This window comes from Nicotiana tabacum, chromosome 20 (genome assembly GCF_000715075.1).
Source record: "Nicotiana tabacum cultivar K326 chromosome 20, ASM71507v2, whole genome shotgun sequence".
NCBI lineage: Eukaryota > Viridiplantae > Streptophyta > Magnoliopsida > Solanales > Solanaceae > Nicotiana > Nicotiana tabacum.
In genome coordinates, this window is record NC_134099.1 from 8658208 (window position 1) to 8730296 (window position 72089).

The 72089-nt window shown below is 38.6% G+C and overlaps 1 protein-coding gene across 1 annotated transcript; it reads right to left on the reverse strand.

Moving 5' to 3' along the window:
• Positions 1 to 44010: 44010 nt before the first annotated feature.
• On the reverse strand, positions 44011 to 49979 carry LOC107817745 (uncharacterized). Its single transcript, XM_075241258.1, has 8 exons — positions 49523 to 49979; positions 47919 to 48043; positions 47039 to 47076; positions 46222 to 46332; positions 46023 to 46102; positions 45433 to 45469; positions 44489 to 44530; positions 44011 to 44389 (listed from the first exon to the last, which is right to left on the reverse strand). The coding sequence occupies exons 1-8, from the start codon at positions 49826 to 49828 to the stop codon at positions 44307 to 44309; spliced, it is 822 nt and encodes a 273-aa protein (XP_075097359.1). The 5' UTR covers positions 49829 to 49979; the 3' UTR covers positions 44011 to 44306.
• Between the last annotated feature and the right edge of the window lie 22110 nt (positions 49980 to 72089).

Genomic DNA, 72089 nt, shown 5'->3' on the forward strand with positions numbered 1-72089 from the left:
AACTGGGGCAGAAAATTTTCCTTTCCATTTAGAAAATTTTCTGGAAGTCAGGTACCCCCAGCTGATAACGTTTTACCCCCCAACAGGTAAGTAAATCAAGGGAGTAGTCTTTGAAGGAAGAAGCTATGCAAAAACAAAACAAGAAAAAAGAAAAAAAGAATAATAAAAAGAAAAACAAAAAGAATAAAAAGATAAAAAAAAAAAAACAAAAGAAAAAGAAAAGGAAAGTCATCCCCGTCTAAATAATCGCCAACAGTTTCGAGGGAAGACAACACAGGTAAGTAAATAATTCAAAAAAAAAAAAAAGAAGAAAGCGAAGGTTTCATTAATAGGAGACGCACTTCCTAGTTTGAAATCATTAGAGTTCTACCCATAGGAGATGCATTTCCTCCTAAGTTTTAGTTTTACCTATAGGAGATGCATTTCCTCCTAAGATTGTTTTAGTTTCGCTTCATAGGAGATGCATTTCCTCCTAAGTTTACTTTCACCCATAGGAGATGCATTTCCTCCTAGGTTTAGTTTTACCCACAGGAGACGCATTTCCTCCTCGGTTTGTTTTAGTTTCACCCATAGGAGATGCATTTCCTCCTAGGTTTGGTTTAAGTTTCACCCAGTAGGAGACGCACTTCCTAAGAACAGTTTTTCCCAATAGGAGACGCACTTCCTAAGTTTACTGTACCCACAGGAGACGCACTTCCTAAATCCATTGTACCAGTAGGAGACGCACTTCCTAAAAAGTTTTACCATAGGAGACGCACTTCCTAAGTTCAGTTTTACCATAGGAGACGCACTTCCTAAGTTCAGTTTTACCATAGGAGACGCACTTCCTAAGTTAAGTTTTACCAATAGGAGACGCACTTCCTAGATCCATCGTACCAATAGGAGACGCACTTCCTAAAAAGTTTCACCCAGTAGGAGACGCACTTCCTAAGAACAGTTATCCCTAATAGGAGACACACTTCCTAAGTTTATTGTACCCATAGGAGACGCACTTCCTAAGTTTATTGTACCCACAGGAGACGCATTTCCTCCTAAGTTTAGTTTTTACCCATAGGAGACGCATTTCCTCCTAAGTTTGTTTGAGTCTTACCCATAGGAGATGCATTTCCTCCTAAGTTAGTTTTACCCATAGGAGACGCATTTCCTCCTAAGTTTATGTTTTACCCATAGGAGACGCATTTCCTCCTAATTTAAGTTTTACCCCCTAGGAGACGCATTTCCTCCTAAGTTTTAGTTTCAGTTTCACCCGTAGGAGATGCATTTCCTCCTAAGTGGTTGTTAAAGATAAAAAAAAAACAAAAAAAAAAACAAACAAAAATCAAAATCTTAGTCTGATGAATCTTTCTCCTAAGATAACCAAAAAGCAAGAAATGACCTAGTCTGATGAACCTTCTCCTAGGATCAAAATCTTAGTCCGATGAATTTTTCTCCTAAGATAGAGACCTAGTCTGACGAACCTTCTCCTAGGATCAAAATCTTAGTCTGATGAATCTTTCTCCTAAGATACCAAAAAGAAAAACCTAGTCTGATGAACCTTCTCCTAGGATCAAAATCTTAGTCTGACGAATTTTTCTCCTAAGATAGAGACCTAGTCTGACGAACCTTCTCCTAGGATCAAAATCTTAGTCTGATGAATCTTTCTCCTAAGATACCAAAAAAACAAGACCTAGTCTGATGAGCCTTCTCCTAGGATCAAAATCTTAGTCTGACGAATTTTTTCTCCTAAGATAGAGACCTAGTCTGACGAACCTTCTCCTAGGATCAAAATCTTAGTCTGATGAATCTTTCTCCTAAGATACCAAAAAAACAAGACCTAGTCTGATGAACCTTCTCCTAGGATCAAAATCTTAGTCTGACGAATTTTTTCTCCTAAGATAGAGACCTAGTCTGACGAACCTTCTCCTAGGATCAAAATCTTAGTCTGATGAATCTTTCTCCTAAGATACCAAAAAAACAAGACCTAGTCTGATGAACCTTCTCCTAGGATCAAAATCTTAGTCTGACGAATGTTTTCTCCTAAGATAGAGACCTAGTCTGACGAACCTTTTCCTAGGATCCAAATCTTAGTCTGATGAATCTTTCTCCTAAGATACCAAAAAGAAAAGACCTAGTCTGATGAACCTTCTCCTAGGATCAAAATCTTAGTCCGATGAATTTTTCTCCTAAGATAGAGACCTAGTCTGACGAACCTTCTCCTAGGATCAAAATCTTAGTCTGATGAATCTTTCTCCTAAGATACCAAAAAGAAAAACCTAGTCTGATGAACCTTCTCCTAGGATCAAAATCTTAGTCTGACGAATTTTTCTCCTAAGATAGAGACCTAGTCTGACGAACCTTCTCCTAGGATCAAAATCTTAGTCTGATGAATCTTTCTCCTAAGATACCAAAAAGAAAAACCTAGTCTGATGAACCTTCTCCTAGGATCAAAATCTTAGTCTGACGAATTTTTCTCCTAAGATAGAGACCTAGTCTGACGAACCTTCTCCTAGGATCAAAATCTTAGTCTGATGAATCTTTCTCCTAAGATACCAAAAAGAAAAACCTAGTCTGATGAACCTTCTCCTAGGATCAAAATCTTAGTCTGACGAATTTTTCTCCTAAGATAGAGACCTAGTCTGACGAACCTTCTCCTAGGATCAAAATCTTAGTCCGATGAATCTTTCTCCTAAGATGCTAAAAAAAAACATTTTGAAAAAAGAGTCATTTTCCTAAATCCAGGCGCCCACCTGTATAACGAGAGGAATACATTCAGTCTTTACTTTTCAGGTGTTGAAATTGGGAGGCCGCCCAAAGAACAGAGGCATACATTCCAGTCTTTAAATTTCTTGCCAGGCGCCCACATGTATAACAAGGGAATACATCCTAGTCTAGTGTTTAGTTCACTCTCAGCACTGCATCAGTAGTATCAGTGGGCTACGATTTTGCTAACGACTCACAAACCTTCCTAGTGCAAACTGGGTTAGGAAATTTCATTTGTGTTGTTTGTTTTGTTTGTCAGGAGCCTGACTGTAGAGCGGAGGTTGTTGTATGTCAAAGATTGAAGAAGTTATGGGCCCACCTGTAGAACAACGGGACATCGTTCAAAGTCAAGCCGTAACCCAATGGAAGGCAGAAAGCCACAACAAAAATCCCCAGCACTCAATCCAAGATGGAAGCAACAAGAATCTCACCTCAAGAATGCGAGTCAACATCTGAGATGGTCGACAAAAGCTGGACACACAAAAAAGAAAAAGAAAAAGAAAAATGAATGAATCCGAAGCACGGAAGTGGAGAACGAATGTGGTCTGCTCAAAAACTAGCACCTACAACTAGCAAGTATCAAGGTTCAAATCCAAAGTCTGTATGAAGCACCATTCAAAACTCAAGATCAAGTTTCAGAAGACTTAGAGATAGGAATCCTTGTAACTAGTAGCTGATAGGCTTAGTTAGTCTTTTTCAGTTTTCATTTTTGTTGTAATGACAGGACCGCGGACCGGAACCTCAACGGAACGGCACCTCGATCGGCTCTTCACCTCGGTACACTCTACCATCTCTCTCTCATTCCCGAACTACACGTGGCCTGATTCCTGTATAACCAAGGATATGTAGGCAGCTCAGATACCAGGGCTCGGTCACATTCCCTCCCTTTCCTTAAGTGTAGTCCGTCCAAGTAATGGTCGGGTCAAAAACACGTCTAGTCGTTCTTTGTCGGAAAACTCTTCGTGTTTCCAGTCAAAGAGGGGCAGCTGTAAGCACGTGATTTTTGACCCTCCCCGGGAATTTTTACATTCTTAGCTTAAATATTTAATTTAGGACTAATATAGCCATTTTAACTATTTTTACTTTATTTCGTTACAAAAGAAAAATTACAAAAAAAAAATATATATATATTTTAGTTTATGTATTTCTCATAAACTTGAAAAATACAAAAATTGCACTTTATTTTTGTACTTTATATAATTTCAAAAATTGCAAAAAAATATAGTTCTATTAAGGTTTTATAGTCATTTTAACTTTTGAAAAATACAAAAAAATATTACTTCATATTTTTGTCTTTATTAAAGAACGAAAATTACAAAAAAAAATAGTTTTATTAATATTCTATAGTCATTTTAACTTTGAAAAATACAAAAAATATTACTTCATATTTTATCTTAATATTTAAAAAAAACGAAAATTACAAAAATAGTTTTATTAATATTTTATAGCTATTTTAAATCTTGAAAAAATATTTAAAAAAATATATAGTTTTGTTTGAATACTAGTCTTATTTTTGGTAGTTATTTTGCTTACATAGGACTAGTTAAGCAACGTTTTCCTATTTCTCGGGTTCGGGCAAAAGAATAATATTCGGGTTCAAACTACCCGGTTTTAGGCCTAATTTCGGACCTAACCCATAATAAACCGTGTCCAGGACACATGGGGAACCCCACCACGCGTGGGGGACATAAACCTTGAACCCCACCACGCGTGGGGCTCATTTTTCTTGGCAAAACATTACAAAACACGGACAAACACATTTGACAAAGGGGGGAACTTTTGGACTTGTTTTAGATGGTTTTTGAAAAAACGTACTGGGTCCTCCTCTTCTTCCTCAAGAAGAAAGAAAAAACCCTAGGAACCAAACCAGCGACCCCCGCCCCCAACGCCTAAACCCCAGCTCCCCCATCCCTTCCGGCACCCCCACGCACCATCCCCATCGACCTACTGTCACAAACGCCCACCTTCATCAACGTCTGAAACCACCCTCGTCGCCAAGAACCTTCACTCCCTCACGTCCGAAACAGAAAACAAAAGATCACCATCGTCTTCCTCCCTTCCTCAAGACTGAAAAAACCTAAGCAAAACCCTACTGTCATTCACCGGCGAACACCACCGGATAACCCCGACCGTAGTTGATTCACCATTTTCAGTCCAACGAAGCAGCCGTTGCTGCGTGCCAAGCAGTTGTGGCTGCGTTTCCGAGCAGTTTGCCGCTGCGCGTCTTAGCCTTCGTCGTTATGGTTTATCGTCCACTGCCCGTCGACCACAAGTAACGACCCAGTTCGTTCACCATCACCGTCACCTTCCCCATCACCCACTGTCGTAACCAACAAGTCAGTCCCACCCCCCGTCGCAGCCCCATTCCTGTCGACCTTAACCCAAAACCACCAGTCCGTCAACCACCCCAAACCCACCATCAACGAACCCAAAACTATTGTCGCCCCAGCTCCCTCTCCGCCTCTCGACCCTACTGTCGAATGCTTGCCCCGACGACACCAGCCCCCTTCATCATCATTTTCCGGTCGACAACCACCCAACCCAGCTCCTTACTCGCATCCAAACGACCCCTTTCTGTGGCATGTCCTCGAGCTAGCCTGCTGCGTCGCAAAATCCAGCAGTAGCAACAGTTTTGGTCCAAGCTTTCTATTTCCATCGAGGTCGTCTTTGGTCGTCTTTGGTTCGTCGAGGTCTGGTACGTTGAGCTTGACGTCGAAGTTCCGTCGTTCCGTTATTGGAGAGGTGTCCGACAGTTGTCGGTCCAGTTGGTTGTTGTTCTTGCTTCAAACAGGTGCATGCGCATTTTTAAACTTGTTATATTTGCTTAATTGGAATGAAATGATATGGATTTCCTACGCACTGTTTGTGTATCAGATTTGTTGAATATCGGATTTCCTATTCTGAAAGGTGTTAATTACTTAGTTTGTCTTAATAGTTGTTTATACATGTGGTAGTAACGTTAAAATTTTAGTAGCAATTTTAATTCCGCAGGAAAAAAAACCGCTTCATCAAATGAGTTCAATTTATAACCCATGATCTAGTGAAGTAGCGAAAAACGTAGTTGTTTTAGTCTTGTCCTTTTCCTAAAAGAAAAAAAAGAGAAAAATAAATAAATAAATAGAAAACGAGACTAGCTTCGCCAAAAAAAAAATAAAAAAAATGTACAGATTGCGGAGCCTTCATAAAATATGTGTATTAAATACTTAGATTCTGGGACGGGCCGTTTAGCAAATTTCGCGGCCCTACCAAAAAATAATAATGCGCTAGTTGCTTTAGGCGCGCCTTTAATAATGTTAACTCCCTAAACTCGGGTGCACATTTATGTGACCCAAATCCAAATCTCAACGAAATCGAAATGTGTCTATAATCACGTTTACATTGACTGTGACGTGGTATGAGATGCATTTCCATGACGTTGCAAATTCCTTTTTTTAATAATGAATGAGACGAGCCTCGCCAAATAAAAATGCAAATTGCGGGGCCCTCAATAATTAGTCATAATAAATACTTAGAATTTGGGATGGACCGTTTAGTGAATTTCACTGCCTTCCCTAAAGATAATAACGCGTTAGCCTCTTTAGACGCGATTTAATCAAATTACTTTCTTAAACTCGGGTGTGCATTTCATGCGATCCAAATCCAAATCCTAAAACATCAAATAAAATATGTTTCGGATTGTGGGTGCATTTCATGTGACACAGTCCAAAGATATGTTTTAAGCGATGTTCACATTCCTAAAATATAATGATAATAAAGCGGTAAAAGATAAAATTTGCACATGGTTCATAATTGTATTAAAATTCAGATAAATAAGCCGAATATAACAGTTGAGCGACCGTGCTAGAACCACGGAACTCGGGAATGCCTAACACCTTCTCCCGGGTTAACAGAATTCCTTATCCGGATTTCTGGTACGCAGACTGTAATATGGAGTCATTATTTTCCTCGATTCGGGATTAAAATTGGTGACTTGGGACACCCTAAATCTCCCAAGTGGCGACTCTGAAATAATTAAACCAATCCCGTCTCGATTGTCCTTTAATTGGAAAAAACTCCCCCTGCGCCCCCTCGGGTGCGGAAAAAGGAGGTGCGACAGCTCTGGCGACTCTGCTGGGGACATTTAACCCAGAACCACTGGTTCAGGGTTAGAAATTCGAGCTTAGATAAATTGTTATATTTGGCTTTATCTGATTTTTACATGTTTTGAGCCTAATGTGCTAAATGTTGCTTTTACCGCTTTGATATTATGTGAACTGTATATAAACTGTGCCGAAACCCCTATACTTTCTGAGTCTTCTAAATCATGAAGAAGGGCATACTTCGTACAACTTCTTTTCTGTATAGTGTCAAATCCCAATTTAGAACGAGGTTCAGACAAGTTGCTAAGCCGGTGAAGCTTCTGTATTCCCGGTACGCTGCCCCCCCTCGGCTCGAGCTGTCCGCTCGGGTAAGCCAGGTCTAGAACAAACACCCAGGTCTGAACCTAGTATAACAAAGCCACATGCCGGATCCCTAGTAGGAACGTTTATTTGCATCATGTGCATTTGACTTAGGGGACTCAACACAGGGGTTGGGTCCGTCTAGGACAAGCAACCTGAAAATAATAGACCAGCTTTTGGCATCCTATGTGCTACATGTTGTATTTAGTCAAGGGCGAATGGGTCATTTGGTCATTTCCAGCATGGTGTTATTTTAATCAAAGCATGGGGAACATTTGTGGAATCCAAGAAGCCTTGGAATTCCCTATGTCCCCCACGCTTCACTTTTGAGAAAGCACATGGGGAACATTTGTGGAATCCAAGAAGTCTTGGAATTCCCCTATGTCCCCCACGCTTCATATGTTGGGAAAAGCGCATGGGGAGCATTTGCGGAATCCAAGAAGTCTTGGAAATCATTATGTCTCCCATGCCACATTTTTGAAAGAAATAATAAATATAAAAAATAAAATTACAAATAAAACAAAGCATGAAAATTCAAAAAGATTTTGTATGTTTTCATTATTTTCCGCAGATTAAAAAAAAAATCGTGAAAAAGAGGAGAAAAAAATGACAGTGTAGAGATATAACTACTTATTTTTAGAGAAAAATCAATGTCTGAGTAGTATCGAAACTCTGCCGAAATTTTGAGAAAATGAAAATGAATGTCTTATTAGTTTGTTATATTAAAAGCAAAGGAAAAATAGAAGAAAAAATCATCATTGTTCTGTCTTGTTTTTTTTCAAAAAAAGAAAATGGTTTGTTGTGCCATTAAATGAAAATCAAAATGAGTCTGGTTGTTTAAAATGTTTTTTTATCTTATTAGGGTTGTCTATGAAAATGCTAATAAAATAAAAAGAGTCGGGCGTTGAGGTGATTTTATTATTTGTTCAAAAATAAATATATATAATCCAAATAAAAAAAATGCAAAAATATTTTAACTCTTCTTTAAAAGTTCAAGCATTTCTTTTATTAAAGGTAAAAACTCCAAAAAAAAAACATTTTCTTTTTCTTTAGAATAGGAAAAACAAATGAAAAAAAGATGGAATGTTTTGGGTTTTACGTTAGTTAGTTTGTTCGTTATGAATGAAAAATAATAGTTTGTTTATATATATATATATATATATATATATATATATATATATATATATATATATATATATATATATATATATATATATATATATATATATATATATATATATATATATATATATATATATATGTGTTTTTCGCTAATTTGTTTGTTTGTTATGAATGAAAAATAATAGTCTATTTGATTGTGTGAAAAAATAATAATAAAAAAAATAGGCAAGGGTCTTCTCGAAAAATAGTTCATTTGCCCGAACTACGCGGGTTTGATTCTCACCGGATGTGAGATACGTAGGCAACCCTTATCGGGTCCAACCCCCAATTTGCTAAAATAGCCAAAAACAAAAATAAATAAATAAAAAATGTGTCAAAACTTTAATTTGGTCATAAACAAGTCGGGCGGTGTCCAACCTCCCAATTTGCTAAAAAGCCAAAAAACAAATAATAATAATAATAAACAAAAGAAATATGTCAAATTTTAGTTTCGTCATAAAGAAGTCGGGTGATGCTGTTTTATCAAGACATAGCCGAATGTTCCCGAAAGGGACGCCGGAAGGCTGACTTTGCATAAACAGCCACTTTGGGTCATTTTTAAGACTTGGTCCAGACGTCCAGTTGACCCCCACAGCCTTAAAAATCTTCGTCCCCGGGACGTTGAAAGGCCGTGCTTGCAATATTGAGTTTTCTAATTTGAAAAACGACAAAAGAGTCATAAATAAGTCAGGTGATGCTGTTTTGTCATAAATAGCCGAATGTTCCCGAAAGGGACGCCAGAAGGCTGACTTTGCATAAATAGCCACCTTCGGGTCATGTTTAGAATTTTTGGTCCAAGTTGACCCACACAGCCTTATAAATCTTCGTCCCCGAGGCGCTGAAGGGCCGTGTTTACAACGCTAAGTCTTTTATTGTAATTTGAAAAGGAAAAAAATCAAAGAGTCAGCGGTCATGTGAATACCGTCTTTTGTCATAATAAGCCGAGCCAGCTTCGGCCGCATCTTAAACCGTTCTTGCCGAAATAGCCTTAGAGTATCTTTCAGTTGTCGAAAGGTTATTTTCGTAAAAGAATGGACAAGTTTGTAAAGTGTCGAAATAATCCTCCCCGGTCTCAAAATTCATGTGAAATTTGGAAGGAGCCACATTTGCAAAAAAAAATAACCATTTGGTTGCATTTGTCGAACAGAGAAGTCCGAACTACGCAAGGTCTGATTCATGCGGGGTCATGATACGTAGGCAATCTCCATAAAATTCGACCACAACAAAAAAAAATGAAAAAGAGAATGAAAAAGAAAAAGAAAAGAAAAAAATGAAAAAGAGCAAAATGAAAAAAAGAAAAGAGAAAGAAAAAAATATATATATATATATATATATATATATATATTGATAATAATAAGGACCGACTGAGTCCATTCTAACATATTTGGTTTTGAATTGTGAAGAAAGTTGAGGTGGTTGGTTTGTGCCTCAAAGAAAAATGACAACTAACGTCGAAGCTGCTACAAGTGCTCCAGAGACTCAGAGTGGGAAGGTTCCTCGTCATGAGTCACAATTTGCGACACAACAAGAGCAGTACCACTCTCCTGAGTATCACTCATACTCGTTTGATCTTGCTGCAAAAGCTGAGAAGCCTGCCCGAAAGATGGTACAGGAAGAAATGACCCAACGAGTGAAAAGCTTAGAACAATGGTTGGAAAACATGCAAGGGCTAGCAGGCAAAAAGAGTGTTGCCTTCAAAGATCTATGTATGTTCCCCGATGTCCACTTGCCGCCTGGTTTCAAGACCCCCAAATTTGAAAAGTACGATGGACATGGAGATCCCATAGCCCACCTGAAAAGGTATTGCAATCAACTGAGAGGGGCAGGAAGAAATGAAAAATTGTTGATGGCTTATTTTGTGGAAAGCCTTACGGGAGTAGCCTCCGAATGGTTTATGGATCAAGACACGTCTCGCTGGTATGTCTGGGATGACATGGCACAGGCCTTTGTCAGACAGTTCCAATTCAACATCGACATTCCCCCAGACCGCATGTCCCTTTCAAACCTGAAGAAGAAACCAAGTGAAAGTTTCAGGGAATATGCCATAAAATGGAGAGAGAAAGCAGCTCGAGTTAAGCCACCCATGGATGACCACGAGCTAATTACTGTCTTCCTTCAGGCGCAAGAGCCAGATTACTTTCAAAACATGGTGTCCGCAGTTGGCAAAACCTTCTCGGAAGCAATCAAAATTGGAGAAATGGTAGAGAATGGTCTTAAGACAGGCAAAATTATAAGTCAAGCTGTTCTTAAAGCCGCAACTCAGGCTGTCCGGGTTGAGTCAGATAATCTTAGCGACACAAATGAGGAGATTGAAGAAATCATGATGACATCAGGGTCTAGAAGAGGTCCCAGGAGAACATCTCGAGGGTATGAGCAGCCTCCTCAAATTTTTTATGGCTCCCCTGAGCAGTATTATCCACCTCAGGACGCTCAATACTCCGTCGCTCCACCTCAGTATGTTGTCCAGCCACCAAAACACCCCAGGAGGCAAGCACGAGCATCACAAAATCTCTAGAAGTCTCCACAAAATTTTCAGATTCCATATAACCCACAGCCAAGCCAGTGGTATAAAGGGGAACAAAGGTTGAAAGATAATTTTACACCAATAGGAGAGTCCTATGAAAGCTTATTTGAGAAATTAAAGAATCATGACATGATTGCACCTATTCCTCCAAATCGTGTGGACCCACGTGCAAGAAGCTTTGACCCTTCTAAAAGGTGTGAATACCATTCCAATGTCCAGGGGCACAATGTTGAAAGCTGTCGGGATTTGAAAAGAGAAATAGAAAGAATGATCCAAGAAGGGCGGATTGTGATCAATAACAGTGACATGGAGCACTCGAACCCTATCGAGAACTTGTTGACAGAGGGTGACGATGTTGAAGCGGGTAATGGTCTTGGCAGTATTGATGCAAAGCTCAGTGGCTAAGATGCCAATTCTTTTTGGGGAGGACGCTTCGTTCTTTGGTCAGCAAGAGAGAAGCTTGTGGTAGCTTATTTTGTGGTCATTTCTGTTGTTCGGATTATTAAGGTTGTAATTGGGATTTTATCATGTGTCAAACCTTCTTATCTTTCCATTTTGTCATAGCAGTTTGTTTAAATTTTGTCCAGTTTGTGTTAGGATTTTATTCTGGTTGTTTTGTTTGTTTTATTATTCAAACCATTTCGCCGGTAGTCTAATACAAAGTCGGTCTTTTGTTAGTTCCAGTCGTCTTTTGTTTAGTCCTTTTATCATTTCATTCAATGCCGATTCTAGGGACATGACATGCGCACTCACTTTGGGCCTAGTCTTTAAAGTTAATCCTAAAACCCTGGAAAGGCGATCAGACCATTTAAAGAAAATAAGGACGGTTTGAGATTATTCAGAGCCTGAGTCATGTGGAACTGGGGCAAGTTAAGCACAAAGAAAACCGTTAAAAGCAAGATTCGCCAAATTGGCATGAGGGTCGGTCATGATAATGAGAGTGTCGCCCAACGGCGCTTAGAAATGACAAAGGAAAATAAAATGTTTAACATAATTGTCAAGTCCAGCACCATCAGAAGAGACTACAAATTTAAAGTGTGTTGTTTGCACTTGGCATATTTTGAAGACTGAAATGACGGAGGCATTTTGTTCTACTACCTAAAACACTTTATCCTTCGTTACCCCTTTTTGAGCCTTATTTATTTTTCTTTCATACCCCTCGTTCGGAATCAGTGGCAACGAAAAAAAGAGAGAGAAAGAAAGAAAACAACAAGAAAAAAAAGAAAAGAAAATGATAACAAAGAACAAAAGAAAGTCAAATGAAAAAGAGGAATTGGGAACTACGTTTGACCTGATTCCTCAAAGAGGATACGTAGGCGCTTCACGGCTCGGTCATAGTTTTGAAAAATGAAAAAAAAAACAATTAAGATATCCCCAAGCAAGAAACTGGGGCAGAGGTTGCGGTCGTTGTAAATAAATCTAATTCCGAAGGTTGTAACTAATAACCCAAAACTAATGCATTTTTTTTTGAGCGTTTAATACCCTTTTTTTTTCTAGCCCTATCCAAAAACCCACATTACGGTCCAAAGAAAGACCTTCTGATCAGTTTTCAAAAAATGCCAAGTCAGACAAATGAAGAGTCTTACCGGCGAACATAACATTCTGTTCCACAGCAGAAAGGACTCTAATCTCCAATAGAAAGAGTCATACCAGCAACACTCCAAATCCCCAGCTGGAGAGAGATATAAAACGAGAGAGTCTTATTGGTGGAAACCTTCACAGGCACCATAAGGCGATGAAAGCTGAGAGAAGAACCCAAAAATGAGAGAGACTTGATAGTGAAAACCCTTCAGGCACTACAAGTCGAATAAGATTGAGAATCAGAGGGGGAATCACCAATTGAAGATCTTAAAAGATGATTGACGGCAGAGGATAGGCCACATACGCATGTCATGGACATTAGAGTCGGTATCTGCGTTTGATAGATTTTTATTTATAGTTTCTTTTGTAAAAGAGTCATTCGTTTCCTTTGTCTTTTTATTTTGTTTCTTTTATCTTTCTCCTTTCATAGAAAAATTCCCCAATAGAGTCTGTCGGGCCAGAACAAGTATGAAATAACTTCAAATATGTCATCAGCTTTTCAAGATGAGATCTGACTAGTACATCCAAATGGTATAGTCAGCAAGGAACAAGCGCGAGGCCAGCGTCAATAAAGATATCCCCAGCAAAAAGGAATTGACAAAAGGATTGACGAGCGTCAAGAGAGATATCCTTGCCAAACCCAAGGTTATAAACCTCAAAGGCCAAGGCCCATGAACAAAGCAAGGAAAGCAGTGAGCATGATTTGACGAAATCCATACTAGACTAAAAAGTCGGGGAAATGCCAGTTTCCGAGCTATGCCACAAAAGAAGAGGGATATCCCCATCAGAAAGGGATTGTACCCAGCAAATAAAATCGTCCCCAACAAGTCGTGGAGCACAGCGCAATGAAGGAGAAAGGGAAAGCAATCCCAATAGGAGTATCACATCCAACCACCATGTTTTAAACTAACAAATTTTGTTTGATTTGAAACAGGTAAAGGAAATGGCATTGATGCAGAAGCGCATGCCACAAGGGATATTATCAAACTGGGGCAGAAAATTTTCCTTTCCATTTAGAAAATTTTCTGGAAGTCAGGTACCCCCAGCTGATAACGTTTTACCCCCCAACAGGTAAGTAAATCAAGGGAGGTAGTCTTTGAAGGAAGAAGCTATGCAAAAACAAAACAAGAAAAAAGAAAAAAAAAGAATAATAAAAAGAAAAACAAAAAGAATAAAAAGATTAAAAAAAAAAACAAAACAAAAGAAAAAGAAAAGGAAAGTCATCCCCGTCTAAATAATCCCCAACAGTTTCGAGGGAAGACAACACAGGTAAGTAAATAATTCAAAAAAAAAAAAGAAAGCGAAGGTTTCATTAATAGGAGACGCACTTCCTAGTTTGAAATCATTAGAGTTCTACCCATAGGAGATGCATTTCCTCCTAAGTTTTAGTTTTACCCATAGGAGATGCATTTCCTCCTAAGATTGTTTTAGTTTCGCTTCATAGGAGATGCATTTCCTCCTAAGTTTACTTTCACCCATATGAGATGCATTTCCTCCTAGGTTTAGTTTTACCCACAGGAGACGCATTTCCTCCTCGGTTTGTTTTAGTTTCACCCATAGGAGATGCATTTCCTCCTAGGTTTGGTTTAAGTTTCACCTAGTAGGAGACGCACTTCCTAAGAACAGTTTTTCCCAATAGGAGACGCACTTCCTAAGTTTACTGTACCCACAGGAGACGCACTTCCTAAATCCATTGTACCAGTAGGAGACGCACTTCCTAAAACGTTTTACCATAGGAAACGCACTTCCTAAGTTCAGTTTTACCATAGGAGACGCACTTCCTAAGTTAAGTTTTACCAATAGGAGACGCACTTCCTAGATCCATCGTACCAATAGGAGACGCACTTCCTAAAAACGTTTCACCCAGTAAGAGACGCACTTCCTAAGAACAGTTATCCCTAATAGGAGACACACTTCCTAAGTTTATTGTACCCATATGAGACGCACTTCCTAAGTTTATTGTACCCACAGGAGACGCATTTCCTCCTAAGTTTAGTTTTTACCCATAGGAGACGCATTTCCTCCTAAGTTTGTTTGAGTCTTACCCATAGGAGATGCATTTCCTCCTAAGTTAGTTTTACCCATAGGAGACGCATTTCCTCCTAAGTTTATGTTTTACCATAGGAGACGCATTTCCTCCTAATTTAAGTTTTACCCCCTAGGAGACGCATTTCCTCCTAAGTTTTAGTTTCAGTTTCACCCGTAGGAGAGGCATTTCCTCCTAAGTGGTTGTTAAAGATAAAAAAAAACAAAAAAAACAAACAAAAATCAAAATCTTAGTCTGATGAATCTTTCTCCTAAGATAACCAAAAAGCAAGAAATGACCTAGTCTGATGAACCTTCTCCTAGGATCAAAATCTTAGTCCGATGAATTTTTCTCCTAAGATAGAGACCTAGTCTGACGAACCTTCTCCTAGGATCAAAATCTTAGTCTGATGAATCTTTCTCCTAAGATACCAAAAAGAAAAACCTAGTCTGATGAACCTTCTCCTAGGATCAAAATCTTAGTCTGACGAATTTTTCTCCTAAGATAAAGACCTAGTCTGACGAACCTTCTCCTAGGATCAAAATCTTAGTCTGATGAATCTTTCTCCTAAGATACCAAAAAACAAGACCTAGTCTGATGAGCCTTCTCCTAGGATCAAAATCTTAGTCTGACGAATTTTTTCTCCTAAGATAGAGACCTAGTCTGACGAACCTTCTCCTAGGATCAAAATCTTAGTCTGATGAATCTTTCTCCTAAGATACCAAAAAACAAGACCTAGTCTGATGAACCTTCTCCTAGGATCAAAATCTTAGTCTGACGAATGTTTTCTCCTAAGATAGAAACCTAGTCTGACGAACCTTCTCCTAGGATCCAAATCTTAGTCTGATGAATCTTTCTCCTAAGATACCAAAAAGAAAAGACCTAGTCTGATGAACCTTCTCCTAGGATAAAAATCTTAGTCCGATGAATTTTTCTCCTAAGATAGAGACCTAGTCTGACGAACCTTCTCCTAGGATCAAAATCTTAGTCTGATGAATCTTTCTCCTAAGATACCAAAAGAAAAACCTAGTCTGATGAACCTTCTCCTAGGATCAAAATCTTAGTCTGACGAATTTTTCTCCTAAGATAGAGACCTAGTCTGACGAACCTTCTCCTAGGATCAAAATCTTAGTCTGATGAATCTTTCTCCTAAGATACCAAAAAGAAAAACCTAGTCTGATGAACCTTCACCTAGGATCAAAATCTTAGTCTGACGAATTTTTCTCCTAAGATAGAGACCTAGTCTGACGAACCTTCTCCTAGGATCAAAATCTTAGTCTGATGAATCTTTCTCCTAAGATAACCAAAAAGCAAGAAATGACCTAGTCTGATGAACCTTCTCCTAGGATCAAAATCTTAGTCCGATGAATTTTTCTCCTAAGATAGAGACCTAGTCTGACGAACCTTCTCCTAGGATCAAAATCTTAGTCTGATGAATCTTTCTCCTAAGATACCAAAAAGAAAAACCTAGTCTGATGAACCTTCTCCTAGGATCAAAATCTTAGTCTGACGAATTTTTCTCCTAAGATAGAGACCTAGTCTGACGAACCTTCTCCTAGGATCAAAATCTTAGTCTTATGAATCTTTCTCCTAAGATACCAAAAAAACAAGACCTAGTCTGATGAGCCTTCTCCTAGGATCAAAATCTTAGTCTGACGAATTTTTTCTCCTAAGATAGAGACCTAGTCTGACGAACCTTCTCCTAGGATCAAAATCTTAGTCTGATGAATCTTTCTCCTAAGATACCAAAAAAACAAGACCTAGTCTGATGAACCTCTCCTAGGATCAAAATCTTAGTCTGACGAATGTTTTCTCCTAAGATAGAAACCTAGTCTGACGAACCTTCTCCTAGGATCCAAATCTTAGTCTGATGAATCTTTCTCCTAAGATACCAAAAAAACAAGACCTAGTCTGATGAGCCTTCTCCTAGGATCAAAATCTTAGTCTGACGAATTTTTTCTCCTAAGATAGAGACCTAGTCTGACGAACCTTCTCCTAGGATCAAAATCTTAGTCTGATGAATCTTTCTCCTAAGATACCAAAAAACAAGACCTAGTCTGATGAACCTTCTCCTAGGATCAAAATCTTAGTCTGACGAATGTTTTCTCCTAAGATAGAAACCTAGTCTGACGAACCTTCTCCTAGGATCCAAATCTTAGTCTGATGAATCTTTCTCCTAAGATACCAAAAAGAAAAGACCTAGTCTGATGAACCTTCTCCTAGGATAAAAATCTTAGTCCGATGAATTTTTCTCCTAAGATAGAGACCTAGTCTGACGAACCTTCTCCTAGGATCAAAATCTTAGTCTGATGAATCTTTCTCCTAAGATACCAAAAGAAAAACCTAGTCTGATGAACCTTCTCCTAGGATCAAAATCTTAGTCTGACGAATTTTTCTCCTAAGATAGAGACCTAGTCTGACGAACCTTCTCCTAGGATCAAAATCTTAGTCTGATGAATCTTTCTCCTAAGATACCAAAAAGAAAAACCTAGTCTGATGAACCTTCACCTAGGATCAAAATCTTAGTCTGACGAATTTTTCTCCTAAGATAGAGACCTAGTCTGACGAACCTTCTCCTAGGATCAAAATCTTAGTCTGATGAATCTTTCTCCTAAGATAACCAAAAAGCAAGAAATGACCTAGTCTGATGAACCTTCTCCTAGGATCAAAATCTTAGTCCGATGAATTTTTCTCCTAAGATAGAGACCTAGTCTGACGAACCTTCTCCTAGGATCAAAATCTTAGTCTGATGAATCTTTCTCCTAAGATACCAAAAAGAAAAACCTAGTCTGATGAACCTTCTCCTAGGATCAAAATCTTAGTCTGACGAATTTTTCTCCTAAGATAGAGACCTAGTCTGACGAACCTTCTCCTAGGATCAAAATCTTAGTCTTATGAATCTTTCTCCTAAGATACCAAAAAAACAAGACCTAGTCTGATGAGCCTTCTCCTAGGATCAAAATCTTAGTCTGACGAATTTTTCTCCTAAGATAGAGACCTAGTCTGACGAACCTTCTCCTAGGATCAAAATCTTAGTCTGATGAATCTTTCTCCTAAGATACCAAAAAAACAAGACCTAGTCTGATGAACCTTCTCCTAGGATCAAAATCTTAGTCTGACGAATTTTTCTCCTAAGATAGAGACCTAGTCTGACGAACCTTCTCCTAGGATCCAAATCTTAGTCTGATGAATCTTTCTCCTAAGATACCAAAAAGAAAAGACCTAGTCTGATGAACCTTCTCCTAGGATCAAAATCTTAGTCCGATGAATTTTTCTCCTAAGATAGAGACCTAGTCTGACGAACCTTCTCCTAGGATCAAAATCTTAGTCTGATGAATCTTTCTCCTAAGATACCAAAAGAAAAACCTAGTCTGATGAACCTTCTCCTAGGATCAAAATCTTAGTCTGACGAATTTTTCTCCTAAGATAGAGACCTAGTCTGACGAACCTTCTCCTAGGATCAAAATCTTAGTCTGATGAATCTTTCTCCTAAGATACCAAAAAGAAAAACCTAGTCTGATGAACCTTCTCCTAGGATCAAAATCTTAGTCTGACGAATTTTTCTCCTAAGATAGGGACCTAGTCTGACGAACCTTCTCCTAGGATCAAAATCTTAGTCTGATGATTCTTTCTCCTAAGATACCAAAAAGAAAAACCTAGTCTGATGAACCTTCTCCTAGGATCAAAATCTTAGTCTGACGAATTTTTCTCCTAAGATAGAGACCTAGTCTGACGAACCTTCTCCTAGGATCAAAATCTTAGTCCGATGAATCTTTCTCCTAAGATGCCAAAAAAAACATTTTGAAAAAAGAGTCATTTTCCTAAATCCAGGCGCCCACCTGTATAACGAGAGGAATACATTCAGTCTTTACTTTTCAGGTGTTGAAATTGGGAGGCCGCCCAAAGAACAGAGGCATACATTCCAGTCTTTAAATTTCTTGCCAGGCGCCCACCTGTATAACAAGGGAATACATCCTAGTCTAGTGTTTAGTTCACTCTCAGCACTGCATCAGTAGTATCAGTGGGCTACGATTTTGCTAACGACTCACAAACCTTCCTAGTGCAAACTGGGTTAGGAAATTTCATTTGTGTTGTTTGTTTTGTTTGTCAGGAGCCTGACTGTAGAGCGGAGGTTGTTGTATGTCAAAGATTGAAGAAGTTAGGGGCCCACCTGTAGAACAGCGGGACATCGTTCAAAGTCAAGCCGTAACCCATTGGAAGGCAGAAAGCCACAACAAAAATCCCCAGCACTCAATCCAAGATGGAAGCAACAAGAATCTCGCCTCAAGAATGCGAGTCAACATCTGAGATGGTAGACAAAAGCTGGACACACAAAAAAGAAAAAGAAAAAGAAAAATGAATGAATTCGAAGCACGGAAGTGGAGAACGAATGTGGTCTGCTAAAAAACTAGCACCTACAACTAGCAAGTATCAAGGTTCAAATCCAAAGTCTGTATGTAGCACCATTCAAAACTCAAGATCAAGTTTCAGAAGACTTAGAGATAGGAATCCTTGTAACTAGTAGCTGATAGGCTTAGTTAGTCTTTTTCAGTTTTCATTTTTGTTGTAATGACAGGACCGCGGACCGGAACCTCAACGGAATGGCACCTCGATCGGCTCTTCACCTCGGTACACTCTACCATCTCTCTCTCATTCCCGAACTACACGTGGCCTGATTCCTGTATAACCAAGGATATGTAGGCAGCTCAGATACCAGGCCTCGGTCACATTCCCTCCCTTTCCTTAAGTGTAGTCCGTCCAAGTAATGGTCGGGTCAAAAACACGTCTAGTCGTTCTTTGTCGAAAAACTCTTCGTGTTTCCAGTCAAAGAGGGGCAGCTGTAAGCACGTGATTTTTGACCCTCCCCGGGAATTTTTACATTCTTAGATTAAATATATAATTTAGGACTAATATAGCCATTTTAACTATTTTTACTTTATTTCGTTACAAAAGAAAAATTACAAAAAAAAAATATATATATATTTTAGTTTATGTATTTCTCATAAACTTGAAAAATACAAAAATTGCACTTTATTTTTGTACTTTATATAATTTCAAAAATTGCAAAAAAATATAGTTCTATTAAGGTTTTATAGTCATTTTAACTTTTGAAAAATACAAAAAAATATTACTTCATATTTTTGTCTTTATTAAAGAACGAAAATTACAAAAAAAATAGTTTTATTAATATTCTATAGTCATTTTAACTTTGAAAAATACAAAAAATATTACTTCATATTTTATCTTAATATTTAAAAAAAACGAAAATTACAAAAATAGTTTTATTAATATTTTGTAGCTATTTTAAATCTTGAAAAAATATTTAAAAAAATATATAGTTTTGTTTGAATACTAGTCTTATTTTTGGTAGTTATTTTGCTTACATAGGACTAGTTAAGCAACGTTTTCCTATTTCTCGGGTCCGGGCAAAAGAATAATATTCGGGTTCAAACTACCCGGTTTTAGGCCTAATTTCGGACCTAACCCATAATAAACCGTGTCCAGGACACATGGGGAACCCCACCACGCGTGGGGGACATAAACCTTGAACCCCACCACGCGTGGGGCTCATTTTTCTTGGCAAAACATTACAAAACACGGACAAACACATTTGACAAAGGGGGGAACTTTTGGACTTGTTTTAGATGGTTTTTGAAAAAACGTACTGGGTCCTCGTCTTCTTTCTCAAGAAGAAAGAAAAAACCCTAGGAACCAAACCAGCGACCCCCGCCCCCAACGCCTAAACCCCAGCTCCCCCATCCCTTCCGGCACCCCCACGCACCATCCCCATCGACCTACTGTCACAAACGCCCACCTTCATCAACGTCTGAAACCACCCTCGTCGCCAAGAACCTTCACTCCCTCACGTCCGAAACAGAAAACAAAAGATCACCATCGTCTTCCTCCCTTCCTCAAGACCGAAAAAACCTAAGCAAAACCCTACTGTCATTCACCGGCGAACACCACCGGACAACCCCGACCGTAGTTGATTCACCATTTTCAGTCCAACGAAGCAGCTGTTGCTGCGTGCCAAGCAGCTGTGGCTGCGTTTCCGAGCAGTTTGCCGCTGCGCGTCTTAGCCTTCGTCGTTATGGTCTATCGTCCACTGCCCGTCGACCACAAGTAACACCATCGCCCTAACACCATAACCAACACCCAAACACCATCACCCTCGTCCCAGCTGCTCGTCGAAGCTGCGTCTGCGTCCTCACCTTCCCGTCGACCTTAACCCAAAACCACCAGTCCGTCAACCACCCCAAACCCACCATCAACGAACCCAAAACCATTGTCGCCCCAGCTCCCTCTCCGCCTCTCGACCCTACTGTCGAATGCTTGCCCCGACGACACCAGCCCCCCTCATCATCATTTTCCGGTCGACAACCACCCAACCCAGCTCCTTACTCGCATCTAAACGACCCTTTTCTGTGGCATGTCCTCGAGCTAGCCTGCTGCGTCGCAAAATCCAACAGTAGCAACAGTTTGGGTCAAAGCTTTCTATTTCCATCGAGGTCGTCTTTGGTCGTCTTTGGTTCGTCGAGGTCCGGTACGTTGAGCTTGACGTCGAAGTTCCATCGTTCCGTTATTGGAGAGGTGTCCGACAGTTGTCGGTCCAGTTGGTTGTTGTTCTTGCTTCAAACAGGTGCATGCGCATTTTTAAACTTGTTATATTTGCTTAATTGGAATGAAATGATATGGATTTCCTACGCACTGTTTGTGTATCAGATTTGTTGAATATCGGATTTCCTATTCTGAAAGGTGTTAATTACTTAGTTTGTCTTAATAGTTGTTTATACATGTGGTAGTAACGTTAAAATTTTAGTAGCAATTTTAATTCCGCAGGAAAAAAACCGCTTCATCAAATGAGTTCAATTTATAACCCATGATCTAGTGAAGTAGCGAAAAACGTAGTTGTTTTAGTCTTGTCCTTTTCCTAAAAGAAAAAAAAAGAGAAAAAATAAATAAATAAACAAAAAACGAGACTAGCTTCGCCAAAAAAAATGTACAGATTGCGGAGCCTTCATAAAATATGTGTATTAAATACTTAGATTCTGGGACGGGCCGTTTAGCAAATTTCGCGGCCCTACCAAAAAATAATAATGCGCTAGTTGTTTTAGGCGCGCCTTTAATAATGTTAACTCCCTAAACTCGGGTGCACATTTATGTGACCCAAATCCAAATCTCAACGAAATCGAAATGTGTCTTTAATCACGGGTACATTGATTGTGACGTGGTATGAGATGCATTTCCATGACGTTGCAAATTCCTTTTTTTAATAATGAATGAGACGAGCCTCGCCAAATAAAAATGCAAATTGCGGGGCCCTCAATAATTAGTCATAATAAATACTTAGAATTTGGGATGGACCGTTTAGTGAATTTCACTGCCTTCCCTAAAGATAATAACGCGTTAGCCTCTTTAGACGCGATTTAATCAAATTACTTTCTTAAACTCGGGTGTACATTTCATGCGATCCAAATCCAAATCCTAAAAAATCAAATAAAATATGTTTCGGATTGTGGGTGCATTTCATGTGACACAGTCCAAAGATATGTTTTAAGCGATGTTCACATTCCTAAAAAATAATGATAATAAAGCGGTAAAAGATAAAATTTGCACATGGTTCATAATTGTATTAAAAATCAGATAAATAAGCCGAATATAACAGTTGAGCGACCGTGCTAGAACCACGGAACTCGGGAATGCCTAACACCTTCTCCCGGGTTAACAGAATTCCTTATACGGATTTCTGGTACGCAGACTGTAATATGGAGTCATTCTTTTCCTCGATTCGGGATTAAAATTGGTGACTTGGGACACCCTAAATCTCCCAAGTGGCGACTCTGAAATAATTAAACCAATCCCGTCTCGATTGTCCTTTAATTGGAAAAAACTCCCCCTGCGCCCCCTCGGGTGCGGAAAAAGGAGGTGCGACAGGTATGTGTTTTGTGGAGGTAGGTATGTATTTTGTGGAGAAAGTGCATGCCATTGCGGTTGAGCCGGAGGCTGGGTATATGCTTGGGTGTGATGGGCGGAAAAGCGTGGCTCTGATGGTGGGTAGTAGGGTTGTGGAAGGCCATATGACATGTGTGGGTAATTTAAGTGATAGGGTCTGGGATGGTAGTGAGGGGGGAACCCCCGAATTTGGACCAAGTACCTGCCTCGACTGTTGCGACCTCCTCTCTCTTATTTTTCCCGAGCGCACCTCCAGTGCCACTTCGGATAGCCTGAGTTGTGGCCTCGATTGCCGAATAGCTCATTATCTTGTTGGACCTGAGTTCCTCTTCAACCATACTGCCCATTTTTATTACTTTGTTGAAAGATTTACCAACTGACATCACCAGGTGACCGAAGTAAGTTGGCTCCAAAGTTTGTAAGAAGTAGTCCACCATTTCACCTTCCCTCATTGGTGGATAGACTCTTGCTGCTTGTTCTCTCCAACGAAATCCGAATTCCTTGAAGCTCTCTCCAGGCTTTTTCTCAAGTTTCAACAGTGTGAGACGGTCAGGGACGACCTCAAGGTTATACTGGAAGTGACCTGCAAATGCTTGTGCTAGATCGTCCCAGGTATACCACCTGCTAGGATCCTACCTCGTGTACCATTCCAGTGCGGACCCGCTTAAACTTTGACCAAAATAAGCTTACAGCAGCTCATCCTTTCCACCTGCCCCTCTCATCTTACTACAGAAACCTCGTAGATGTGCCATGGGATCACCATGTACCTCATATAGATCAAACTTTGGCATCTTAAAACCTACCGGCAACTGAACATCGGGGAAGGGACACAGATCTTTATAGGCCACACTAACTTGGCTTCCCAATCCATGCATATTCCTGAAGGATTGCTCTATGCTTTTCACTTTACAAAGCACTTCGTCCTGCTCCAGATTCTTAGCCAGCCTCTCAGTTTCTGCCGGGAGCTGAAGGTGAGGGGTGTAAGTGTATGGCTCGGGTGCTTTGAAGGTGAGTTCGGGAGGATAGTATTGGTTGTCATGAACCTGAAACACTGGTTCATCGGCTGATTTTTGCAACGTGGCGGGTGGATGTGCCATGAAAATAGGAACAATTGGTGGAGGAGGATTTTGTTTGGGTAGTGGAGCTTGGGGATTATAGGAAGTTTCCCCTTGATAGTATTGGGCAATGGGGAAACTCGTTGATGGACCAATAGGAGGGTGTTCCGGAGTCCGAGCCGGTGAGAGGGTAGAAGTAGGGGGAAGGATTGATGATGTTTGTCCCCTAGCCCAAGCTAGGTGCATCCCAGCTATCTCTTGTCTCAACCTGTCTACTTCCTCCTTCATCATTTGCATCTATGTCTTTTTCTCCCCAACACTTTTGTCCGAACCAGACATACTTTCCGGAATAGGCCCTTTAGATCTTGTGTGGTAATGGTAATCTGCCAGAACGTTTTAACGAGCTAACTGTTTCGAAATCTCTGGATCAACAACAAACTTGTTAGTGTTAGAGTTTAACACATATTGCAATTTCACGTTGGGGATGCAATGTTCCTAGGCAGTTTAACCATTTTTAACATGTCTTTGCTTCGACTGCATGCGTCATTCCGGCTTACTTTCTTTATCTCTCTTTTTTATGTCCTTCTTTTCCTTTCTTTTATTCACTTTTCCTTTTCTTTTTCTTTTTAGTGGTGGTCGAATCTTATGTGGATTGCCTACATATCATGTCCCCACATAAATCAGACCGGGCGTAGTTCTGCCACATAAATGCGAAAGCAAATTTTGGGGATTTTCCATTTTCTTTACTGAAACATTATAATACAAACTAGACATTTTTTTTGGAAGGGAGAACAAACCCGAAGTAAAACCAATTATGGACTAAAAAAATTACTGACACATTTTGATGCAAAAGAGAATATACAGACAGACAACAGACTCTAAAAACAAAAACACTGACTTGAACTATGAATACATTAAAGCTCCAAAAGTTAGTGCCCGCGAGGCATCGTTCGGCCTTGCCGCGGGCTTAGGTGCGAGATCCCTTTGCAGATCTTTTAAATCTTCCATAACCTGGTGGACATAAATCTTTATTGAAAACAAAAAGGTTCCTTTTGCATTGTGCTCATCCTGCACATTTATTAAAGTGACTAAGCAAAAATAAAATTTATTTGACTCAACCAATTGGCTATTTTTTTTTTTTTTAATTTTTCACAGATTAAAAGAAAGACCCGGTTCCGAACACGGCCTTTCAGCACTTCGGGAATGAAGATTTTAAGGCTGTGAGGGTCAACCGACCAAAACTCTAAAGGATGATCAAAGTGGTCGTTTATGCGAAGTCAGCCTTCCGGCGTCCCTTTCGGGAACTTTAGCTATTCTTGCAAAAAAAATGGCATTACCCGACTTATTTATGTTGACAATTAAAATTTGACATTTTTTGGCTATTTTGCAAAAGGGGAGGTTGGACCCGATGAGGGTTGCCTACGTATCTCACATCCGGTGAGAATCAAACAGGCGTAGTTCGGGCAACGACAATAAACTAATTCTGACAACAAGACTTGTTTAAATAAATTACACTAAAAAAAACAATTTTTTTTCACGAAATTTTGGCAAAGTTCGCCGGTAACTCGGAATTATCTCTCTACACTGCTATTTTTTTTCAATATGCCAGTATTTTCAGAAGCCTGTCAGCATGCAAGTCTGCAACAAATAAATGCGTAAAACAAACAGGATGCAGCAGGATGGTCTTTTTTCATTTCAGGTCGCTTGTCCTAGACGGACCCAACCCCTGTGTTGAGTCCCCTAAGTCAAGTGCACATGATGCAAATAAGCATTCCTACTAGGGATCCGGCATGAGGTTTTGTTATACTAGGTTTATCCTGGGTGTTTGTTCTAGACCTGGCTTACCCGAGCGGACAACTCGAGCCGAGGATGGGAACTACGTACCGGTAACCAAAAGATCATCCGATTTTGCAACTCCTCTGAATCCTCGTTTTATTTTGGGATATGACATTAACAGAAAGAAGTCACGACCAGCGTGCACTCCTCAAGAGAGAGAAGAGAAGTATTTCGTAGCAGTTTATGTATACAGTTCAGATAATATCAAAACGGTAAGAGCAACATTTTGCACATTTAGGCTAAAACACGTAATAAAATCAGATAATAAATAAAGCCAAATGATAACAATTCATCTAAGCTCGAATTCTGAACCCTGAACCAGAGATTTTGGGTTACCTCCCCAGCAGAGTCGCCAGAGCTATCACACCTCCTTTTTTACCTACACCCCCGCTAAGGGACGTAAAGGGAGTGTTTCCAATTAAAGGACAATCGAAATGGGATTTTATTTAAAGGTTCAGAGTCGCCACTTAGGAGATTTGTGTTGTTCCAAGTCACCGGTTGAATCCTGAATCGAGGAAAAGAATGATTCTGTTTAACAGTCTGCGCACCAGAAATCCGGATAAGAAATTCTGTTAACCCGGGAGAAGGTGTTAGGCATTCCCGAGTTCCATGGTTCTAGCACGGTCGCTCAACTGTCATATTCGGCTTATTTATCTGATTTTTAATACATGTTGAATCTATGTGCAAATTTTAACTGTACCGCCTTTATTATTATTATTTTTACCGAGAATTGCAACATCGTGAAAATACCTCTCGAACCACGTCACATCAATGCACCCGTGGTTATTGACACATTTCAACTCTGTTGAGATTTGAATTTGGGTCACATAAATGTGCACCCGAGTTTAAAAAGATAACATTATTAATTACGCGCCTAAAGCGACTAGCGTATCATTATTTTGGGTAGGGCCGTGAAATTTTGCTAAACGGTCCATCCCGAAGTCTAAGTAATTTTACCAACACGTATAGCGGGCCCCGCAGCTTGTGTATTTTTGTTTGTCGAGGCTCGTCTCATTCATTATTTTTAAAAGGAATTTGCAACGTCGTGGAAATGCATTTTAAACCACGTCACAATCAATGTACCCGTAATTAGCGACACATTTCGACTTCGTTGAGATTTGGATTTGGGTCACATAAATGTGCACTCAAGTTTAAGAGAGTAAATTATTTAAAGCGCGCCAGAAGTGATTTTCGCGTTGTTATCTTTTGGGGAAGGCCATGAAATTGGCTAAACGGACCGTCCCTAACTCTAAGTATTTAAAAACATATATTTATTGAGGGCCCCGCAATTTTGTATTTTTTATTCGGCGAGGCTCATCTCATTTTTTATTCAAGGATATCCTAAAGCGACTATGATTTCCTATTTATTGGTCTCTAAGAATAAAGAAAAATCCTAATCAATTAGTATTAATAGTTCGGGCTTCAAATTCAAATCCGGGTCCAAACAAAAAGGAAACACCTTCTAGTTTGAACCCACTACCTAACTTAAGATTCGTCACCTGCCGTTGTAAATATTAACAAACCAGCTACCATTTCGATCCAGTTCAACTTTAGCTTTATTATATGAACTGGATTATTGGAATTAATCTATGTGGAATACAAAGCCATTTTTTTTCTTTTACGGTTTTGTTGAAAAATGCATCAATGCTTAAAACTGACATCAAGCTAACATTAATCGCTAACATTCGAGAACTAATATTAGTTACTAACATTATTTACATTGCTATTTAAAATAATGTTATTTACTCAAGTGAACTCGCGATTTCAGAATTAGACCTATTTAACCAACATGCTGATTTCCATAAACTATTTGAACCTGTTTTGTGACATAAACTTTTTGAAACTGATTCACGACTACTGAACAAAAGAATTAAATACAGTATATTTCATAACTAGTAACCACCAACTAAGATTAATTACAATTGAAGTTCCATGTTTGTAGAAATAGATTCAATCAGTCCAGTTATGCATTTCAAAATCATTTCAATACATACTATGAAATATCAAGTGAACTACTGCTTATACATCAAATTAAACACAAAGAAATAGTTATTTTCAGAAATCCATTCCAACAACTCTTTACTTCCTTTCTTTTAAATTTGAGAGTTGTAGAACATGTACCTGGATAATGAAAATACAGGAAGATGAAGGAGCAGTCAGCAACAGTAGTAACACAGCAAAATACAGCAGCAGAAAGACCAACACAGTAGCTTCAACACCTCAATCCAGAAATCCCGGCAACACAGAGAAAACTAGTAAAAATGGAGAAGAAAAATAGTCCGGAAATCTCTCTCTGTTTTCTCTTTCTAGCTTTGAACTCTCACTGGTATTCTTCCGTTCTCAATATTTCAGAAAATTTGGTTCTATCTTTTTTACTCTCTCCAAAATGAATTATGTCCATGTATATCCACTGTATCCAGAGTGTATATCGAGTGTATACCGCTCTCTACGCCCCCTCTTTTTTTCTTCTCTCTATCTATTTTTTCCTCATTTTTGAACCCCCTTCTTCATAAATTTTCTATTCTATTTATAGCAAAATTTTCGAAATTTTCAGATTTATTTTTTATTATTTTTTATTTTTAATTAAAAGAAATCCCACTTACAAATTGCTTTTATTTTTTTAGAAAAACAAATCCCACCTTTATTTACTTTTATTTTTAAAATTCCAACTTTAATTACTTTTATCTTATTTAAAATCCTACTTTTTATTTTTTTAAAAGAGAATCTCACTTTATTTAACTTTTCTTTTAAAAAAAACCACTTTCTTTCTTTTTTTCTTTTAAAAATGCTACTTTCAATTACTTTAAATTTTTTAAATTTTCAGATACCTTTATATTTATTTTTTAATTCCAACCTTCTTTTACTTTTTAATTTTTTAAAATTTCCACAAAACTTTTTATTTGTTTTAATTTTCTACATTCTTTTACTTTTTTTAAAAGAGAATTCCACCTATTTTTACTTTTATATTTTTTTTATTCAATACTTCACTTTTTCTTATTTTTTAAATCATTCCCGAAATTATTATTTTTTTTTAAAAAAATAAATTTTTTCGTATTTCTTTTTATATAAAAAAACAAAAAAATAAAAAAAATATTAATAGTGATAATTCACCTTTTAATTTTTTTTTCTGGTATTTTTATCCTATAATAAAAAGTGTAATAAAGCTAAAATAATAATAGGTTAAAACTGTGAGCACGTGATTTTTGTTTTGCGCGACAGTCGCTCCAAAAGAATAAAATTGGTCCTGCTGTACAATTTTTCGATTTCTGTACGACACTTTGTTGATTTATTTGTAACTTTGCCCATTTTTATTTTTATTAACTTGATTAAAACAAAACACAAAAATGTGTGTGTCATGCATAATTCGAACCGTAATCCGGTCGTTAAATAGAAAATCATAAATAGGCATCTTCGTCCGTGATTTTGATTTGTTTGATTTTACCTGTTTGGAAATATCTTTAGTGTGTATGCAAATAATTGTATTGAGTGTGTATTTAATTTCAATTTGATTTTTGTTGTTGTTTAGTTTTTATAATAAATAAGAAAAAAGAAATAAAATAATAAAAAAAAAAAGAAAAAGAAAAGACCCCTTCCGGACTTGGGCCAATTTTAACAAAATTGGCCCAAACAAACAGCCCAAAACCCAGGCCTGCCCGGTCCAGACCACCTGATACCCAGGACGTCCAAACGACGACGTTTTAGTCCAGTGTGATCTGGGCCGTTGATCTCAGATTGATCAACGGCCAAGATCACTTCCCCACAACCCACTGAGGAACCCGACCCGTTTACACCCGGACCGAACCCAAACCCTCAACACTTGAAACGACACCGTTCCACTTAACCATCAGATCCAGACCGTAGATCTAAATTGATCTAACGGTCGAGATCCGTCCACCCACTAACTATATAAGCCCATAATCCTACCCTGCCCCCCCTATCCGAACCCCAGCCTTCGTCTTCAACCTCATCCCCTTCAAACCCTAGAGCCGCCCCTGTATCCCCCACCATGAAAACCGGCGGCATGAACGCCGGTGACCTTCCCCTTAACACCCTAGAATCCCCTTGCCTTCCTGAACATGGATCTGTTAACCATGTAGTTCGAATCCCTCCCCACCTTCTCGAATCTTCATTTGAAGATTCGAGTCAAAACTCGGTTTACACCAACCAACCCCAGCTTCACCCCAGACACTCCCCAGACCCTCCTCGTGACCAAACCATACTTGGTTTGGTCCGAATCTAATCAGGGAAGCCTGAATCCCAGATCTAAGTTTTGAAAGTTTTGTGTTCCTCCGTCACTGGTTCAACCGAAGAGATTAAGGTCTAATGGACTTTAATCAAAGTGTTTCTCATCTGAGAAATACTTCGTTTAAAGTCCGTTCAGCCTTAAGAAAGGCCTGACCAAGTCCGAGTTAAGGTTTTGATTTTTCAAAGATTTGAGGTGAGTCTTGTTTTCTTTTCTTTATTTTTGTTTTAGTCCGTGTGATTTGTTTTAAAAGTCTGTTCATCAACTTTTGTTTATCCACTTTACCTGAACCTCTGTGTTTGTCTGAACCCCCCCTCCTATTCTGATAAGGCGTGTGTATTTGTTATGCAATTAGTTTGAATTTCAAATTTGTACTGATTAACTGATTCCTCGAAGTACAGTTCTATTTAATCAGTATAAGTCGAGTCATGTGCCCTATATTTTGAATGTTTGATTTTTGGCTACGATTGTATATGTTAATGCTAATATAGTCGAGTCGACATGTGTCGTCAATTAGTTTCAACTGTTTGAACAAAGTTAAATCGATTTGCTTCTGTTGAACATTTGCCTGAATCAATTAAGAACCAGTTTTGCTTACTTATAGCTGTTTGATTTGAAAGGGATGTTTGTTTTAAACTCTGAATTGGAGGGCATGTGCATTGGTGCACCTCATGTGCTTTGTGCACAGCCTGTTTTTCTGCATAAAGGGGCTTTTAATTTTAAAATGGTTTGACAGCATATGCTGTCAAATGTATTCTACTGCCCCATACCTTGCTTTAGTTTAAGAAATATTAAGCCTTTTAAAGAATAAATCTGCCAGGGAATGTTGATGAGGGTTAATACTTAAATAACTAATTGGAATCTGAAAATGAAAAGGGCACATGGGAGGGGTACTGTGATATTAAAAAGAGACTGTTAAAAGGAGTAGGATTCAGGCTTATAAAAAGGGAGACATACAGAAAGAGGACTGGGCTTTTGAGGGTTGTAAAAGAAAAACATACTGTGAGGAGTTTGGAAAGGAGAGCTGAAATACATACAAAATAGATACACATAGATAGAGAGAGATTAAGGGATAGAAGGGATACAACCAACAATCAGAAACTTTTTCCTCCTATTATTATTGGGTTTTCAGTTGTTTCAATTTGTTCAAATCAATTCTGATTCTTTGAAATTCCAGTTGTGTCTATTAGTAGAGTGTTTTCATTGGTTTTACTACTGGTTTGGTCTATCTGGAATTCTGATTCTACTCCACTGGGTTTTGCTGTTATTTGGCTATTGCTTTCTATTGGCCATAGTTGCATTTCTGCACTCGAGCCTGTTTCTTGCTATATTGCTTTGCCTGCTGCTATTCTGCCCTGCTGCTACTGTTTAAGTGCTGTTACTGCTGCTGCATTTGTTCATTGTTACTCTACTGATTGCCCTCTTCTTCAATTGCAAATACTCCCAGGTACACAACCTTTGAACCATGTATTGTTGAAAGTTTGAAGTTGAAGCAGAAATAAAGAAATGAACATCAGTTTATGTTATAGCATTGGTGTAAAAAGATAGTTCGAATGTAGTTGGGCCTGTATTTTTTTTATTGCAAACTGCAAGTATCCTGTATAAACTAGCATACATTCGGTTTAAGATGAACTGTTAGATAGCATGGCTCAACAGTAATGACAGTATGACATAGACAGCATGTTTGATTTAGTATACATTCAGTTCAGCATAACACTTGCTTGGTTTAGTTATGGCTTTATAACATAGAGTCATGGTAAGCACTTGTATGTATTTTGCCTAGACCACTGAATTGACAAATTTGTGGTACTAGGTCCGGGATAAATGTATCCCAAACAAACTCTCATGCGGTCGCATTAAGAGTTTGGCTATGAAGGCCAGCTTTCCTATCAGATTAGGTGCTCCAATATAAGTTCGATGTCGGGTCTCGGTATAGATTTTTGTTTTGAAATAATGTGATGAATGTTGAGGGAAGCTAGTAGTCGTTTTGAGGTCAATTAGTCGTAATTTCCTAATAAAACAGCCGATTTCGTTTATCAATTTCAAATAGGTTAGAGTGTTAAAATAGAACCTGGAGGTCGTTAAACATAACTCAATATATGTTGTTAGTTTGTTTGCAATCTCACTTAGCGAATTAATAAGCATATCCACTCGATGAAGACAAAGCATGAGGGGACCCTCACCTCATGAACAATCAATCAGGTAATCAAACAAATTTAGGTTCGGCAAACATAATAAGGATTCAGTCTGTATTTGTTCAAACAAGCAAAGTTCGGCATCATCCTTCTCTTTAAAGATAAACGTAGTAGAAATGTAGTCACTGTAGGGTACCCTTCTAAAATAATGAGACGAGCCTCGCCGAATAAAAATGCAAATTGCGGGGCCCTCAATAATTGATCATGATAAATACTTAGAATTTGGGACGGACTGTTTAGTGAATTCCACTGCCTTCCCCAAAGATAATAACGCGTTTAGATTCTTTAGGCGCGACTTAATTAAATTACATTCTTAAATTCGGGTGCACATTTATGTGACCCAAATTCAAATCTCAACGGAGTCGAAATGTGTTAACAACTACGGGTGCATTGATTGTGACGTGGTTCGAGATGCATTTTCACGACGTTGCAATTCTATAAAAAATAAATGATAATAATAAAAGCGGTTTAAACTTAATAAAAGCACATAAGTCACAACATGTATTTAAATCAGATATTTAGCCATTATAACAATTTAAGCGACCGTGCTAGAACCACGGGATTCGAGGGTGCCTAACACCTTTCCTCGGGTCAACAGAATTCCTTACTTAGAATTTCTGGTTCGCAGACTTCATTTGGAAAAGTCGAAAATTTCCTCGATTTGGGATTCAAGATAAACCGGTGACTTGGGACACCAAAAGCCAAACCTTTCCCAAGTGGCGACTCTGAATTAAATAAATAATCCCATTTCGAATATTGTCACTTAAATTGGAAAAACTCCCACCCGCGCATTTAACCCTTCGGGGCGGGGCGCGCAAAAAGGAGGTGTGACAAAAACCCCCTAAAATATTTACATAAAAGAAGTGATAGAAAATTAAATGTTGTCAAAAATTAGGTGTTCACAGCTGCCCCTCTTTGCTCGAAACACGAAGAGCTTTCGGGCAAAGATAAAGTGAATAATGCGACTAATTTTTGATCATATCGTTATTCAAAAGAGGAAGAAAATAAAAAAGGAAAGGCGCAACCGAGTCCTGGTTTTGGACAACCTACATATCCCTGGTTATAAGAGAATCAGGTCGCGTGTAGTTCAGAAAGTTTTGGTAGCTGGGACTATCATGGGACTGCGATGTTGCTGTTACTGTTGTTGCATGCTGTTACCACTGCTTTTGGATCTCCTTATTGCACCATTGCTAGAAAGAAAACAAGAAGTTATACTAAGCTATGATCTATGAATTACAAAGATTTATTCTCGAGCTTGGTCATATGACTGTGCTGCCTTGTTTTTCCTCTGGTATTTCTTTACTTCTAGCTCGACTTGTGGTCTTCCTTCTGATTTCTGCTGAGGATTTTTGTTGTAACCCTCTGCTTTACTGACTTCAAACATCAATGTATTCCTCTGTTATATGGGCGGGCTCCCAACTTCAAAACTTGAAATGTAAAGACTGAAATGTATTCCTCTGTTGTATGGGGGGCTCCCAACTTCCGGACTTGAAATGTAAAGACTGAAATGTATTCCTCTGTTATATGGGCGGGCTCCCAACTTCCAAACTTGAAATGTAAAGACTGAAATGTATTCCTCTGTTATATGGGCGGGCTCCCAACTTCCGGACTTGAAATGTAAAGACTGAAACGTATTCCTCTGTTATATGGGCGGGCTCCCAACCTCCGGACTTGAAATGTAAAGACTGAAATGTATTCCTCTGTTATATGGGCGGGCTCCCAACTTCCAGACTTGAAATAAACAACTGAAATGTATTCTTTTGTTATATGGGCGGGCTCCCAACTTCAAAACTTGAAATGTAAAGACTGAAATGTATTCCTATGTTATATGGGCGGGCTCCCAACTTCAAAACTTGCAATGTAAAGATTGAAAGGTATTCCTTTGTTATATGGGCGGGCTCCCAACTTCAAAACTTGAAATATAAAGACTGAAATGTATTCCTCTATTATATGGGCGGTCTCCCAACTTCAAAACTTGAAATGTAAAGACTGAAATGTATTCCTCTGTTATATGGGCGGGCTCCCAACTTCAAAACTTGAAATGTAAAGACTGAAATGTATTTCTCTGTTATATGGGCGACTCCCAACTTTAAATGTAAAGACTGAAATGTATTCCTCTGTTATATGGGCGGGCTCCCAACTTCAAAACTTGAAATGTAAAGACTGAAATGTATTCCTCTGTTATATGGGCGGGCTCCCAACTTCAAAACTTGAAATATAACAACCTCCACTCTACAGGCGGGCTCCTGACTCCTTTAACTTGAATCATTTTTTTTTCAACTACTTCCCTAAAACTGGTGTCTTATTCCTCCGAAAACTGCTGGGGACAACTCGGATATTTTATTCACCACTATGTTATTTTCCTTCTTCAAAGACTACTTCCTTTAAAGCTGGTGCTTTCCTTCCACTAGAATTACTTCCCTCCGACTGGTGTTTTCACTTATCTGAAACCTACCGGGAATAACACTGCTAGGGAATTATCTTCCTTCTTTAAGACTAGTTACTCTCCTCCCTTTAACAATGGTGGGGATGATACTGACTCAAAGACCACTACCCTTAAAACTTGGGTTATTTTTCTTCTTTCAAAATTGCTTTCTTTAAAACTTGTACTCTTTCACCCATAAACTGCAGGGGATTCCACTTCCTTCAAAACTTGTGTTATCTTCCATATTCCCCAAGTGGGTATCCGATTTCAAGAAAATTTTCGCAATGAGAGAAAATTTTCTGCCCCAGTTTGATAATCTTCTTTGTGGCCATGTCTTCCCGCTGTCAATAATATCTTTTTTCCCTGTTTCAAATCAAAGAGAAATTTGTTAGTTTAAAACGTGGTGAGTGGTCGTGCTACTTCTGCTGGGGATGGTTTTTCCCTTTTTCCTTTCCCTGCTTTGCTACAAAACTTGTTGGGGATGATATTATTTGCTGAGGATGATACTTCTGCTAGGGATGGTTTTTCTTTTCTCTTCCTTCCCCGCTCTGTGTTGTCCGACCATTGCGGAACTTGGTCGACAATCTATCGGAGTTGTTCCTACATCTCGCAAATCTGCTGGGGATCCTCATAATCTTTTAACTGTTGCTTTTCCATTTTTCTCCAACTTCTTTTCGTTTTGTCGCCTTATCTTTGGCATGTCCTATTCGCATTTTTATTTGCACCATTTTGGCAACTGGTAGTAAGCTCCGAAAATCCTTTTCAAAAAAAAACTATTGGGAAGGTAAAGTCTTTAAACCAGAAATAAAAAAAATATAAAAAATGTTGATTTCAAAAAATAGAAAAAAAGAAGAAGTCTTTCTGAACAAATGCTGGGGAAAAAGGAAGAAAAGAACTTATCTGAATGATATAACCGATCCCAACGATCATGTCGTGCATTCTGGATTAATCAACCCAGTCTATTCGTATCAATCAATTTTTTGGACGGCCTCATCCTACTGGGGATAAACAGGCATTCAACTCTTTGCTAACTGCGGATCCTTCCCGCCAATCTTGTCTTGTCGCCTCATAGTGCCCTTCGAGGGATTTTCACTAATAAGACTCTCTCATTTCTCTCAACTCACATCGCCTTATGGTGCCTGTGAAGGTTTTCACCGATAAGACTCTCTCATTCTATTTTATTTTTCAATTGGGGATTGGAGTGCTGCCAATATGACTCTCTCTGCTGGGGATACTTTTTGGTTATCAATTCATTTCCAGTTTATGATCCTCTTCTCTGCTGGGGATCAGAGTGTTATGCATGACTTGACACTTCTCGGATACTGATCGGGAGGTCTTTTTTGGACATCAATAAGAGTTTTTGTGTATGGCCAAAAGGAAAAGGGGTATCAAAAGTTCAAAATAATTTTGATGGGTAAAACAGTACAACTCTTGGAATCAAACTTTCTTTCCAAAATTACAAACACAACTTGTGCCCCAGTTTTTCTTGCTTGGGGATTTTTATTTTTTGTTACACTATGACAGAGCCGTGAGGCGCCTACATATCCTTCTTTGAGGAATCAGGTCAAACGTAGTTCCCAATTCCCTTATTTTTTCTTGTTACTTTTCTTTTGTCTTTATTATTATTATTTTTCTCTTCTCTTTTCTTTCATTTTCATTACTGATTCCAAAAGAGGGGTATGAAAGAATAAATAATGCTCAAAAGGGGAAGCAAAGGTTAAAGTGTTTGGATAGAAGAAAGAATTGCCTCCGTCATTTTATTCTCCGATAAATGCCAAGTACAAACAAACAACAATTACAATTACAAGAAATTATACATAATATCTCGTAACTGCGTCAGAATTGATAGCCATGTCGACGCATTTCCCTTCGATATCTATTAAACATAAAGCGCCATTGGGCTTGCTTTGTTCATATTGCGATAATCAACACACACCCTGATTTTTCCATCTTTTTGGCACTGGCACCACATTAGCTAACCAATCAGGATATGGAGCGACTCGAATAACCTTAGTATTCAGCTGTTTGGTTACTTCTTCCTTAATCTTCACACTCATGTCGGTTTTGAACTTCCTCAATTTTGCTTGACGGGAGGAAATGTCGGGTCAGTGGGCTATTTGTGAAACACTAGATTGGTGCTTAAATCTGGCATGTCGTCGTATGACCATGCAAAACGTCTTTGAATTCAATAAGTGCTTTGATTAGTTCTTCCCTAATGTTTGGTTCAATGTGGACGCTTATCTTAGCTTCCCTGATATCATCCGCATCCCCTAGATTAACGGCTTCCGTGTCATTTGAGTTGGGTTTGTTTTTTTTTCAAATTGGCTCAACTCTCTGTTAATTTCTTCGAAGGCTTCATCCTCATCGTATTCCGACTCATCATCACAATCTTGTACTATAAGTTCGAAATTAGATTGATTTTTTAGACTAGGTTGAAGATCCGTCGTGCATGACATGTCATTAGAACCAGTATAAAGAGAACTGTTCAGAAGAGAAAAAGAAGAAGAAAAATTAAAACAAAATAAGGAATGAAGAAAAAAAACTTTCACTTTATTAAAATACCGGATAGCAAGGTTTCACACTTTGGCGAGCACAAAAAGAAATCTGGATTACAACCCTGGAATAATCCAGACAACAAAAATCAGAGCCCACTACCAAGACTCCATTCGGATAGGAAGAGGAGTAGCCATTCAATTGTTGATTTTTGCTTTCAGCCCCACAAACTGTACATCCGCCTTGCTGGACCCTTCCCCCATCACCATAACTGGCTTGTCATTTACACACTGCACCATTGCTTTTCCACTGGTCGATTTTTCTTTCGAACTATTTTAACTGGCACGGATCGTCATTACCGTTTGTGAGGGCTTCTTAAGCTCCTCTCCCTTGTGTACTAGTTCGATCATGTGGGTCTCATGGTGCGCCGGTAGCGGATTCTGATTAATGTTTGGTGCTTCTGGAGCCTGAACCTCGATCCTATTTGTATCAATAAGCTCTTGCACAGCATTCTTCAACTTCTAACATTTCTCAGTATCGTGTCCGGGAGCCCCCGAATAATATTCACAGCTCGCTGAAAGGTCAAGATTTTTGGGAAGGGGATTTGTCAATTTGGGCTCAATAGGATTCAACAGGCCTAATTGCCTCAATTTGTGGAACAGAGTAGTATATGATTCTCCCAGCGGAGTATATTTTTGCTTCCTCTCATTCTTGAAAGCTTGATTCCCACGGAAACCTGACCTTGGAGGATTTCTATAGGCCCTCGGAGGTGGATATGTGTTTTGTGGAGGTGAGTATGTGTTTTGTGGAGGTAGGTATGTATTTTGTGGAGAAGGTGCATGCCATTGAGGTTGAGCCGGAGGCTGGGTATATGCTTGGTCATGATGGGTGGAAAAGCGTGGCTCTGATGGTGGGTAGTAGGGTTATAGAAGTCCATATGGCATGTATGGGTAATTTGAGTGATAGGGTCTGGGCTGGTAGTGAGGGGGGAACCTCCGAATCTGGACCAAGTACCTGCCTCGACTGTTGCAACCTCCTCTCTCTTCTTTTTCCCGAGCGCACCTCCCGTGCCACTTCGGATATCCTGAGTTGTGGCCTCGATTGCCGAATAGCTCATTATCTTGTTGGACCTGAGTCCCTCTTCAACCATACTGCCCATTTTTATTACTTCGTTGAAATATTTACCAACTGACATCACCAGGTGACCGAAGTAAGTTGGCTCCAAAGTTTGTAAGAAGTAGTCCACCATTTCACCTTCCCTCATTGGTGGATCGACTCTTGCTGCTTGTTCTCTCCAACGAAATCCGAATTCCCTGAAGCTCTCTCCAAGCTTTTTCTCAAGTTTCAATAGTGTGAGACGGTCAGGGACGACCTCAAGGTTATACTGGAAGTAACCTGCAAATGCTTGTGCTAGATCATCCCAGGTATACCACCTGCTAGGATTCTGTCTCGTGTACCATTCCAGTGCGAACCCACTTAAAGTTTGACCAAAATAAGCTATCAGCAGCTCATCCTTTCCACCTGCCCCTCTCATCTTACTACAGAAACCTCGTAGATGTGCCATGGGATCACCATGTCCCTCATATAGATCAAACATTGGCATCTTAAAACCTGCCGGCAACTGAACATCGGGGAAGGGACACATATCTTTATAGGCCACACTAACTTGGCTGCCCAATCCATGCATATTCCTGAAGGATTGCTCCAGGCTTTTCACTTTACGAAGCACTTCGTCCTGCTCCGGATTCTTAGCCAGCCTCTCAGTTTCTGCCGGAAGCTGAAGGTGAGGGGTGTAAGTGTATCGCTCGGGTGCTTTGAAGGTGAGTTCGGGAGGATAGTATTGGTTGTCGTGAACCTGAAACACTGGTTCATCGGCTGATTTTTGCAACGTGGCGGGTGGAGGTGCCACGAAAACAGGAACAATTGGTGGAGGAGGATTTTGTTTGGGTGGTGGAGCTTGGGGATTATAGGAAGTTTCCCCTTGATAGTATTGGGAAATGGGGAAACTTGTTGATGGACCAGTGGGAGGGTGTTCCGGAGTCCGAGCCGGTGAGAGGGTAGGAGTAGGGGGAAGGATTGATGATGTTTGTCCCCTAGCCCAGGCTAGGTGCATCCCAGCTATCTCTTGTCTCAACCTGTCTACTTCCTCCTTCATCATTTGCATCTCTGTCTTTTTCTCCCCAACACTTTTGTCCGAACCAGACATACTTTCCGGAATGGGCCCTTTAGATCTTGTGTGGTAATGGTAATCTGCCAGAACGTTCTAACGAGCTAACTGTTTTGAAATATCTGGATCAACAACAAACTTGTTAGCGTTAGAGTTTAACACATATTGCAATTTCACGTTGGGGATGCAATGCTACTAGGCAGTTTAACCATTTTTAACATGTCTTTGCTTCGACTGCATGCGTCATTCCGGCTTACTTTCTTTATCTCTCTTTTTTACGTCCTTCTTTTCCTTTCTTTTATTCACTTTGCCTTTTCTTTTTTCTTTTTAGTGGTGGCCGAATCTATGTGGATTGCCTATGTATCATGTCCTCGCATGAATCAGACTGGGCGTAGTTCTGCCACATAAATGCGAAAGCAAATTTTGGGAATTTTCTATTTTCTTTACTGAAACATTATAATACAAACTAGACATTTTTTTATAAGGGAGAACAAACCCGAAGTAAAACCAATTATGGACTAAAAAAATTACTGACACATTTTGATGCAAAAGAGAATATACAGACAGCCAACAGACTCTAAAAACAAAAACACTGACTTGAACTATGAATACATTAAAGCTCCAAAAGTTGGTGCCGCGAGGCATCGTTCGGCCTTGCCGCGGTCTTAGGTGCGAGATCCCTTTGCAGATCTTTTAAATCTTCCATAACCTGGTGGACATAAATCTTTATTGAAAACAAAAAGGTTCCTTTTGCATTGTGCTCATCCTGCACATTTATTAAGGTGACTAAGCAAAAATAAAATTTATTTGACTCAACCAATTGGCTATTTTTTTTATTTTTTTTAAATTTTTCACAGATTAAAAGAAAGACCCGGTTCCAAACACGGCCTTTTAGCACTTCGGGAATGAAGATTTTAAGGTTGTGAGGGTCAACCGACCAAAACTTTAAAGGATGATCAAAAGTGACCGTTTATGCGAAGTCAGCCTTCCGGCGTCCCTTTCGGGAACATTCGGCTATTCTTGCAAAAAAAAAATGGCATTACCCGACTTATTTATGTTGACAATTAAAATTTGACATTTTTTAGCTATTTTGCAAAAAGAGAGGTTGGACCCGATGAGGGTTGCCTACGTGTCTCACATCCGGTGAGAATCAAACCGGCGTAGTTCGGGCAACGATAATAAACTAATTCTGACAACAAGACTTGTTTAAATAAATTACACTAAAAAAACATTTTTTTCACGAAATTTTGGCAAAGTTCGCCGGTAACTCGGAATTATCTCTCTACACTGCTATTTTTTTTATTTTTTTATTTTTTTTTATTTTTTTTCAATATTCCAGTATTTTCAGAAGCCGATCAGCATGCAAGTCTGCAGCAAATAAATGCGTAAAACAAACAGGATGCAGCAGGATGGTCTTTTTTCATTTCAGGTCGTTTGTCCTAGACGGACCCAACCCCTGTGTTGAGTCCCTTAAGTCAAGTGCACATGATGCAAATAAGCGTTCCTACTAGGGATCCGACATGAGGTTTTGTTATACTAGGTTTATCCTGGGTGTTTGTTCTAGACCTGGCTTACCCGAGCGGACAACTCGAGCCGAGTATGGGAACTGCGTACCGGTAACCAAAAGATCATCCGATTTTGCAATTCCTCCGAATCCTCGTTCTATTTTGGGATATGACATTAACAGAAAGAAGTCACGACCAGCGTGCACTCCTCAAGAGAGAGAAGAGAGGGATTTCGTAGCAGTTTATGTATACAGTTCAGATAATATCAAAGCGGTAAGAGCAACATTTTGCACATTTAGGCTAAAACACGTAATAAAATCAGATAATAAATAAAGCCAAATGATAACAATTCATCTAAGCTCGAATTCTGAACCCTGAACCAGAGATTCTGGGTTACCTCCTCAGCAGAGTCGCCAGAGCTGTCACACCTCCCTTTTCACCTACACCCCCGCTAAGGGACGTAAAGGGAGTTTTTCCAATTAAAGGACAATCGAAACGGGATTTTATTTAAAGGTTCAGAGTCGCCACTTAGGAGATATGTGTTGTTTCAAGTCACCGGTTGAATCCTGAATCGAGGAAAAGAATGACTTTGTTTAACAGTCTGCGCACCAGAAATCTGGATAAGGAATTTTGTTAACCCGGGAGAAGGTGTTAGGCATTCCCGAGTTCCATAGTTCTAGCACGGTCGCTCAACTGTCATATTCGGCTTATTTATCTGATTTTTAATACATGTTGAATCTATGTGCAAATTTTAACTGTGTACCACTTTTATTATTATTTTTACCGAGAATTGCAACATCGTGAAAATACATCTCGAACCACGTCACATCAATGCACCCGTGGTTATTGACACATTTCAACTCTGTTGAGATTTAAATTTGGGTCACATAAATGTGCAACCAAGTTTAAGAAGATAACATTATTAAATACGTGCCTAAAGCGACTAGCGTATCATTATTTTGGGTAGGGCCGTGAAATTTTGCTAAACGGTCCATCCCGAAATCTAAGTAATTTTACCAACACGTATAGAGGGCCCCGCAACTTGTGTATTTTTGTTTGTCGAGGTTCGTCTCATTCATTATTTTTTAAAAGGAATTTGCAACGTCGTGGAAATGCATCTTAAACCACATCATAATCAATGTACCCGTGATTAGCGACACATTTCGACTTCGCTGAGATTTGGATTTGGGTCACATAAATGTGCACCCGAGTTTAAGAGAGTAAATTATTTAAAGCACGCCAAAAGTGATTTGCGCGTTGTTATCTTTTGGGGAAGGCCGTGAAATTGGCTAAACGGTCCGTCCCTAAGTCTAAGTATTTAAAAACATATATTTATTGAGGGCCTTTGTATTTTTTATTCGGCGAGGATCATCTCATTTTTTATTCAAGGATATCCTAAAGCGACTATGATTTCCTATTTATTGGTCTCTAAGAATAAAGAAAAATCCTAATCAATTAGCATTAATAGTTCGGGCTTCAAATTCAAATTCGGGTCCAAACAAAAAGGAAACACCTTCTAGTTTGAACCCACTACCTTAGTTAAGATCCGCCGCCTGCCATTGTAAATATTAACAAACCATCTACCATTTCGATCCAGTTCAACTTTAGCTTTATTATATGAATTGGATTATTGGAGTTAATCTATGTGGAATACAAAACCATTTTTTTTCTTTTACGGTTTTGTTGAAAAATGCATCAATGCTTAAAGCTGACATCAAGCTAACATTAATCGCTAACATTCAAGAACTAACATTAGTTACTAACATTATTTACATTGCTATTTAAAATGATGTTATTTACTCAAGTGAACTCGCGATTTCAGAATTAGACCTATTTAACCAACATGCTGATTTCCATAAACTATTTGAACCTGTTTTGTGACATACACTTTTTGAAACTGATTCACGACTATTGAACAAAAGAATTAAATACAGTATATTTCATAACTAGTAATCACCAACTAAGATTAATTACAATTGATGTTCCATGTTTGTAGAAATAGATTCAATCAGTCCAGTTTATGCATTTCAAAATCATTCCAATACATACTATGAAATATCAAGTGAACTACTGCTTATACATCAAATTAAACACAAAGAAATAGTTATTTTCAGAAATCCATTCCAACAACTCTTTACTTCCTTTCCTTTAAATTTGAGAGTTGTAGAACATGTACCTGGATAATGGAAATACAAGAAGATGAAGGAGCAGTCAGCAACAGTAGTAACACAACAAAATACAGCAGCAGAAAGCCCAACACAGTAGCTTCAACACCTCAATCCAGAAATCCCAGCAACACGGAGAAAACTAGTAAAAATGGAGAAGAAAAATAGTCCGGAAATCTCTCTGTTTTCTCTTTCTAGTTTTGAACTCTCTCTGGTGTTCTTCCGTTCTCAATATTTCAGAAAATTTGGTTCTATCTTTTTTACTCTCTCCAAAATGAATTCTGTCCATGTATATCCAGTGTATCCAGAGTGTATATCGAGTGTATACCGCTCTCTACGCCCCCTTTTTCTTCTTCTCTCTATCTATTTTTTCCTCTTTTTTGAACCCCCTTCTTCCTAAATTTTCTATTTTATTTATAGCAAAATTTTCGAAATTTTCAGATTTATTTTTTATTATTTTTTTATTTTTTAATTAAAAGTAATCCCACTTACAAATTGCTTTTATTTTTTTAGAAAAAGAAATCCCACATTTATTTACTTTTATTTTTAAAATTCCAACTTTAATTACTTTTATCTTATTTAAAATCCTACTTTTTATTTTTTTAAAAGAGAATCTCACTTTATTTAACTTTTCTTTAAAAAAATAAACCACTTTCTTTTTCTTTTTTCTTTTAAAAATGCTACTTTCAATTACTTTAAATTTTTTAAATTTTCAGATACCTTTATATTTATTTTTTAATTCCAACCTTCTTTTACTTTTTAATTTTTAAAAATTTTCACAAAACTTTTTTTTTAATTTTCTACATTCTTTTACTTTTTAAAAAAGAGAATTCCACCTATTTTTACTTTTGTATTTTTTTATTCAATACTTCCCTTTTTCTTATTTTTTAAATCATTCCCGAAATTATTATTATTTTTTTAAAAAATAAATATTTTCGGATTTTCTTTATATAAAAAAAATAAAAAAATATTAATAGTGATAATTCACCTTTTAATTTTTTTTTGATATTTTTATCCTATAATAAAAAGTGTAATAAAGCTAAAATAATAGTAGGTTAAAAATCCCTAAAATATTTACATAAAAGAAGTGAAAAAATTAAATGTTGTCAAAAATTAAGTATTCACAGTGACAAGTAAAAATAAAAATCTATTTTTAAAATAATGGACAAGTAAAAGTGAACGAAGGGGGTAAAACAGAGTTTAAGCATCCTATAACTTTCCCTCATTTAACTTTTTTTCTCTCCAACCGGAAGGAACAAATGGCAATTTTATATGCAACCATCATTAAAAATAGGGGGGGGGGGAGGGGGAATGAAAATTTTATTATCTCCAACCTAGTCTTTTTTTTTGTTTGTTTGGAAGAGTCTCCTGAAAATAGCCTCTCTAACCCTCCGGTAAGGTCCTGCGTATACTCAACCCTCTACTGGGTTGTTGTTCTTGTTGTCTTTTTGGGGAATGTAGTAAATCCACATATTACTCTACATGGAACAGTATAATCGATCATAGCAAAAACTGCTGAATTTTTCGAAAGCAATGTGAAGATCTCAGCTTGTCAAGAGAAGCAAAATAGTTCGGGAAAAAGAACTTACACGTACGCAGTGCATGCAACAGGTAAGTATATCCCTATTACAGAATCTCCTACCTAAATTTTACTTCGACCGTTCAGCTTAATCTGAGCTTAGCTGAACAAGAAGCGAGTACATTTTTACTCTCCGATTATAGGAACACATTAGACTATCTCTCAGTTATTTGAAGAAAGAAGGCGCAAAGACTGTATAAATGCAAAATATAAATAAGGATCAGAGTCTATTTTCCAATCTGGAGTTTCTCCGGGAATGGATTTCAGCAGCCCAGCTTTTTCCTATTTCTGTTTGAAATTTTCCTGCATGTCAATATATATATACAATGTCAAGAAGTAACTCAATGACGGGCAAGAAAAATAACTCATTTTTTTCCTAAGCTGAATTAAAGGATCACTTACCTGCAGTTGAAAGGAAAAACTCGTCCAGCACCTTTCCGTGTTCTGTCATAAGAAGGTCTATCAGTAAAACGAACAGAAAGGAAAACGTGTAGAAGATTGTAGAAAATCATGCTGCATCAAATGTAATATGACAACCTGTTTTTAAAAGCTGTTATATAGGTAAAAAGCTGTTGTAGCGGGTAAATATAACATGAAAAATCAGTTCCAAAAAAAATTTGGCTTTGATAGTAAAATGTTGTTATATAGGGTTACTGTTATGGAGAGGTTTGACTGTACTAATAGATGACTCATCCAGGAACCTTTAAAATTTCAATACACTTTACTGCAGAAAGAAATTAAATGTTTTTAGCTGCATTTCTGTTAGTACTTCAATGCTCAAGGGGTGACACAAATGGTGACAGTGAGACTGATCGGTAAGCTGCAAAAATATTTAAAACCAAATGATGACTATCTATGGTCCTGATAGACAACAAATTGGAGAAGGAACAACTTCGCAAAATTAGTTTGACAACAAATTGGAGAAGGAACAACTTCGCAAAATTAGTTTGACAACAAATTGGAGAAGAAACACTTAAATTAGTTTTATGGCCCCTTTTGTCATTTGATACTCGGATCAACTTTTCACTTCGACTTTCTATCGGCAGTCTTAAATGAATCAACAAGGAACTGCTTTAGTAAAGCGGATACTTAACTGCCTACTACATGCTGCTCAAACATCTTGAATGGTTATATTACTTTTGAGTGTCTTAGGCATCTAAATCTCAGGAGAGAAAAGGATGTATCAATGACATCTAAATACAGGAACAAAGCCTTAATTATACAAGGTATGCCAAAAGCATAAGACCATACGGAAATCCGTGAGAAGCACAAAGAAGAAAAAGAATTTCAGCAAAAATTATAGGTTCTTATACGTTAACTTAATTCATTGGAGATGAGTTATTTACCTGATTCATATTTCAATGCCTGCAGAATCATTTCAACCTGAAGATCGGGAAAATGGTGAAACCATCAGATGCTATAAGATTCAATGATCTACTAGAATGATAAGAACCAACTTGCCGAAGGATGAGATATGCAACATGAAAGAGGAAAACTTAGCATGCATATGTATATCCAGAATTTAAAAAAAAGGCATGAATATGTATTTTAAGTAAAGTTCTGCCAAGTGTCGCGTTAGTTCACTGCATCAGGTTAGTTCACTTCTCAGGAAGAGGACTACTCAAGCAGGCAGGCCTCCTATCTGATAAATACATTCTTATCCAGTTTCCAGTCAGCAAGACATATTAAGTTACATGAGCATATCACAATCGCTCCAACTGTTCCCATGGAGGATATACACTAACTTTAAAGGAGGCGTAGTTGAAAGAACCAGTAATTGATAAAGAGTACTAAATTTATATTTTAAAAATGAATTGCATACTACTGACTTTGGAAAGCCAAACTTTGAACAGAACTAAATTATTATATTCGAGATGTGAAACTTTTCCCTGTATGAAAATTTCACTTAGATAAAAGATGAAGCTAGTATTCATACCTTGTCAAAATCTTTTACAAGATTGGCCTCCAATGAAGCATTATTTTCATACTCTTGCCACAGTTCTTTAATCTCTTCAGCTGGAATATTATAAAGCATAACATTAGAAAATGCAATATAAAGTATGTTTTTTTTTATAATGAGTATGATATGAAATATAAATAAACCTTGTTGATATGTAAAAACCATAAGGGAATACCTCTCATCCCTCCGCCAAGAATTTTGCACATTTCATTCAAGGCAGCTCGCTCACGTCTGCTTTTCTCAGCCTTAGGCACACCATCGGATGGAGTTATATCTCCAACAATTGCTACAACATTTTAAAATTCTCATCAAATGCAAAGATAAAAATAAAAATAAAAAACATGGTGAAAATCCTCTTCCTCTGCCCCCATACAACCAAAAGAAAAAGAAGACAAAGCTAGCAATAGAAAACACCAGAGAAAAATTTAGAAGGTGGTAAACCTAATTCTTACAACAAAAAATACAATCCCTATTAAAAGTTTGCTAATACGTGTACATGGTCTACCGACTGCTATATAAGCTCAAAATCATTCGGAGCCTGATGCTTCTTAGATTAGCGGAATAATGAGGAGCACTGACTTTATTAGATGGGAGGTTCAAGATCAACTAATAAACACACTAAACACTAGCAGGTGCCCCCCCCCCCCTTTCCCCCCTTCCCAAAAAAAAAAAGAAAAAAAAAACCTGCCCCTTTTTTCTTCTTTCTTTTGTTTATGGTTATTTATGGTGTCTTATCTATCTTTATCTTTTTGTATTCCTGGTGGGTATAGTTGCCTTTTTTTGCAGCAGCGACTGCTAAAAAGCACCATAATTTGCATGCTTGGATTTATCATTTCATTTTTTCTTTTTATTGCTTCTGAAATGAATACTATATTCATCATCTTGATACTGGATAAATCATATAAAAATGTAGTCGCTGCAAATAATTTAGCCTACAAGTCAAAAACAGAAAAGCTCTCTTAGAAAGATACTTTTGTGTTTTGAGGAAGTACCTTCAGCAATGTCATGAACAATGGCCATCTTAATGCACCTGTTACATAAATCAAGTAGCAATTACCTAGGATGAAGCAAAAAAGATGAACATAAGCATCAAGAAAGTAACACGCTAGAACGAGGATAGAGATCATGTTTGCATGGACAAACTTCAGGTTTCTCTGTAAGAACTACACACCACATTTGAGCAATCAACACGAACAGCAGCCTAGGTTCTACCAAGGCAATTCTATGTTGGTAGATACAGCAGATTACAATCATTCGGATCTCATATAACTTCACCATGATCCCTTAGTAAACAAAACTTCGAAAAATTTCGTTAGACCACTTAATGGTATTATCAGCCGAATTAGCAAACCAACAGGCTAAAAGACCCCTTTGGTTAGTGCAATATTCTCAACTTGTTCTAGTAACATGTAATTCAGTAACGCAAGAACAACATAGAAAATTCTCCACGAGGTCATCCGTATTTTAGCTTTTCTTAGCAGATGCATTAGAAGAGAAATCAGATATAAGTTCCATTAAGATTTCTCATTAATCTGCATGGACATGCTAATCACTGTAAATGCTTGGAAAAATGTTAGTTATATAAGTAACATTTCTTTTCCCTACGTTTCAAAAAGAAATTTAGGCATATGCGCACTTGGCTGCTTATCCTCTTCTTTTGCATCACAAGAAAACAGAGACAGTCACAACTGCTCCCATCTAAGAATGAATAAGTTTGGAAAACCACGGCGAGCAACCTTTAACCTCCACCCCCTCCCCCCCCCTCTCCCCCTTATTCCCCCTACATTTTGCTAGCAACATGCAGCCATAAAAAAATATCAACAAATTTAAAATCAAAATGGCAAGTTCTATATCAGTTATATTAAATCCAACCTTTCCCTGTTAACGTCGGGAAGGTCAGTAGCGATCAAAGCCATCACAGACATGAGGTACATATGATCAGCAATAGATTCAGGACCTTTTATCCCATGATTTACCCATCCCATCCGCTTTTGGGTCTACAAAACAAGCAGAGACACGTGTTATACTTCCCAACAAAAGATAGCAGCAAACTTGGGACACATCCTAGCCAAATTGAATGTAGAGCATAGACAAAATGCAATACAAAAAATTAAAAAATACAATCAATCATTAAGACAGCATTGCACAGCAAAAAGAGGTCAACTGAAAAAGACCTGCAGGAGAAAACGGATGACATTATTCTTATTTCTAACACAATTTATATAATGTACTACCAAAACTTTGTCCAAGACGACACACTCAATTTCCTACATGAGTTTGAAGAATCAGATAGCTTCAGGCAGAGAAAGCTGCTGAGAAGAAACATTTTTTCAGTTGGAACCAGAAAAATACCATCCCTCCCTTCGGCTTTTCCTATTAAAGATTAACTGCTCATTTAGCAAAGCTTAAGTTTGTGGTTCTGGTTCTGGTTTTGGCTGGTGACCACTTTACAAGATATATCAGTGTTTGCTACAATTTTCAAGTTGACTGTGTATAGAGAAGCCAAACTGCGCTCAGGTTACAAATGCTACAATCTACCGCATAGCGCAAGAAAGCTATTATGAACTGCACTAAACCAAACACAAAGCAACCCATAAAAGGGACTTCTTTTACATCTTAAGTGTATTGATACATATTTGACCAGGATAGCCTAACATCTAAACTCAATACCGTTTTATTATAACGGTAATGTCGCGGCCAACTTCTCACACCTCGAGTAATCCACTCGACAACTTGCTATGGCCCACAAGTAGAGATTCTACGGAAACCTTCCTGTCAAGATTGGCTCCTAAGTTCTCCAGGTTGCCACTCCTATGTCTTAACCACTCAGTCATCCCATTGAAGAACCTTTTATTAGATTTTGATTACTTAAAACTTTTTCTTTTATGATGGTGGTGTCCAAGCCAACTTGCGCGCACCTCAACTATTCCACCCGATACTTGCTAATTTGTTACCTTCCACTAGCACAGTATACCGAGCAATTCTGCCTACCAACGCTTAGGCAGATGGGAAGAAATCAACCAAGTATATTTTTTTTTTGGATTCCTTATACTTAGAAGTTTTGAAAGCCTAGATACCACAAAAGTGCATTCCTTTACTTCATCAAACTATAGCCTTTCAAATAAATTCAACCCAAGTTGCCAAATTCCCAAGTTTTCCCCACTTTAACCCCTTAACAAGCATATCCAATTCTCCATTCTGCAGCTAAACTAATGAACTCAGTTACTCTTCCCAAATTGCTACGCGAATGCGCATTATATATAAAATTTGTAAAAGAACACAATTTTATCACATCAGTGTAATGTTATAACAGGATACTTACCATTTATCAGAAATTACCAATGCTATTAAATAGAGTAACCTGTGATCACCTAGTAAGTATCGGATTTCTTAAATAGTGCACAAAACTTAAACTCAAAAGAGATTAAAAAGTACATGAAAATCACAAAAATATTCACATGCAATGATACATTTACCTTAAGACTATGACACAAAGTGAGAAAATCAATGGCATTAGAAGGAGAAGACGAAACTTCAGCACTTTCATCCAAAGAATCAATCTTTGTTAACCCGGACCCGAAACTAGTGATACTCGGATCCAAATTAACAGAACCCGAAATGGGTTTTTTGGAACAAGCAGAAATAAGGTTTGAACATTGAGAACGGGGCAAAAAAGGAAGCTTATTTAAAGAAATTCGATGAAGTGGTGGGAAAGAAGAGTAATGGGTTGATGAAGATGAAAGGAAAAGGGAATTTGGGTTGGCTTTACCTGCTGCCATCATTGTAATAAGGTTGTCAGATTTGGGAAATTTTTTCGTTTGATTGGTTTTTGATCTTTTGATGGTTTTGTTTTTCTGGTTTGTTGTTTGGGCAAACGAAAGATAAATAGGTTGGAAGGTCCGAAACAAAATTGGGACTTTGTTTTGGGGGGCATTTACAGCTTGTTTGGATGGTTGTTACCCTGGTATCATATTATAACGTTATTTCAAACAATGTTTGTTTTGATTGTTTTATTAAAATTAGTTATATTGTATTGTTAAATCTATTATTTTGGAACAATGAAAAGTCCCTTTTTTTAAATAACCGATTTAGTGTGGTGGGATTGTTTCCTATTTTTCTTCTCAATTATGCCTTAACGTATTACCCCATAATTTTATTTTACCCTTTAGTTTTTTTTTGTTGCTATTTTAACTCCAAATCTCCAATCTATAACATACTTTATTTCCAGAACTTCTACCGCAAACGTTAAAGGTGTTTTGCCACCTTCTGTTTAATTTTTTCTACTCATTTACTTTTATCTCACTTCTAATTAGATGTGCTCCTTTGTTTTGCCTTCTTCTATCTCGCTCCTTTGTTTTCCTTTCTTAAGATGTTTTGCCTTCTTCTGTTTTGTTTTTTAAAATTATTTTTATGCATATTTATTAAATTTAATATTTAAATAATTGAGGGTATTTTAGTAAACTTATCAGTTACAGTACAGTACGATACAGTCAAACCAAACAGCAAAATATTATTTAACAATAACAAACAATATAATCTATCCAAACATTGTATTCATAAAACGACATGATACAATACAATTCAATACATTATAAAATGACGGGAAACAATGATCCAAACAGAGTGTTAAGGCCATCTCATCTTTCTCCGGAGAAAAGAAGAAAAAACAATAATAATACTAATAATAAATTTACAAATAAATTCTTTCCCACTTTAACACTCAACATTTGCTAAAGTTTAAGAATCTTATATTTAAAGTGATAATACATATTACTTATATAATGATTTTAGGCGGCCCGACGCATTAAACTCCCGTTATATACGGGGTTCGGAGAAGGGCCGAGCCACAAGAATCTATATAATATGATAAAAATTTATGTAAAACAAGTAGGACTTAAATTCATTATAAACATCAGAAAATGTAATACAACAAGGGCCAAACCAAGGGCTTGCACGAAGAAAGGAACTAATCAATTAGAACTGAGACAAGGAGAAGAGGCAAAAGAGATTTTTTTTCATGTGACGTTATATGAATACTAGTATCCGTATCCGTGTGTTGCACGAAAATAATAAATATAATTTTTATAAGAAAATATTATTTGGAAAATGCGGTAGACACAAAAGTTGCAAATGGTATTATTTTATGAATATATAAAGGCACTGGATATTTATACATTCAAGTCATAAAGGAATATCTTGTTGTAAGCAGCTAGTGAGAACAACGTTCCTAAGAAATGCAATCTTAGATGATTGGTCATTTTTTAATCTGATACCAATAACTCATTAATTAGTTAACTCCTTAAAACTTGCCCTTGATCTGGATGATAATCCTCATCAATAAATTTTTCCTTTCTATTGACTTTTATAGTTTTCATTGTAACTATACGAATGTTTGTATACATTGTAGTCCTTCTCAACCTATCACAGTTTATGCCAAATGTTGAGCGCCACATACAACAAAACAACAACAATTACCAAGTAAAATTTCACAAAGTGAGGTCTGAGGAAGGTAATATGTACACAGACTTTACCCCTATCCCCATAGGGCAGAGAGATTGTTTACGATAGACACTCGGCTCAGAAAGATGGAAATAAAAAACAAGAAAAGACAATTCATTAGTAACTTCAGTAAAAACCGTAATAGTAACAGAAGCATAAAAACCAAATGATAAATGACATGCAATAACAGTAACCAGTATCCAAGGCCCGAGATTAAGATAAACAGCAAGGATAGTGTGGACTCAACATAAACCGCAAGCAATCTAAGATCAACCCTATCGAACACCACCTCACCCCGGGTATGAAGTAAGGAAAGCTCTACTACCCCTAACCTACAACCCTATTGAGCGCCACATCTATTGGATAAATCTTGACCCTTGGAGAGTCCATTTCATTAGTCCATTGCTTTTACTGTGGTAGTTAGGTTGGCGGAAAATGTTCATATGGCTCCAGTTGTGACATTGATAAAATTATTAATATTGTGTAATATGTTGGATGTTTAGTTAAAAAAGGCATTGATAATATCCTTATCGTTCAAAAAAAAGACATTGATAAAATTAAAAGAAAGTACCACTCAAACTGACATTTGTATGTTTGGCAATATGCAGATCCCTCCAAGGAAGAGTACAGCTTCATACAGGTTAAACTGATGTATTTCATTGAAATTTTTTGTTTCATGCACTTAAAATTTCATCCATTGATGAGACAATTTTGCTGTATCAATATCTTTCAGTATTTGTCTTTTGAGTTCACATTTTTCTGTGATTTGCTGCTCCAAAATTTAAGAGATTATTGTGAAAAATTTAAATAAAAGCCATTCAAAGACAAATAAAAGGTGTATTAAATGAAATAATAAAAAACAAATAAATAAATAAAGAACTGAATAAGTAAAAAGAGAAATCAATGAGACCAGGATAAGCAAAATCAAACTTTACTGTTATAAGGATAAATGTCATAACCACTAGTTACTGTATATGGCCACTCAGCCCATGAAAGATTCATCCCGAAATATATACGCATCACTGACAACAGTCACCCAGTACTGAGGAAGGCTATTCCAACCCTGTGGAGAAGATCCATCTCCAGGTATAAGTACTTCGGACAAGATCCATGTAAATTTTGGCGTAACTTTTCTCTAGTTCTATGTAGTACCTTTGATGTAGCTCTTCCCTGTTTCCTTCTTACATTCCACTTTGCATGACACCTTCAACACTCAACCTATATTCAGTTGAAGTAAAGTCATATCTGATCAAGATACATGTGAAACTTTCTTGTCTGGTGGTTAAACAAATGGGAACAAACATTAGACAGGGTTAAACCTGTCTAACCGATGTTTTCCCTGTTGTTTTAACATCTTCCAGGCACGAGAGATGATAACCATTTGATTGTTGCATACTTCATATTGCCAACAATTTTATTTTTAAGGAGACTATGATCTTTTTTGTTTGTTGATCTTCGATATTTCTTGCAAAAAAATTCGTATACTGTTTGTTAGGGGTATGATTTTATTGATATGTAAAAATACCAAAATAAATCTTTAAACTATGAATCTGATGTTATAATGTTCTTCAAGAGGAGTAAGTCGTAGTTACGATGGATGCACCCATCAACTAAGTTATCAATTGGGAGTACAACTTTGTATAGTAATCACAATTCTGCCCGAGAAATGATATTAAGGTGTGAGAAATTCCGAAGCTTCTTAAGGAACAAAATCACTTTGGTTGAAAAACATAATTTTCTTAAATACAGCCTCAAACCGTGACATGGTACAGTTTCACAATCCGGATATCTGCATAAAGAGAAGGTCAAATGAATTGTCTGATTTCTCGAACTCAAGCATGGTAACAACAACTTCTCAACTTTGCGAAACAATAGGTTCAGTATCCTTGTCACAATCTTCAAGAAGCACACGTCATCAGGCATCAGAGGTATCAGAATTGAGTATCAGTACTTATCAAGTATAAGCGACCGTAGCCATAAGAGATCTCGTCAGTTATATCTTTAATAAAAATAAGCATCTGCGCCAGATAGGAAATGAAGACCATATGTTACAGATTACTCCATATAGATGCAAATACAGCTGCACACAAATTGATGCCAGACAACAATCATTTTCATAATGCCACTCCACCAAATGTAAAAGATCGCACAAGTAATTACACAGATACCTTGCCATCATATTCTCTTCTGGATAGGACCTCAGGAGCAATATAAGCTGGAATCATGTGATGACCCATGTGATGACCCTAAAGGTCACCTCTTGTTTTAGAAGTCAAAACTGCATTCCAAAGCCTTGAAAACCTCTTCTTGTCTCACCTCGATTTGCGTGCGTAGTCCGGGCGTGTTTCCGAAAAGCTTTTATGTAAAATTTAAGAAAAATAATGAAATTAACCTTAAAAATTGAATGAAGTTGACTTTGGTCAACATTCTTGGTAAACAGACCCGAACCCGTGATCCGACGGTCCCATAGGGTCCGTAGTAAAATATAGGACTTGGGCGTATGCCCGGAATCGAATTCCAAGGTCCCAAGCCCGAGAAAAGAATTTTTAAAGAAAATTATTTGCTGGAAAATATAAAGACTATTAGAAGTGAAATGATGCGTTTTCTTGATGGTACAGAGCCTGTATTTTAGTTCCGGAGCCTGGTATAGGTTTAAAATAATAATCAAGTTGAATATGTGAAATTTGGTAAGAATCGGAATTGGTTTGGTATAAATCAGACCTATAGTTGAGAAAGTGAAATTTTTGATGTTCTTGGGTAATTTCATGAATTTGAGGTTAAATTCGTAGTTGTTGATGTTATTTTGATGATTTGATCGCATGAGCAAGTCTGTATGATATTTTTAGACTTGCTTGCATGTTTGGTTTGGAGCCCCGAGGGTTCAGATGAGTTTTGGATAGGCTACGGGGTGAATTGGACTTAAGAAGCTTCAGATTTTTCATCTGGTACGTATTGCAGGCTCTGATGTCGCAATTGCGAGGTCAGATGTCGCAATTGCGAGCCTATCAGGCCTGGGAATTGCGAAGACTTCATCGCAATTGCGAGGAAGTCTGTCTAGCCTTTGATCGCATTTGCGATCTTCCCCTTCACAATTGTGAAGTCATCAGGGGAGGTCAGTCATCACAATTGCGACTAATTGTTCGCAATTGCGAAGAGAACAGGGCAGGCCTACCTTCGTGTCAACAACAACTTTTTATCCAAATTCGATCCGAAATCACCCCGAAACACACCCGAGGCCTCCGGGACCCCGTCCAATCACATAAACTAGTCCCATAACTTAACACGGACCTGCTCGAGGCCTCAAATCACATCAAACAATATCGAAATCATGAATCACCCTCCAATTCAAGCTTAATGAACTTTAGAATTTCAAACTTCTACATTTGATGTCGAAACCTGTCAAGTCACGTCCGATTGACCTCAAATTTTGCACACAAGTCATATTCAATATTACAGACCTACTCCAACATCCGAAATCAGAATCTGAACCCGATATCAAAAAGTCCACTTCCGGTCAAACTCCTCAAAAACCTTCAAATTTCTATCTTTAGCCAAATGACTCCAAAATGACCTACGGACCTCCGAATTCACTTCCGATTGCGCTCTCAACTCCAGAATCATCATATGGAGCTACTCCCAGATTCGGAATCCCAAACAGACATCGATAATACTGAAATTCACTTCAACCCAAACTTATGAAATTTCTTCCAAAATGTTAACTTCCACAATAGGCGCTAAAACGCTCCCGGGTCATCCAAAACCCGATCCGGGCATACGCCCAAGTCCGAAATCATTATACGAACCTACTAGAACCTTCAGATATCGATTCCGAGGTCGTTTACTCTGAAATCCAATCTTAGTCAATTCTTTCAACTTAAAGCTTCCGAAATGAGAATTCCTTTCTAGATCAACTCCGAATTCCTCAGAATTCAATTCCGACCATGCGTACAAGTCATAATACCTGAAGTGAAGCTACTCATGGCCCCAAACTACTGAACGACGCGCTAGAGCTCAAAATGACCGATCGGGTCGTTGCATTCTCTCTTACTTAAATATACGTTCATCCTCGAACGTGCTGAGAACTACACTGAAGTAGTCTGAAATCACTGTTTAACACCTCGTGCAACTACCCGTGCTACCACAACTCAGTTGAGCACGTTAGCTCGATCAATTCTGGAGATATTCCCTTTTATTCAAGTAAATAAGCCTTAGAGCCAAATTCCAACTTCCGAAATTTTATGCCAGGCGTGTTTCCAACATACACTCACCGTATCAATAACTACACGCAGCACCAAAACATGACTGCATACCTTAGTCGAATTCACACCTTGCACCACTTTACTCACAGGACCACAATAACATTCTCTGATCAAATTAGTCGAAATTTCACGAATCTGATGCTCCCAATGCACCTCATGATATATATAAGTCTTGCTCTAACTCTTACAATACTGCCACGATGGAAGAGATGTGTAAAAATTCATAACCAACTGCTGAATCAATAAATCATTCGGTCTATACTCCGGATAAGAACCATCACCTCATTCTGAACCACATAATGGTCTTAGCTCCTTAATATACTTCATATAATCAGATTGCACTAATCCTAAATCCAATAATCTCGTCTCACCCAGTACAAACTGCTCAGGCAATAAGCCATCCCGGACATGATCAAAAGTCTCATATGATGCCACAATGTGCCAATAGGCTACCAATTCGAACGTGATACAAAGGAAAATGAACTCTGAAAAAGAAATCCAATTGCCCCGCTCGCGAATCATACATACGACGCGGTCAACATAATTAAACAAACACCCCACTCGCGAATCATACTTGCGACGCGGGTATACAACTAATATGAGTTTTCCTCATAAAAAATAGGAAACAAAACTCATAAAAACAGATATAGGGAGCTGTACTCAACATCATATTTTTGCGGTGTGCAACCCGATCCAAATAACATACCCATATCGGCGTGCCACCCGATCCACACATAAAATTCACATAAGGAGATACACACCAAGCTAGATTGCTCATTACATCAAAATATCGAATGTCGGTCACCATTACGTCAAGTGCATAATACCATCCCTGGGGAGACATATAGCGCTATAAGCTACAAACTCAAGCACAACTGAGGTGCGATATACGATCTGAATATCAAGAGCCATTCTGCTCATATAACATCATCTCTACGCAAAACCTCAACACATAAGAAACTCACCAAGCCGTCTCACGACTCACACGGTGCAATATATCATTACATGAAATAGATGACGACGAAATAACACCCTGACTACTCTTCCATAAGGAGCGCATGGCTGAAATGAACACATCTGGCCTGATATAGAGCCTATTCACATTTAAATCCATCCACAGACCTCAAGCTGATTCTAATCGCACTGAACCAGGCTAATAACCTTTCAAAGGTCCATAATCACCCCCGTTTTCTCATAACACACAAGAACAACCATCATAACCGGAGTAATCCTCCATAGTCAACAACCCAATAAACTGTGAGCCCTCCAGGCATCAAATCTCAATTTAACATCACTACAATCTTCATACTTGATTTAACTCTTTAATCAATCAATTAGCTACATGACACACTAATACAACCTTCCCGTGGGGCACGCTCCTACAACCTTCCGTAACAGATAACAGGTCTGTACATCCAAACCACCGGCCGCACTAATGCTAAAAAACGATCAAAAATCCTTAACCAGGATGCAAAGCCTTTTTCACAAAATACCGATCTCAGGTAACGCTAAAGACAATACCAACTTACCTTAAACATCGAAACTTCTTTCCTGCTCATCCGAGCTCTTAACATCCTTGTCAACACCGAACTGCAACCTTGATCCTCACTTCAAATTCCATACCACTCATTGCACCCAACATGCCAATATACGATAGAACACGATTTTCATCATAACTTCGGAACCACTAATAGATTAACACTTCATCCTATAAAAACATTTCACTTAACTCACTTTAAGAGAACCATAGCAACACACAGGTGAATTCTCATAACCGTAGAATATACAAACCTCTAAGTAGTGGTCTAAGCCACCATGGTCCTTCCGGGATCCGCCTACACATGATAGGCCATAGCATAAGAATATTTCGGAATAATATCAATTACGGCGGCCGACAAGCCTCACACGCACTGTCACAAATCACTTGCATAACTTGGTCACGCTGAAGGAACTGATCACTACCAGCAATATGCCAATTCAACTATGGCTAACCAACCTATCTTCTTTCTAATTTATCTTTGATTGCCTTAGAAATAATAATAACTCCATTTAACACATACACACTCCACCCGCACTCATCCCGAGTGACCTTGAATCACGAGACCATGCTGTCTCAAATCCCACAAACCATTTCATACCTCCCAAATGCTACATTGCAAGTCAAAATATCATAGAACATTCTGGGCCTCTTCTCATAAGCTGCTACAAAGCTTGATTCTTAACTGAACCTATAGGCTCGAAATCATTAGGCACAACACTTTACCCCTTTGAATCCACTAGGACCGTTGTTGAGAGCCACCTGCTCTGACTTGGACCCGAATATAATCAACTCCATGAATCTTCTAGCACATGAATACTCTCTCGGCGAACACCCGACAGAATCACTTCCCTTGAAACCCGCATCTATACAAGGTATAAATCCTGAATCCTTCCCCAAGTCTAAACATGAGCCAATAAGGCCAACCATAACACATCTTTAACAATTCCTTTGCTCAAATTACCACTTATGTTCTTTTCCCGTAGCTGAAATACCCCATAAATATGCTAATAACCAGAAACCTCGCAAGTAATTAACCATGCAACCCAATCATAGGCGGTGGGACTCTCCCACTTAGATTAAAGCCACTATTACACAACTCTGGAATTCACCAGGATTCTTTATCTCTTATTGACATAGCCTTGCGTAATCAATCGCTAAAATTCTCGGAATCTTTCTGTAAAATCCCCTTTTTATATTCTGAATCATCAACCACATTCGCACGACCGATCTCTTTGCTGTAAAATTAATAGAATTCTTCGCAGAAGCTTCGCCAACCATGCGACCACCAATACGCTCACTGGAGATAACCCACCTGTGGAATTTACGTGCCGACGTATTCCAACGCTGCTGCACAGTGTACAATCACTACGACGTCAATAACCTATCCTGAGTCCGAGCTCACTCTCTAGCTGCACAAGTTCCTTTACCTCTCGCGAACATCAATTAAATGTGTGGCAATATCCTTCCAATTCAAAGGTATGTTATATCCTTCTTCATTTCAAGTAGTTCCTTTCTGTTATATCAAATCTCCTATCGCCTAATATCTCATACCTCAAATTAAATCCGTAGACCCCAATCACCCATCACTAAAATTCCCAAATCATTCCAAACTATTCTTAAGGTGCGTAGTCATCCTACCACACAGCCCATATGTAACTCTGCCACTCTCCCACTTTGGCGGAACTCACCCCCTTTAATCGACTACTCGACCTTTGCTTCTTATGCCTGGCCTTCTATAAATTTTAACCACCGCCTGACACTTCCCACATGTCCTTCCTTATCCTTTGCTGCTCAGTTGTTGCCTTAAATAAAATCTATCTTCGTAGCACTTGAACCCACAAATCGCTACTAATTTTAAACCTTTCCAAAGATCACCTTTCTCGAGCCATCAACATTAGAAACACCGATTCAATCCTAAACCACCACACCCCGCGATATCTAAAAGTCGTTTCTCCAATATTATTTCACAATATCTTACCCCAAAGGCGAATTGCAGAAGACCATAACACCGGCGAACTTAACACATACAATCGAGGACAACGACACTACATCGTAGATGAAAATTCCACCACGCTCGAAATTACCAAAGTCTCGTTTTTCCATCACCCCAAATCTGGACATTCATAGGCCAATTACATTTCCTCCGCCAGAAATGAAATATCAGATCTCCGAACACAGGCAAGTATCCTACCATCAAGTCAGTACTGTGCGATAACCAATGCAAGTATCCTACCATCAAGTCAATACTATGCGATAACCAATCGTGAGCATCATAGCAACCTGTGTATAGTCTCCAAGCTCTTAGAAGCACAACTACCGAGCCGAAACGATAGAAAAATCCTCCCGCAAGGCGACGACAATAGCCCAACTAACGATACAGGGAGAAACATCCCGCACCACATCTATAGTACCATTACAATTCTTAAATTCTCGATTTATAACAAGCGGTTTGCGCCGCGTAAGATTGAGTAGGAAGGAAACAAAGGCATAAGCCCCAAGGGATCAAATTGCACGATGAGGAATCAAGAAGGGAGGTGCTCCTAACAGTCCTTTAGCCTCTCGAAGATAAGTACAGACGTCTCCGTACCGATCCCCGAGACTCTACTAGACTTGCACATGACTTGTGAGACCTAAGGGAACCTAGTGCTCTGATACCAAGTTGTCACGACCCAAAATTTCTTCATCGCGTTCGCGACCCGACGCTCACGTTCGTGAAGGCCAGCTCCCCGGACCCTACGCGTTCGCATTCCAGGCCTCGCGTTCGCGTAGGCCAACGGCCTCAGGCCCCGCTCCCCTCTTTCTTTCTACGCGCTCTCCATCAGCCCACCCCTTCGCTTTCATGATTTCCACTTCGCATTCGCAAAGGCCAAATCCAGCAGCCTCCCACTTTCCTCTTCGCGAACGTGGGACTCCCTTCGCGTTCGCAAAGAAGGAAACCAGATACCAGTAATCAGCAGTAGCTTTTTATTTAAATTCGATCTGAAACCACCCCGAAACACACCAGAGGCCCCCCGAACCTCGTCCAATCACACAAACCAGTCCCATAACTTAACACGGACCTGCTCGAGGCCTCAAATCCTATCAAACAACATATCACCCTCCAATTCAAGCTTAATGAACTTTAGAATTTCAAACTTCTACATTCGATGTCGAAACCTATCAAATCACGTGTGATTAACCTCAAATTTTGCACACAAGTCATGACATTACAGACCTACTCCAACTTTCAGAATCGAAATCCGACCCCGATATCAAAAAGTCCACTTCCGGTCAAAACTCCTCAAAAACCTTCAAATTTCTATCTTTAGCCAAATTACTCCAAAATGACCTACGGACCTCTGAATTCACTTCCGGTCGCGCTCCCAACTCTAGAATCACCATACGGAGCTACTCTTAGACTCGAAATCCCAAACGGACATTGATAACACTGAAATGTATTTCAACCCAAACTTATGAAATTTCTTCCAAAATGCTAACTTCCACAATAGGCGCCAAAATGCTCCCAGGTCATCCAAAACCCGATCCGGCCATACGCCCAAGTCCGAAATCATCATACGAACCTACTGGAACCTTCAAATCCCGATTTTGAGGTCGTTTACTCTGAAATCCAATCTTAGTCAATTCTTTCAACTTAAAACTTCTGAAATGAGAATTCCCTTTCCAAATCAACTCCGAATTCCCCAGAATTCAATTCCGACCATGCGTATAAGTCATAATACTTGAAGTGAAGCTGCTCATGGCCCCAAACTGTTAAACAACGTAATAGAGCTCAAAATGACTGGTTGGGTCGTTACACTTCGCATTTGTGAAGCCTGAGCCTCATTTACGAGTTCGCATTTGCGAACTTGTCATCGCAAATGCGATAACTGCGCTTGGGTAAAATAGAACTTAGACGGGATTTCCTTCAATTTTCAAACTCTTTCAAACCCTTTCAAACCCTAAGCTCTCTTGGGTGGTTTTCCAAAGAAAGGTTCTTCCCCAAATCATAGGTAAACAACTTATAAATTATTTTCTTCAATCTATAACATCTTTTTACATTATTTCACTTCAAAATCAAGGGTTTTTATGGGGAATTTGGTATTTTTGGGTAGAAGTTAGGATTTTTAAATTTTGCGGATTTGGACCTCGATTTGAGGTCCGATTTCAAAACTAATTACATATTTGAGTTTGTGAGTGAATGGCTAATCGGATTTTGGTTCGAACTTTGAGTTTTGACCAAGCAGGCCCGAGGTTGATTTTTGACTTTTTGGGAAAAACATTTGAGAATTCATATTCATGCATTAGAATTGGTTTATTTAGCATTTATTGATGTTATTGAATTAATTATAGCTAGATACGAGTGAATTGGTGGTGGAATCGAGAGGTAGAGTAGTGATTGAGTGTTGAATTACCCGTTGGCTTGAGGCAAGTGTTTGGTCTAACCTTGACTTGAGGCGTATAGGTGTGGTGACGAGTACCTATGCGCCACCAAAATTACCATGCCTAGCTATTTCCCTTCCCCGTTTTCTATTATATCATTCCTTGTCTTAATTGCTACCTGTTCAACTATTCTATGCCTTAATTGCTATTTGCCATAAATGTCTCAATGCCTAATTGATTTATATTAACTATTGTCCTCGTACTTGGAGTGTCTAATTGTTTCATGGTTCCGTTTAGTTATATTGTCAGCTTGTGTTGAGTTGTTGGTGCCTTATGGTGCACTTTGGTTGGTCTTACTGTTTAGCCTTCATGGGTGAAGTTCGTAATCGTAGTGATAACCCCTTTATACGAGTTGAAGTGTAGAAATACGACAGTTGAGTTAACTTGTGAAATTCTTGGTATTTTCTCTTGGTGATTGGTGTTGATATATTTATATGTTGGGATCGGGTTGCACGCTGCAATAGGAGGAATAAGGGAGGAAAGTGATTGTTTGATAGGATTGTCACGATCCTAAAATGGACCCGGTCGTGATGGCGCCTATCGTAAAACTAGGCCAACCGACACAAACCCCCAAACTAACTAAACAATTATAATAAGTCATTTAAAGACATTAATAAGCTAAAAATCCTAAAAATGTAGAGTAGAATAGAATAGTGCGGAAACAAACATAGCCCGACATCGGGGTGTCACAAGTCATGAGCATCTATGACTCGTCTAGGAATATGTAAGGACAACATAGTCTGATACAAAGCTAGTACAAAGCGAAAGGAAAAATAGTAAGGAGAAGAACTGAGCTGCGAATGCCAAGCAGCTACCTAGTCAACTCCGAAACGGACTACTAGAAGACAATCAAAACTCGCTAGCATAACCCGAGACTCCTGAATATGCATACAGGGTACAGGGAGTAATGTGAGTATGCCAACTCAGTAAGTAATAAAAATAAATAAAAGCTGAGCAGTAAGAAAACATGTAAACCACGTCAAAAGCTACAACAAATGCAGGACATTTCCAACACAGTACATAAATCATTTACTTTGTAAAATCATGCTCAATTTCGGTAAAACTTTTTAAAACAAATTCCAATAATTTCAAACGAGTGATAAAACAATGAGTAAAAATGGTTGAAATGTGAACAACCCCTCGGGCAAACCATGTACGATAAATCGCCCCTCAGGCATAATGTCAACAGAACCAGACCCTCGGGCTACCTCACAATCAGTTGAAATCAGCCCTTCGGGCATAACATAAATCAAGAACCGCCGCTCGGGCAAAACATGGATCAATAATCAGCCCATCGGGCATAACATAAATCAAGAACAGCCCCTCGGGCTACATTATATCACTCACAATGGGTACCCGCGCTCACTGGGGGTATACAGACTCCGGGAGGGGCTCCTTACAGCCCAAGCACAATAACAAGCCATCTCATGGTATAATATAACGAGCCCTTGGCCTCATAACAAGCCACCTCGTGGCATAACAAATCAGGCCCTCGGCCTCATAATCATGAATCAGTACCACACTATTGCGGCGCGCAGCCTAATCCTATAATATCCTCACAACACACACCCTTAGCCTCACTCACTCAAAAATCTCTCAAGCCACTCGGGCAACAGTAGAACATGATGCTCAACCCAAAATATCATTTAAAATATCAAAACAGAGTAAATATGGCCGAGTTATGAAAATAGTAGAATACAGCATGACTGAGTACAAATATGAAGTCAAAACAGTGAGGAATAGTAATAAAAAAATCCCTAAGGGTCCAAAATAGTTGGAACGAGGCCCAAATATGGCATTAAGCCCAAAACATGATAATACTTTCCAAAATACGATGATATCAAACAAGTTTTAATCAAATACACGACTTAACAGTCGTATGGGACAGACTAAGTCATAATCCCCAATGGTTCACGACCCTACGTTCGTCATCTAGCGTGTGCGTCACCTCAAAGTAGCACAACGATGTGAAATCCGAGATTTCATACCCTCAGGACAACCATTTACAATCATTACTTACCTCAACCCGGTCCAAACTCTAGCCCGCGATGCCCTGGCCTCTCGACTCGGTCTCCAAATTCTCCAAATCTAACCAACTACAGATTTATACCATAAAAATATGCTAAGGGAACAAAGCCCACTCGAAAATAGCCAATTTACACCAAAAATCCTGAAATTGGCCAAACCCGACCCCGGGGCCCACATCTCGAAATCTGATAAAAATCACATCAATAGAATCCTTGTCCTCTCAGAGTCTATACATACCAAAATCATAAAAATCTGACATCAAATGCCCATTCAAATCTCCAAAACAATTCTCAAACTTTTCTTCCATTCCCCCCCAATTTTCACTCTAATTTCTCAAATTAAATGATGAAATTCAAGACTAAATTATGGAATTAAACCAAATATGAGTGAAGAATATTACCCTAATTGCTCCACTGAAAATCTCCTAAAATTTCACCTTCTCCCGAGCTCTCTAATGGTTTTTGTGATATTGGACTTAAACCTTCGATTTCCAAATAAAATCTTACTGCCCAAACATTTTCTTCATCGCGAACGCGGCAACACCCTCGCGTTCGTGAAGCAAAAAACTTCACTGACCAAAATTCTTTCATTTGCGAACGCGAGGGCCCACTCACGAACACGATGACCACACAGCTTGACCCTACGCGAACGCAGAACACCAATCGCGAAACCGTAGGATTAATTTCCCGAACTTCACATGACCGTAGACTCTACACGAACGCGAGGCCCAGGTCGCGAACGTGTAGCCTTAAACTCATACACCTTCGTGAATGCGAGACATACATCGTGAACATGGAGAAAAACTTGATTGCCCCTGTCATTAACCTTTCGCGAACGCGAGATCCCTCTCGCGAACTCGAAGAAGGATTTCTCTGCAACAAAATACTAGAAAATCTGCCAAGTCCAAAGTCCAAAAATTGATCCGTTAACCACCCGAAACACACCCGAGGCCCTCGAGACCTCAACTAAATGTGCCAACATAACCCATATCATCATTCAAACTTTTTCCAACCATCGGAACACTCAAAGCAACATCAAAACATCAAATCACCCTCGGATTCAAGTCTAAGAATTTCAAAACTTTCAAATTCCGCTTTCGATCAAAAAGTCTATCAAACCTCGTCCGAATAATCTGAAATTATGAACACACGTCACAAATGACACAAAGGACCTACTCTAATTTCCAGAATTCCATTCCGACCCCTAAATCAAAATCTCACCTATCAACCGGGAAATGCCAAAATTCCAATTTTGCCAATTCAAGTCTAAATCTACTCCGGACCTCCAAAATACATTACGATCATGCCCCTAAGTCCCAAATCACCTAACGGAGCTAACCAAATCATAAAAATTCCAATCTGAGATCATATGCTAACAAGTCAAAGCTTGGTCAAACCTTTCAAATTTTAAGCTTCAAACTGAGAACTGTCCTTCCAAATTTATTTCGATTACCCTGAAAACCAAAATCGACGATTTACATAAGTCATAATACATCACACGGGGCTAGTCATGTCTGAGAACTGGAGAGCAAAGTGCAAAAGTTTAAAACGACCGGTCAGGTCGTTACAGGGATCAGGTTGTACGCCGCAACAAGGAGTAATAAGGGAGACATATGAGATCTGGTTTCGCGCCGCAACAAGGAGGAATAAGGGAGAATGTTTATACTGTTTACTGTTGAATATTGATACTGTTATTCATGGATTATTGATACTGATGTTATTGATATGGTGGGATCGGGATTCATGTCGCATCAGTTATGTTTCTGAGCATGTGTTTCTGTTGAAAGTCTATTACTAAGATATTGAAAAGCTCCTAAGGATTGGTTATAGCTGAAACACAGTTGGATTCCAAATTTATTCATTGACAGTTATTATTTATGTACACTCTATATTTCCTTTCCGTTTAGTATAAACTGTTGGAGGTTGTATACCCCGCCGTATCCTCGTCACTACTTCATCGAGGTTAGGCTCGGCACTTACCAGTACATGGGGTCGGTTGTACTGATACTGCACTCTGCACTTCCTGTGCAGATTTCAGAGCGAGTGGCTGATCAGAGTTCGAGGGTGCTACCTTTAGTTCAGGAGACCCAAGGTAGTCCTGCAGGCGTCCGCGGGCCCTGACGTCCCCTTCTATCTTTGCTGTATTCTGTTTTTACTTTTCCTTCAAAACAGATTTATATTTTTCTTCCAGACCATTATTTGTAGTAATCGTAGACAGTTCGTGAATTGTGACTCCAGTTCTGGGTAGACGTTATTTCAGATTTTGTTAATGTTCAAGTTAAGCTTTTAAATTATTTCTTCTGCATTTATTTCTGTTAGTTCATCTTGCTAAGTCATTTATATATGATAGATAAAGGAAAAAGGTGTAATAAACTATGACGTTGGCTTGCCTAGCGAGTTCAATGTTAGGCGCCATCACGTCCCTGAAGGTGGGAAATTCGGATTGTGACAAGTCCCAACAGTTGATTTTGGCCTCGAATGCAACATGGACGACTGCAATTGTAGGATGAAAACTATGAGCCTTTCTTAGGGGGATAATAAGTCTATATATACAAATCACTTGAACATAAATAACCTTTGAGTATTTAAAATCACATATCTTCAAGCGTGGAGCTGGACTTCCATCAAGAAGGGTATTCTCCATCTTCAAATCTCTATGGCATATTTGCTACAGAGGCAATAGAAGTTTGAAGAAGATTAAGCTCCTTTAAACTAAAATGATAGCATTTGGAATAGAACTTTTCTTTTTTTTTTTTGGGTAAATTCTTGTAAATTTCTCACCATGTTGTGATAGTAGTAGACTCCTGAAATAAGCTGCTGGAAAAAGTACTTGGCCTAAAATGACTGCAGCAAGAAACCAGATGAGAGAAACATTAAGATAGTGAACCAAGGCTCTTAAAATCATAGAAATGTAACTTTTTAAAATCACAAACATCATTATCATTTCTTTATCCTTTAGAATCCTTCTATATGGTAGTCTATGTGAGACTGATTACTGACAAAGTTAAAATTTTAAAATATACCTCATCTTCACTAAACCTTCGTGCATTGCAAATGTGCTCAAATAGTTCTCCACCATCTGTATATTCCATAATAATGGCAAGATGAGTGGGAGTCACTAACACTTGTATCTCACAAAAAAAATGCACAATAATTAGGCCATCTATTCCTTAACTTTTCTTGCCATTTTCAAAAACCAATATTATCAATACGACATTGCATATCAACAACGGATAATTTCTCCCGACACCCATGTTCATATTCATCCCGTTTTTCCTAGTTGGACACATTATTCAAAGTTTTCTCCATGCTTGATGCCATAGCATATATTGCGTTTGCAAGATCAAGTTTCTTCTCGCTATTTCTGAAGAAGTATCACCACGCTCTTCAAAGAGAGAGAGAGTGACATTAGAAACTGTCGAACAGATGTAATATCAGTCATTATGCCATCAAGCAAGTAACAACAAAAAGCATAAATTTATACGTCCTGAGTGTATTTGTATGAATTTGCTTCAGAATACAGTACCTTAGGTTTTGAACAGAATATGCAGTAGTTTCACAATTTTTTTAGACATGTCCTCTGACAATTATTTTTCACAAACAGGAAGCAGAACAAACAGGGTAAAAAGTTAAATTTAATTTCTCATTCAGAGAGTAGACAAAACTTAGCTTGCAGTACAAATATATTTAACAGGACCGTATTGGCCACACACAAGTACTGGAAAAGCAACTGCTCACTATGAGTTTAGAACTATCAAATATATCTTGTACAAAGATTGAGTTGAATAAATTCTTCAAAAAACAGAACTTCACCAACACATTCATTGAACAATCGATTTGTTCAAATAACTAACATGTTGCATAAAAAATATTAACTGAAAGAGTGAAGCCACTGCTGCTTAAATTAATGTTTCATAAAAATAAATTTAGAACAAATTTAGACAATTTTACTCCATAATGAAGTTTCCCAAATAATAAAAATCTATCCTTCATAAACCTACATAGCAAAGAAACTATATAATTAAGTAGCTAAGGTCATTTCAGTACAGTCATTCATGGATTCTTCTCTTTTTTAACCACTCGGCGAACCTTGTTGCTAGAGAGTTGACAATTCAAGTCATCATATGCTATTACTGTTGGTGCCTTATTGTCACGACCCTAAAATCAGCCCGGTGGTGATGACGCCTATCGTGAAACTAGGCCAGCCGATACAATTCCCGAATTAACCATTTGTCAATAAAAGTCATTTTTAAGTCTTTACTTAATCAAATATTTCATAATGAAAGCCTAAATGAACGGTGTGGAATAAATACACAAGACCGACATCGGGTTGTCACAAGTCACGAGCATCTACTAAGGTCTGAATACAACGAAGAGTCTAAAAATATACTAAATACAGTCTAAGGAAGACAAGAGGGAGAAAAGCAGTGCTGCGAATGTCGGGCAGCTACCTTGCTAACTCCAATGACTTTGACACTGAGCAATCAACACCCGTTTTCATTTCAAAAATAATACAAAAATCATTTAATTAGTAAATCAAGCTAAGTTTCAGTAAAACCTTTTAAAACAACTTTCAATAATTTCAAACGAGTGATAAAACAGTGAGTAAAAATGATGGAAATATAAACAGCCTTTCGGGCAAAACATGTACCATAAACCGCCCCTCGGGCATAATATGGATCAAGAACATCCCCTCGGGCTTTAATATGAAACAACAACAACTCCTCCGACTACAACATATCACTCATAGTGGGTACCCACGCTCAATGGGCGTATACAGACTCCGAGAGGGGCCCCTTACGGCCCAAGTGCAATAACAAGCCATCTCGTGGCATAATCAAACAGGCTCTTGGCCTCATATCAAGAATTAGTATGATACCACTGTGGTGCGCAGCCCGATCCCACGATATCCTCACAACCCAGGCCCTCGTCCTCACTTAGTCAGAAATCTCTCAAGCCACTCAGGCAGTAGTAAGACATGATGCTCAGCCCAAAATATCATTTAAAATATCAAAACGGAGTAAATATGGCTGAGTTATGAAAACAGTAGAATACAACATGATTGAGTACAAATATGAAGTCAAAACAATAAGGAATAGTAGTAAAAATCCCTTAAGGGTTCAAAACAGTTGCCACGAGGCCCAATTATGACATCCAGTCCAAAACATGGTAATAATTCCCCAAAAACAATGATATCAAACAGTTTTCAATCAAATACGCGACTTAACAGTCATACGGGACAGACTAAGTCACAATCCCCAATGGTGCACGACCTCACGCTTGTCATCTAGCATGTGTGTCACGTCAAAGTAGCACAACGATGTGAAATCCGGGGTTTCATACCCTTAGGACAAACATTTACAATCATTACTTACCTCAATCTGGTCCAAACTCTAGCCCGCGATGCCCTTTCCTCTCGACTTGGCCTCCAAATGCTCCAAATCTAACCAAATACAGATTTATACCATCAAAATATGCTAAGGGAACAAAGCCCACTTGAAAATAACCAATTTACATCAAAAATCCCTGGCCAAACTCGACCCCCAAGCCCACGTCTTGGAATCCGATGAAAATCACATAAATAGAATCCTTATTCCGCCACGAGTTCATTCATACAAAAAGTACCAAAGTCGGACCTCAAATGGCCCCTCAAATCACCACACAAAACTCTCTAATTAATTAAGCCCTAACCCCCAATTCACCACTGATTTGCCCTTAAATTTTCATGCTAACAACGATAAAAATCACCATAAAAACGAGCTTAGGATCCAAGGACCTTACCTTAACGAATCCCTTTGAAAATCTCCCTTGAAATTGCTCCCAAAAGCTTCTTCCCGAATGAAATATTGAGAAAAATAGCCAAAAATCGCTAAGGGTGGAATTTATAGTTTCTAACACAGCAAAACCACACTTGCGGTTAAATGGTCACACCTACGGACCCGCACCTGCGTTCCCAGGTGCACACCTGCGAAATTCACTTAAACTGCATGGCCGCATCTGTGCAAAGAAATCTGCACCTGCGCAATCGCAGGTGCGACCAGGACCTCGCTTCTGCAGTCCCAGCCTGCCCTTCTCCTGGCCGCTTCTACGGTTCTAAAATCCGCTTCTACGAGTCCGACCTGCGGCCTCTAGCCGCATGTGCGGTTATGACAGCAACAGAAAAACTTCAACTGTCAAACCTAACTCAAAATCACCCCGAGGCCCCCAGGACCTCAACCAAAAGTACAAGCAAGTCATATACCACTATCCAAACTTATGCCAATCTTCAAAACACCTCAAACAACATCGAATCAACCAAATAACATCGGATTCAAGCCTAAGGTTCCAAGAATCTTCCGAATTCCGCTTTTGATCAAAAAGTCTACCAAACCTCGTCCGAATGACCTGAAATTTTGCACCCACGTCACATTTGACACAGCGAACCTACTGCAACTTCCGGAATTCCATTCCGACCTCTATATCAAAATCTCCCCTATCAACCGAAAAATACCAAAATTCCAATTTCGCTAATTCAAGCCTAAATTTAATTCAGACCTCCAAAATGCATTCCAATCATGCTCCTAAGTCCCAAATCACCTAATCGAGCTAACCAAATCATAAAAATTCAAATCCGAGATCATATACTAACAAGTCCAAACTTTCAAATTTTAAGATTCAAACTGAGAACTGTTCTTCCAAACCCATACCGATTACCCTAAAAACCAAAACCGACGATTTACATAAGTCATAATACATCACGCGGGGCTAGTCAAGATCGAGAACTGGAAAGCAAAGTGCAAAAGCTCGAAACGACCGGTCGGGTCGTTACATCCTCCCCCACTTAAACATACATTCGTCCTCGAACGTGCCCAGGGTTGTTCCGAAAACCATCAAATTGTCGTGTAACCTTACCATGCATATACCCGGGGGTGATCCCATATCACCCTATCTCATAAGTCCAATAACACAATGTAACTGTAGTTTCACATTCCAACCGAGCCCATAAACCTTAGAACCATATTTCCATTTCTGAAATCATCTACAAGATCAGAATCTCACATCTATACTTTGAATAAATCCGAACAAGCTGTAACAAACCATACCTGCAACCTCAGATGCAATTACATGATATACCACATGACTCAAACACTCGTAGTGATAACTTCTAATCCTAATAGTTGCTCAAAACAATCAAATATCGATTAAGCCTCTTATCAAATAAAGCCTCATTCCAACAGTTCCGTACACTGCCAATGATAAATGAAGCACATAGAAAGTCATAACCATTCCCTAGATCAACCATTCGTGAAGCCACTTCCCTTTTGGCAAGAACCATAGCGAATTTCTGAGCCGAACATCGATATTATCCTTCCAACACGCTAAAACCGAATTCGTTTGAAATCATTCTAGATCCTAACGATCTCGTCTAATCCAACACAACTACTCTGGTGACATGACACATCAATACCATTTAAATCCACAACTCGTACAATCCGCACACCAATAAGCAACAATCCGAACGTACTCAAATCATGAAAAATGATTCAAATGAAAGAGTTGTACTGCAAGATCACTAGTACCACCACAACACAATGCTGAGAATCCGTCAAAAATTATAGAAATAGAACACCTGAATCAACCTGAAGGGTCATACCTTCACATAACTTTGCTGAAATGTGCGACCCTATCTAAACACTGGCCCCCATGAAACACCTCAAGTCACTATGCACAAAATCGACAACCACACACAATTCAATGTCTAGAACCAAAGAAAATCATCATAACCATGGTGAAGCAATTGACATAACATTACACAAACCCGAAAGGACACAACCGATACGCCATCCGCCGAGCAATACCCATACCTTTCCTTCTCGAATTCACTGAGAGACCCCAACAAAACCGCACCATATGTGACTATAACCAAGAAATCCCAACACCTCGCAACACAGAAAGGTAACTCATAGATCTCCCCAGATCGCCAATAAACTCAATAGTAATCGAGTCAACACATCCCTTAACAATGCAACTCGGAGTCAACCAAGTCGGCTCGATGTAGAATCACACATCCATATTGGCCTACCAATGAACCCCTTATCAAGGAGTTCCTGAAGCTGCTCCTACAACTCCTTTAACTCTACCGATGCCATATGATACAGTGCCCAACACTAAATCAATACCAAAACCAACAACCCTGTCCGGCGACATGCCCGAAAGCAGGAAAAACATCCGGAGAATCCCTCACCATCGGATCTGAATCAATGGAAGGAGTCTCTGCACTGACACCATCACGAAGGCCAAATAAGAAATGGCAACCCTT

Excerpts from the sequence above, each read along its gene's own strand:
- LOC107817745 (XM_075241258.1), bottom strand. The coding sequence starts at position 49,828 with ATGATGGCAGCAGGTAAAGCCAACCCAAATTCCCTTTTCCTTTCATCT. Across the intron at positions 46,333-47,038 it reads TGTTCATGACATTGCTGAAG|CAATTGTTGGAGATATAACT; the intron begins GTACTTCCTCAA and ends AAAATGTTGTAG. Across the intron at positions 44,531-45,432 it reads GGCATTGAAATATGAATCAG|AACACGGAAAGGTGCTGGAC; the intron begins GTAAATAACTCA and ends TTCTTATGACAG.